The sequence below is a fragment of the Rhipicephalus microplus genome, chromosome 8 (assembly GCF_043290135.1).
Source record: "Rhipicephalus microplus isolate Deutch F79 chromosome 8, USDA_Rmic, whole genome shotgun sequence".
NCBI lineage: Eukaryota > Metazoa > Arthropoda > Arachnida > Ixodida > Ixodidae > Rhipicephalus > Rhipicephalus microplus.
This window is the reverse complement of record NC_134707.1, coordinates 103,452,887-103,524,975: the sequence shown is the minus strand read 5'-3', so window position 1 is coordinate 103,524,975 and position 72,089 is coordinate 103,452,887. Positions and strand designations below refer to the sequence as shown.

Sequence of the window (72,089 nt, the reverse complement as noted above, 5' to 3'; positions counted from 1 at the left end):
TAGGACTATTCGATACAGTGCTTTGCTGTACACTTCATATTTATCGGACTGGCTACTACTGGCCGGTTATTCGTATACCACCTTTTTGTAATTTTAAAGCTTTTACTTACCCATTGCCATGTTACTATCCATATTACACTCGATTCATGTGCTGTGTTCAATATTATTCACTTTTTATTGTTTGTTGCCTTTTTTTTATTGTTTTTGCTGATCAATTTTGGTGTACGTCAGTTCCCATTGCTTTGGTTTTTTTTATTCAATTTTCATTAAACTGTGCGAGCATGAGACGATAAATATCTCGTTTTATTCAGCTACCGGATCATACATCATTCAGTGTAGCCAGTCGTATGATTCACTTTTCGTGAATTTTCGCCGATGACCGTCGAGCCAAAAAAACAACCCATACTAGTAATGTGTGTTGTACACATGTGAACATAGTTCAATAGAAATGTGCAGTATCGAACGATCAAGTCAGTCCCTATGTTGACAAATCATTTGCGATGACAGGTGCCCGACGGAAAACACCTTAGAGAATCAAGGCAATTTGAATATTGTTGATTGATTTGTGGGGTTTAACGTCCCAAAACCACCATATGATTATGTGAGACGCAATTTTATTATTGTCATAGTTATTCAAAGGTAGACTTGTGCTTGTTAAAGTTGGACCTGTAAACGGGCAAGTCCGTGGATGTCAAACGCACACATAATACCATGAACATAGAATCACGAACTCAAAAAAAGTAGGAGCAAGCTGATAGGTTTTGCGTGGAACAATGGTTCTGCTTTCACTTCCTTTTCGAGTGCTCACTTCTTTGTTAGAGCTAATGTGGGTTCTTTTTTTCAAAAGCCACAGCTCTATAAAATCAAGACCCAAGTTTTCCTCATCGTATAGTCTGATATGCCGTCCTAAACGTTGCGGCCATGAAGGAACACTTAGCGCGAAATATACGTGCTTTGTTCAAGTTTCTGCAGCTAGAGCACAACTGCATCGCTTTATATTGCAGACACCAAATAACTTTCCACTCTCTACATGGAGTGTTGGTTGCTTGCCTGATATAAGCCATAAGTCGGCAAGTTGCGGCGCGTGGTAGTTCTACAAGAGTGCATTGAACAGGTTGTCGAAATGCCCTTATTTCTACCTGAAAGCAGATATGAGATTTACTACCTGAAATGAGATTTTAGCTTGTCATCTGTTTCATTGCAATCTTGTGGCACGGGCGCTATAAATGAACGTGATCCATGTTTCAGTTTTGCGCATTACCCTCTAATAACCCAATTTTTCTCTTTCCCAGCAGAACCACCCTCCCGTTATTTCACATATGGTGTTTCCTTGTGTCAGAGTTATGTTACAAGGAAGCCTTTTTTACACTTGGCTTCAAACGGCAGACACACATAGGATCCAGGAATTCTCCGGTAAAGGCATACAATAATGCAGTGTATTCTTTCAAGTACGAATACTTTTCTTATTCGGGCAATGTCGGGCATTCGTCGTTGTCCGCGTCGTCATCGGCGCCGCTTTCATTCTCCGCTCTCACTCCTTCTCTCATAGCAACAGGCGTGGACACAAGCGCTTATCCTTGCCCCTAGCTACCGGAGCATGTGGTGCGATGATTGTAGGAGAGGGTAGGTGCAGTGTTTCACCACTCTTTTTCTCGCCGTTCTCTCTCTCTCTTTTCCCTGCGCCCCACTTGCCGTTCGCTCACGCCTCGCTCTCGACCGTTCGCTGCTTGAGCACCTCTCCAGAGAATCTGGGAATGTGTGCACGAGACAGCGCTGTGAAACGATCGCGCCAGCCCAAGAACGCCTTTTTTTCAAATAATAGTATTTTTTAACCGTGCACGCTAGCTCTTTAAGCTGGAAACGCATACCGCATTTCTCGCGACAGAAGAACGAGACGTGCTGCGAAAGGTGCTATTGGCTGCACGGTGTAAAAAAAAATTATTATTCTAACCCTGGGTTCTCACGTGCGTAACGCTGCCATTCACGTCAAGCAATGCATTCGCATTTCCTCGCAACTTTCTTCGGGGAGGTGGGGCTATTTTTTCGCCTGCCTGCTGAAGAGAAGCTTGGGTGATTAGATCACAGCCGCAGTAAATGCATTCTGAGACAGGCGAAATTATCGAGCCCCGTTTAGGTTAACGTCGAAGAACATGAGGTGGGCAGAATCTCTCAAGCCCTTCACTACGGCCTCCCTCAGATTAATTGCCTAGTGATGGGACGTAAAATCCCAACAAACACTATATTACAATTATCTGTTCTCAAACTTAGTAAAACACTGTTTAGGATAAAATATTCTTGCCGAGATAAGGTTGTTTTTAGAGCAACCATATATCGCTTACTGAATAAAACAATGCCAGGGTATGCATGCACAGCATCACACAAGTTCGTATTGGCAACCATTCCTCTGAATCAATGATAGCTTGCTGCTGTGAATACCTGACAAACAAAAATTGGTTTCTAAATATATAATTTGGTACTATTTTAGCTGTAGTCTCAATATTAGGTTATATATCTTAAAGGGCCACTCAACAGGTATGACTATTTTGAGCTGACAAGCGAAATGCCTAGACGAGGCATTCATGATCCCGTCTGCCGAAATTCTCAACGCTACGCGCTGCGGAAATGAGTCGAATTCGAAGATGAACGCTGCTCCCCCTCCCCTCTGCCCGCGCACGCCTAGAGAATGAGGGCATGACGTGGGCGTATGAATGGCCCTACGCACACGGCAATGCAATGACGTTGGTCCTCAAGGTATACGACTCTGCTCTGATGTTGTGAACGGTATACCACACAACATGCGTAGTTTATGTATTTGTTGCTTTAGGAGAATAATGAAACTTGAAATAAATAATGAGACACAATAAAAAGTTGTGCGTGTTGTTCTTTCATTTTTTTCCTGTGAAATGCTACGAGTTGCGCGGCTAATGTGCCAGCGTATCACATGTGTTCGTGTCCCCGTGGTCAGCGCATCGAGCAAACGACAGCCATGGAAGCAAATGAAACGCTCCTACGCGTCGCGCACTCAATGTGCTTATCTATTCTACCGCGTCTAAGCCAGCGTTTTTAAACCATCCCGCAGGAACAGGCAGAAGACAACAAAATCACGCTGGTCAACAAAGCAGCGCCACTCGCATGCTCGGGGGTTCGGCTTGTTTGGGCACGCCACGCGCACGTGACCTCTTGGTCGGGTGCCTTAGAGGGTGGGGAAGAAATTTGGCTTGCGAAGGCTACGTGGAGGAGCGGCAAGGGTTTCGAGCTCGCCTCCTCTCATCCTCATTTCCCACTGCTTCAAAAAACCTGCTTTCTCCGCTCGTGATAAACCAATTCGAAAAATTTTTATGTCAAAATGTTCCTCAACGGACACCCAACAACTTCCACAGTCTAACTAAAATTCGGTATGGGGCCTGGCGAGTGGTCCTTTAAACAGACGTTTTATAAGAATGTGAGTTAAGAATTTTAAGAAGGAAGCTTTTTCTGAGAAAGTAAATTCATAAAGGAATTACAATGAGCTGTAGCGCTTTAAGTAAATTTTCGAAATCATAAAAAACAATTGACCGCAATCTTGAAAAGTCGAAATTTAGAGTCGCTGCATGATAGTAATGCTAATGAGACATGAGGCTAGTATGAGAAGTTAACTCACAAAAAAATAGCAAAACGCCTGGCAGCGTCCGAGGGAATGGAGCATGATAAGAGTATCATGGCGAGCTACGAAGACATCAGAATGTGTTGCAGAGCAATGCGATATTTTGCTGATGTGACGGAAAAAAAAATTGACCGTGAGCGACCATGATTTTGCAAATACGATACTAGGTGGTTAGTTAGAGGAGCGCAGAGGCCATTAACGAATTCAACGCACCTAGACAAGCATGAATTTAAGAGGGATGGATAAAGTTATAAATTACCATCATAACTCTAATATTACGGTTAACTGGAACGAGCATTCATTTGCTTGAACGATTAGCGACTGAAATATGTCTGATCAGATAAGACGCTACCATTAATTAGCAGCAACGCCAAATATTCCATAATTTATTTTTTGCAATATATACTTCGCTGTATTGTAACTTAAGTGATATTTTGTTTTAGAGTATCAATTGATTTTGTTAGCGTCTCAAATAAAACTTTTCCATATCTCACAATACAGTGACTGTTTTCGTTCGTGCATGTCGAAATATTGAGAAACTTGCACACAGTGTGGTGATCTTTCAAAAGAAATATTGCGGTATTTTTCAACACACAAAAATAATTATTACGCAGGCCTAAAGCAGACCAATAGACTGGCATTCTTTTCAGTAAACATAGAATAGGCCTCGCATGTTCATAGTGATATCCTGGTACTATGTTTTCGCAATACAACCGAGACCAGAAGATACTCTGGCATTTCTTTCCTGATATTGAGTTCATTACAGCATAATTATTTCCAATGCACTTTGAAACAATTCACTACTTGAATGAAGCTGTTAAGTATAGCTTTGTTTTTATTTATTCACAGGGTTAACATGAGCTCCAGAATCTTTTTTTTTTTGAAAAAGTGCATTCTTATACACTTTTCCGGGTAGTAAAAAGCCAATATCTGTTACTTACTCAAAGGCAAACGAGAGCCCAAACTCTATATTGGGGCGTCTAGCAGCCATCCGCTGAAAAAGGAGCCAGCTGGGGTAACTGCCGTCTTTTTCGTAAATTCGGCCACCTTTTGGGTACACGTCGGTGTAGAAGAGGTAGTCGCAGTAGTCATTCGGGTACATGTGTGCAGAGGTGGCTGTCTTGCCAACTGTGCAGATGATTAACTTGACTGCGTGTGAATAATAGAAAGCAAAAAATGAGTAGTCAAGAAATTCATTTTGAGTAAATTTACCTATACCGACCAAAGCCGGGTTGAATTTCGATTGAGATGACGAACAAAGTAAGGCAAGTACACACTTGGTGCAATAATAACTGGTCGCGTATCGAGGATATGTCAGAAGTATGCGCAAATATAAAAAAATGGACAGATCCCACGTACAGTGGGGATAAACGATATGCGAAGCACGAATGAGAAATATTTTTATGTCACTTTAAAATCAGCACAACGTTACGAGGTGGAGGTAAATTGTGTCGTACATGCCTTCCGTGTGACGATTATTATGTTTCGATGCGTCGTTTACCTTCATCATCTATTCATGTCACGTGATACCAACTTTAGTAAATGTGGAGTTAGCGGAACGGCCGCGAGCACACTATGAGCGTGGTATGTTGTCATGTTCTGACATGACACGCGTGTCAGGATTATCATGTTTGCACCAGTCATATAATTGGACATCAATTGACGTTACGTAACACCCAATTTGGTATATGTTCAGCTAGCAGAACGGCCGCGAGCGCATTATGAAGGGCCCATTATACTCCAATGTAGCGTTGACGGGCGCGCACGGCGCGCACTGCCACGCTACGTTAGCAAAACGCGAGCAATCTACAGTCTGACGCCAGGCGCGACCAGCGTCTGTCGGCGCGGCCTGACGGCAACCGGCGCGAAGTGCGACAAGCTGCATTTCACGCCGATGCGCTGCGTCTCTCTCTTTCGGTGATGGAGGAATGCCAGACGCGCTGAAATGCGGATGCGTCACAGCAACGTAGCGCGGCGTGCACCTGCGAGTATATGGCAGGACTGGCGCCTTGCGTGGCAACGCCAGCGTGATGCGACGAAATGAACTCTGGCGATCACGCGCACCGAGTCACGTCTAAATGTATTGGCACCTTCACCGTGGCATGTTGTCATGTTCTCACATGACACGCATCTCATGATTATCATTTTTGCACCAGTAACATGCTTTCGTCATCCATTGGCGTATAGTAATACCAAATTTGACGTATGTAAGCTGGCGAAACGTCCGTGAGCGCGTCATGAATGTAGCTTGTAGTCATATTGTTACATGACACGCCTGTCGTGATTATCATGTTTGGATGTAAAACTTACCAATGTCACTCGTTCACATCGCATAATACCAAGTTTGGTGCATGTGAAGCAAGCGCAACGGCCATGAGCGCATCAATAGCGTAGCATGTAGTCATGTTGTTACATGACACGCATATCATGATTATCTTGTTTGCACAAGTCCCATACCTTCGTCTTCCAATCACGTACCGTAATACCAAGTTTGGTATACGTGACGCTAGCGAAACGGCCACGAGCGCATCAAGAGCGTGGCATGTAGTCATGTTGTTACATGACAAGCATGTCATGATTTTAATGTTAAAGTCACTCGTTTGTGTTCGCCATGCAATCATGTCTTACCATACCAGTTTCGCAACATGTCATGTGAAGAAAACCACCGAAAGAGCTGCAGGACCATAAAATGTAAATCATGACATTCATCACATACCTATAATGATTTTTTTGTTACGACTATTCAAATATGTTTTTCATACAGTCATGCTCTGCCATACCAAATTTGGTACCGATACCATTATTTACACGGCCAGGAGAGCTAAAAGTCGTAGGCGGATAGATAGATAGATAGATAGATAGATAGATAGATAGATAGATAGATAGATAGATAGATAGATAGATAGATAGATAGATAGATAGATAGATAGATAGATAGATAGATAACCACATAATTAACAGGAGAGGTCTGAGCAACCACGTGGTGGGCTCCGTAATACTTCGGAAGAAGCTTAAGACAAAAGGCCGGGAGCTGGAACTGGTGGGACCCAAAGCCGCATGAGAGAGTCGACGGTGAAATGGTGAGGAGGGATGTCGGAGTCTTGACGCTGTTTTGGTGACACTGTTGGTCGTAGGTGAAAGAACGGGCCAGTTGTCGACATTTTTCGGCGTGGTGAGCTACTGCAGACACAGGCTGATAGTCGTCAACCTCTGGATGATATGGCAGAATTGTATCAATGGTGCTGGTGGGTTTACGGCTGTATAGCAAAAAGAATGGTGAAAATCCGGTGGTGGCTTGGGAGGCGGAGTTATAGGCGAATGTGACAAACGGAAAAACAAGATCCCAATCGCAGTGGTCTGACGCAACGTACATGGACAACATGTCCCCCAGAGTTCGGGTAAATTGTTCCAATAATCCTTTTGTCTGCGGGTGATATGCGGTAATGGTGCGGTGAATATTTCTGCATTCAGATAGGAGTGATTGCAACATGTCTGAGAGAAATAGACGGCCGCGATCACTGAACAGTTCACGATGGGCGCCATGGCGGAAAACAAAGCAGCGTAGAATAAGCGAGGAAACGTCCTTGGCTGTTGCGGAAGGTAATGCAGCTGTTTCAGCGCATCTTGTCAAGTGATCCATGGCGACGACAATCCAGCGGTTGCCAGCGCCAGTGCATGGGAGAGGCCCGTACAAGTCAATGCTGACGCGATAAAATGGGTGGGCTAGGCCGCAAAGCGGCTGGAGAGGTGCTGTGGAGAGGTGCGAGACTGGTTTGCGTCGTTGGCAGGCGAGGCATGAGCGGACGTATTTGTATACGAAGCATCACATTCCACGCCAATAATAGCGTAGACGAAGGCGCGTGTGCATCTTGAAGGCGCCACCGTGGCCACGCTGAGGGAAAGCGGAGCAGAGATCGCGACGAAGATGGCGGCGCACGACCAATAACCATGTGCGGCCATCGATGTGGTAGTTACGGTGGTATAAAAGACCATCGCGGAAAGCGTAATGCTGCACTTGACGGCGTAGCGTTCGTGGAGTAGGGGTGGTCAGGGGACTTGACAAAAAGTTTAGAATTATGGCGATCCAAGGGTCATTTTGTTGCTCTGATGCCATGCCCAAGATGTCTAGTGGCGAAATATTGTGATTGTGACTAGATGCGCTGGCGTCTCAAATGAGGTGGGAAGCCTGACAGGGCATCAGCATCAGAGTGTTGTTGGACAGAACGATATACGACCCGGATGTCGTATTCCTGGAGTCGGAGGGCCCACCAAGCAAGGCGACCTGATGGGTTCCTGAGGTTTGAACACCAACACAGAGCGTGGTGGTCTGTTACGATGTCAAAAGGACGACCATAAAGATACGGGCGAAAATTCTGTAGAGCCCTTATGATGGCCAGTCACACGTTTTCTGTTACCGTGTAATTGGTCTTAGGTTTTGTGAGTGCACGACTGGCATATGCAACCACGTATTCGGCGTTGGCATCGTCACAGTGCGAGCACAGCACCAAGGCCGACACCACTAGCATCAGTATGAATTTCTGTGCGTGCGCTCGGAGCGAAGTGACGCAAAATTGGTGGAGACGTAAACAGGCGTCGAAGTGTCGTAAACGCATCGTCAAAGCTTCTGACCAGGTAGATAGTTCTTTGTCGCCTTGGAGGAGTGCTTTGAGAGGTGCGATGACAGTAGCAAAATTACGAACGGAGCACCGAAAATATGAGCATAGGCCGATGAAGGTGCGCAGTGCTTTCAGGTTAGTAGGCATCAAAAACTTGGATACGGCTCGAAGTTTAGCAGGATCGGCAAGAACGCCTTCTTTAAAGACGGCGTGGCCTAGTATAGTTATTTTCTAGCGGTGAATAAGCACTTTTCCAAGTTAAGCTGGAGACCGTTATTTCGGACACAGGTCAAAACTTGATGCAACCGTTGTAGATGGGTTGGGAAATCTGGCGCAAAGACGACAGCATCATCCAAATAGCAGAAGCAAGTGTGTCACTTCAAGCCGGTTAAGATGCCGTTCATCATGCGTTCAAAGGTGGTGGGCGCGTTACAAAGACCGAATGGCACTACAGTGAATTCGTATAATTCATCTGGTGTTACAAACGCAGTTTTCGAGCGGTCAGTCTCAGCCATGGGCACTTGCCTGTAGCCAGAGTGGAAATCCAACGAAGAAATGAACTCCGCTCGTTGCAAGCAGTCGAGTGCGTCATCAATTCGTGGCAACGGGTACACATCCTTGCAGGTAATCTTGTTAAGCGGCGATAATAGACGCAAAATCATATTGTGCAATCTTTCTTTCGAACAAGGACGACAGGTAATGCCCAAGGACTGTTGGAAGGCTGAATGGCACCACGTTTAAGCATGTCATTCACCTGGTCATCGATCATGCGCCTCTCACTCGCCGATACTCGGCAAGGACGCTGACAAATGGGCGCGAGGCTTCCGGTGTCGATAGTATGCGAAACAGTCGTTCTGCGGCCGAGTGCTCTTGCTTGGCAGTCAAAAGATGAAGAGAAATCGTCGAGCAAGCGAAGAAGTTGGACTTGGTGTGTCATCGTAAGGTCGCTGGCTATAGCTGGTGTGAATGATCGCGGTAGTGGCCGATGAGTTGATGTCTCGAGGGTGGCCATATAAGAGGGGTCGTCCATGGTCTTGAATATCGAAGATGACGCCAGCGGCTCGGCTTTGCTGAGGGTTTCCCGGCATCGCAAAGTGATTGGCTCGGGCGATGGATTGGTGATGTGCATCACAGAGGCGCCTGAATGGAAATCGAGAATGGCAAATGGTAACGGCAGTGATCGGCGGTGAATTAGAAGTGCAGACGGGGCGAAAACCACTGAGCCACCGCCTTCAGTGTCGCAAGAGATGGAGACAACAGTAGACTGGGCAGGCACAATAGTGTCGTCATAAACTGTAATTTTGCGACATGTGTCCTTGTCATCGATGACATCTGTCGAAAATGGGAACCACTCGAGTTCAGCGAGGGCGCAATTGATGATGTCACGATGTGTAGAGAGGAACTCCCATCCCAATATAATGTCGTGAGAAGAAGATGGCAGCACAATGAATTCGACCACATCAAGAACATCCTGGATGACGACACGGGCTGTGCAGGCACCGGATGGCTCGACGTGCTGCGCGTTGGCTGTACGAAGGGATAGTCAAGAAACAGGCATCGTGACTTTTCTGATATGGCGGAGAATGCGGGCATCAATCGCTGAAAGTGCAGCGCTGGTGCCGACAAGGGATAGCGTCCATGTTTCTTCTATAGCAACTTCAATAACGTTTCGGGGAGCAATTCGAGCTTTTGTGCATTTCGCCGGAAACACAATTCTCGCCTCCTGAACTGCATCACTTAGTTTTCCTGCCTCGCCCATGAAACAACACCCTTACCACGTTTCGGCAAAGGAACGTAACGTGATATATGCTCAAGTCAAAGAGATGTTGCAAGATGACATTATCCAACTTTCAAAAAGTGCCTGGTCATCTCCGGTCGTGCTTATGAATAAAAAAGATGGATCACTGCGCTTCTTCGTGGACTACATCAAACTTAACAGCGTGACTAAAAAACACGTCTATCCGCTGCCTCGCATCGACGATTCCCTCGACAGACTGCGGCAGGCCAAGTATTTTTCATCGATAGACTTGAAAAGTGGCTACTGGCAGGTCGAAGTTCATGAACGAGATTGTGGAAAAACCGCCTTCGTTACACCGGATGGCCTTCATGAATTCAAAGAGCTTCCCTTCGGCCTGTGTTCTGCACTTGCGACATTCCAGAGAATGATGGACACTGTTCTTACCGGTCTAAAGTGGCACACGAGCTTAATTTACCTCGATGATGTCGTGTTTTCTGCCACCATTCAGGAACACCTGAAGCGTCTGCAGAATGTGCTGGAAGCGCTCCGCTCTCCTAACCTGACACTGAAGCCAGAAAAATGCCACTTCGGTTACAAGGAACCTAAGTTTCTCGGCCATGTTGTCAGTGCGAATGGTATTCGACCAGACCCTGACAAAAGTACCACCGTGGCCTCGTTTCCCGTTCCACGTGATAAGAAGGCAGTGCATCGCTTTCTAGGGCTCTGCGCGTACTAGCGCCGCTTTATAGACAATTTTTCTAGGATTGCTTAACCGCTCACACGACTCACTCTTGAAGATGTTCCGTTGGTCTGGGAGGAAGAACAGGACACAGCTTTCTCTGAACTACGGGAGCGTTTGCAGACACCACCAGTGACACCACCAGTGATTTCCTTGGGGCCCTCACTACAACAGATCTGATTATGCGACAGCGTGCGGACGATGACATCGAAAACCTTGAAGGATGCCACTCGTCCATACCTCGATGTATTTCTTAAAGCCTGTCGTCGTTTTGTCAGCGAGATGGGGTCCTGTATAAGAAGAACTCCAACGGCAATGAGAGAACCTATCTTCTCGTTGTGCCAACTCACATGTGTGACGACATTCGTCTTGCCTACCACGATGAGCTTACATCTGCTCACTTAGGTTCCTCTCGAACTCTCGCTCGAGTTTGACTCGAGTTTGACAAGCACACTACTGGCCTAAGCTTACTGCATCAATTAAGCGATACGTGAAAAGCTGCCGGGAATGTCAACGCCGCGATTCCCCGCCACTAAAGCCCGCGGGGCTTCTTAAACCAATAGAACCACCCAGAGCGCCATTTGATCAAATAGGAATGGCTTTACTTGGGTCCTTTCCGCTATCAACTGCCGGCAACAAGTGGATCCCAGTAGCCACCGACTATTCGACGAAGTACGCCGAAACGAAGGCACTAGAACGAGCTACGGCTTCTGAAGTCGCCCAATTCTTTATGGACCAGATCGTTCTTCGACATGGCGCCCCGTCGTGCGTAATCACAGACAGAGGAACAGCATTCACGGCCCAGCTCATTCATGACGTATTGAAGCTCAGCTACACGAGTCATCACGAGATCACGGCATATCATCCGCAGAGCAACGGATTGAGAGAGCGACTACACAAGACTATCGCTGACATGTTATCTATGTACGTAGATGTCCAGCATAAGACCTGGGACCAGGTGCTACCGTACGTCACATTCGCGTGCAATACTGCTGTCCAGAAAACTACGCGATTCCCGCCTTCCAGTCTTGTCTATGGACGTGAGGTCCAGACCATGCTGGATATGATGCTTCCACACAATTGCGATGCTTTGATCACTCCTGAGGCTGTGCAGCTTACCCAGTACGCTGAAGAAGCACGCCAGTTAGCACGCCTATACATTACGCACCAGCAGACTACAGACGCATGCCGCTACAACGCTCGCCATCGACAAGTTGAATACCATCCAGGCGATCAAGTTTGGGTGTGGGCTCCAGTCCGATGCCAGGGATTGTCGGAAAAACTGCTCGGTCACTACTTCGGACCATACAAAGTCTTGCGACGCGTGAGCGATGTGAACTACGAGGTAGTCCCTGACGGCGCCTTCTCGCCACGACGGCGAAGGCACTCCTCGGAGATTGTCCGCGTGGTGCGCCTGAAGCCGTACTTCACGCGGCAGTGCGACTGTGCATGAACCATATCGCTGTTTTTGTGTATGCGCGTATTTTCTGTTTGTTCACCCCGACTTTGCCCTTGTACTTTCCGAGCATCAGAGTAATGCCTTTGTTTTTCTCAGAGGGGGAATTATGCCACTTGGCCGCTAGTTACGGCGAGCGCAAGCCATGGCTGCCCGCGAGAATGGAACACGATGTTCTGGGGCAGCGCGTGCTCGGGCTAGTTGTTGATTATTGAAGCAGCCATCTTGCCAGTTTTCGTTGCCTCTCCCCATCGGCTCAGTTCTTCATAGCTTAAGACCTTTGTAGCACGTGACAATATCCTTAGTCCCCATTTGTTCCTTAATCCACTCTGCTCTCTTCTTGTCTGTTAAGAGTACACCTACCATGTTTCTTTCCATCGCTCACTGCGTTGTCCTTAATTGAAGTCGTCGTGCCCTCTCTGCAAGTCTCCAGGTTTCTACTCCGTAGCGAAGTACGGGCAAGATAAAGCGGTTATATACTTTCCCCTTCAGGAATAGTAGCAATCCACCTGTCGAAATTTCCGAGTGGTTGCCAAATGTGCTCCACCTCATTCTTATTCTTCTAGTTACTTTTCAATCTCGTGGTTCGGCTTCGCGGTTATTACCTGCCCTAAGAAGACATAGTCTTTTTCAACTTGAAGTGCACTATTACCTATCTCGAAGCGCTGCTCTCTTCCGAGGTTGTTGTACATTACTTTCGTTTTCTGCAGTTTAATTTTAAGACCCACATTTCTGCTGTCCTTGCCTAACTCCTAAATCATGAGTTGCGATTCGTGCCCTGAGTGACTTAGCAATGCAATTTCATCGGCGAAGCACAAGTTACTAAGGTACTCTTCATTAACTCTTATCCTTAACTGTTTCCATTCTAGGCCTCTGAAAACGCCCTGTAAGCAAGCGGTAAATAGCATTGGGGAGATTGTATCCCCCTGCCTTCCACCCTTTCGATTGGCATTCCGTAGCTTTTTATGCAGCACTCTGGTAGCAGTTGATCCCTGCAGAATATTTCCAGGATGTTTATGTATGCTTGTTTAGTTATACGCGATTGATAGTGTAAATGTGGTCGATATATGAGTAGCCTGTTCGAAATCCTGCTTGTTCCATTGGTTGATTGAATTCTAATGTTTTCTTAATTCTGCTAGCAATTACCTTTGTAAGCTTGTATACTACGGAGATCAAGCTGATTGGTTGTAATTCTTCAAGTCTTTGTCATCTCCTTTATTATGTATTAAGATGATGGGAGCATTATTCCAAGACTCTGGTACTCTTCCCATCAGGAGACACCTAAAAACAGGGTGGCTAGTTTTTCTAGCACAATCTGTCCTCCATATTTAAGCAGATGTGATGTTATCTGATCATCACCAGCAGCTTTGTCTCTTTGCATACTCTCCAAAGCTTTTCTAACTCCTTCTATCATTACTGGTGGGGTGTCATCTGTGTTACTGTTAGTTCTTATAGAATTAGGGTGGTGGTTTTTCCGGCTATGGTACAGATCTCTGTAAAACTCCTCCCCTATTTCAACTACTCTATCCATATTGTTAGTTAGTTTTCATTGTTTGTCCCTTAGTTCATACATCTTTTTACGCCTATCCCAAGTTTCCTCTTCACTGCTCTGACGCTCCCTCTGTTTTTCAGGGCGTGTTCAATTTTCACCATGTTATACCTTCTTACAGCGGGTAACTTACGCTTATTATTCAACATCGAAAGCTGTGTCATTTCTATTTTGTCTCTTGTACGTGACACCTTCATGCCTTGACGCTTCTTAATGAGATTCTTTGTTTCTTGGAAAAGCTTGCAAGTGTCCTGTCTGTTCATTGCTTCTACGCTAAGGTTATTTCCTCAATAAGAGCCTAGTTTCTGTTCTGAAGCGATACTCTGAATTTGTGTACTTTCCTTCTCAGTGCAAGCACATTGATTGGCTTCTTGCGTATCATTTTCTGTCATTCCTTTTTCATCTGTCCTTCTAACCTCACTGAGCCCTATTATATCCCATTTAACACCGTCTAGCTCCCCGAATAGTACAGCGAGACTTGCCTCACTAGATGAGGTTCTAGCGTTAAACGTTGCCATGTTCCGGTTACAATGGCGGCCCCTCCTGATCCAAAGATTCTTTGCAGCCCCTGCTGCGTTGCAGATCTGACCACCACTGTGGTCAGTACTTCGCAGCTGCTGGGGACTGAGGGCCGTGAGTTATTGGACGTATGCATGGGATAGGTAGTGGCGAGATCCTGCACCAGGGTGGCCAACCCTTCTCTGCTGAGGGAGTGCGTTACCGGCACTGGTCACCGGGGAGGCCGCACCCCAGGTCTCTTATCGATGTTCCATCACAACGTGTTTTTTTTCGTACCCGGTTAAGATCTGCGCGGCAGCGTAATTCGAGCCATGGACCTTTTGCATGCTAGGTGGTTGCTCTAACCTATACGCCATCACCGCTAATTGTACGCGTTGCACCGCGACAATATTATGCGTCATGTAACCTCCTGTAACCTCCTGTTCACTTCAGTAGAGGAGTTCTAATCTGAGACACACCTATTTAGAAGAAATTCAAACTGCCACGAAGCCCCCTCTTTCAGGTTCGATGAACATACTACGCTCCCATCTATATATAATTATTAAATGTTCAAAAGCTTCGTATGCTGGTTTATTTGTTCTAAGTAAATATTGGAATTTATCAAATTTCCGGGGTAATAACCCAGGAAATCACCAAGTTGTGTCGGCGTACTGCAACTGGCAGTTTAAGTGTAAGCGAACATCGCATGACATCGAGTGCAAGTCCAGCACTCCCATGTGCTTTCTGTAACGCATAATGCGTTGATGTTGGGCATACACATGATGCAAAAGTGACGAAGTGCATGTACACGGGCAATTTATTTTACGAAGCTCACTTTCTCCGGCACGATGATTGATCGATTGATTTGTGGGGTTTAATGTCCCGAAACCACTATATGATTATGAGAGACGCCGTAGTGGAGGGCTCCGGAAGTTTCGACCACCTGGGGTTCTTTAACGTGCACCTAAATCTGAGTACGTGGGCCTACAACATTTCCGCCTCCATCGGAAAGGCAGCCACGACAGTCGGGATTTGATCCCGTGATCTGTGGGTCAGCAGCCGAGTACCTTAGCCACTAGACCACCATGGCGGGGCATTCTCCCGCACGATGAGAACTGGCAGTTCATGTCTCAGACTAATGTTTCCGTATGGTTAGATATGGTAGGCCGGGTTAAGTTTCCTATTCTTGAAACAGGTGATCAGTGTAGCCTGGTTTTCAAGAGATGAGCAAAATAATTTCTTCGGCACACTAATTCAGATCTTGTTACTGAGAAATATACCTGAATTTATTGTGTCCACTGTCGACAACGGTCCGTATAAATAATCACGCTTCTTATGTGAGAATAACTTTAAAGTTTAAATATAAGCAGATTTACTATTGAATACTGAAGCAACGTGCCTAGGACGCGCCTGCGGTAGACGCATTTTTCTCAGCTCCACTACACAGAACGGTTTGCGGCGAGGCCTCGTAGGACAATGTCCTAAAAGACCCCAAAAAGGTGTCAGTTCTACATGGAGTTAAACGTAATTCTTTAAACTTCACCTGGGCACACAGCCTCTGAATTCATAGCTTCAACAATGAGATATGTTTGCGCTGTAGGAAGTGAGTTGAATTTCTTGTAACGAAGCATCGACTGTAGAACATATCTTTAGTGACTGTTGGAATGCTGTCTTTTATTTGAATGTCTTCCGGAGAACACTGAAGAAGGAGCCACGAATCGACGCATACAACATTTGTTTTCTGACGGTTCAAGAAAACAGTGTCCCGTATGACCTATTCATGTTTCCAGGTTTCTTTAGCATATGGAGGTGACGTATGCATATGCGAAATTTTGAGCTCCAAGTGTGATCGGTTAACGTATATATATTTTTTTAACATTTATTAAAGCTCTGAAAAGTGCTGTAGCAGCAAGGGGCAAGAAGTATTACGCTTAAAAAACACATCAAAACAGTAAATGTTGCATTAGTAAATGCAGCCACCTTTACGCATGCTCGTGGGTGATGTGTGTGTAGCACATGCATAAAAATATAAAATGAGTTATCATTGCGACAACGAACGAAAACTTTACCTTAGTGTAGCGGTAGTGTGTCTAGTTCAGAATGTAATGTTCATGAAGAGATCCTAGGTTTGAGTCTCAATCAAAATTTTTTTTGTCATCGCTAATTCGTTTTTTTTTGTCTTAGTGCTCGTATTTAGTCATCATCAGGGTCTGCACACGAGGAAACTTGCCGGAGCAATTATAAAACCTTATCCCGGCCCGAGCTTCTTTGTTTTCGTTAGGTGTAGTAGCATGACTCCTTTTGGCGGAGTCATGCTTCTCCGTTTCGGGCAGCGTTCTGTTAGTCTCTTTAGGGGGAGTATTTCGACCCTTTCTGAGAGAATCACCTTACTCTGCCTCAGAAAGAGGTGATTCACTCTGGAAAAAAGAGTCAAATAAAGGACAAGAAAATACTCTTCCACAGCAGTTCATAAAGTGAAGATGTTCATATCCGCTGTAAATAAAAATATATAATAAAAAACTGCATCGTGTGGAACACTTTGTCATTACCAGTAACAGTTATACTTGGAATACAAAAAACAAAGTAATTAACAATACAAACAAAACACTACGTAATTGATGTCTGTTGCAAAAACAGACATCGTAATTGCCTTAAAGCGTCATATCTTCTACGTCACATGTATTACGTCATCTACATCTTAATTGTTTTGCGGTATACAAGGACACTATATTCAAGTTTAATGATACACTTGCAAGATAAGTCTGCTTTGATTGATCAGTTATTTTCCCAAAGCTCAGTTGCCGTCAGCTAGACCATCACAGTTCTTTTAACAAAAAATGAAGCCGAAAGTAATAGTTGAGTGGAGAATTTTCAAAAAATTAATGTTATTTTAAGGTCATGAACATTCTTGTTAAAGTACATTTCGCATTTTAGTGACACTAGCTCTACGAATCGCCTTTGATACTCGTGCTTTACCGAAGTTCCTCCCTCAAAAACACCATATATCAGTAAAGTCGATTGTCATCTTTGATTTCCCCAAAAGTACGCCAGCTAAATCAATGTCGTAACACCAAGTTTGTGCGAGAGATGAAAGTTCGCTTCGATACCTGCATTTTCTTATTACGCACTTTCAGAGTGCCCAGACCTTTTATCGAGGTGGTGGATATTATATTGTCATTAAATGCAAAGTATTTCTTAGCCAACTTCAGTGACTCTAGGCGTATCTATCTATCTATCTATCTATCTATCTATCTATCTATCTATCTATCTATCTATCTATCTATAATGAGATTACCGATACTGGTATGGGATAACATGACTGCATGGAGATTATGAATGACTGGAGATATCATTAAGACCGTGAGTTGTCATGAACGCTATACCAGAAACGCCATAACCGCGGCACTCCTTGGTTCATTTTCGTAATTTGATAGACTGAAACAATGCGTCATGACAAATTTTAACATGGCCAACATAAATGACAGGTGGTAATACGAAAATCAATATGAGCACGTCTCGTACAACATGATTTACAAGTGACGCTTGTGGTGCACAATTTCAATAGCCTGATATGCACCACATTCATCAAATGTCTGGCTTGACCGGTATGCCGAACATATCGGTTTGTAATACCGATATCATAACGTGTCGCATTCAACATCATTTGAATGGCACGCTCATGGCGCGTTCCCTGTCGAATTAACATGTTTCACCCTGACATTCCCACTTGCGCATCGTATTGCAGCGTTCCAATAAGTCGCTTGCAAAAAAAAAAAGGCCACAGTATCTGTCGGACCATGTTTCCTAGTCAGTGCGGCGACGATAGTGATAGCTGTCCGGTGGCACAAATTTTCCCAGCTGTGGCCAGATGTGCGAGCAAAATGAACCCAGGGGTGTATGTCAAGAGACAGTTTTTGCCGGGGCTTTGCGGGCACGCGCAAGAAGCAGAAAAAGGCCAATAAATGGTTAATATAAAGTTGGAAACCCTCTAATCAGACGTTTTGTGAACCGATCTTCATTCCTATTCACACAGTTGTGACTAGGTTAGTTTCTACAAAATGTATAGAGTTAACCATGGCTAATAAACAATTAGACGGAACAAGAAAAATAGCTAGAGTTGCTCCCGGCGATAGTACGCAACATGTAATTGATCTCGTTCTGATAGAATGGATAGCCATACTTTAAAGCGGTGCACTCTGCATACGATGAACTATGCTTCAAATGAGATAACCTATGGAGAATTTCATTATTTTTCTGACTGAGGAGGTGCCCCGTTTTACTTATACACTCGTCTGCTTACTCGGATAATTTTGGCTAGTTTAGTAAAACACTGTATTGCTGGACTACGTGAGCTGCACTGAGGCTCAGGATTCCTCCCTTAATTCTTCGGCCTCTGCGCACAGCTTTCTGTGGCCATTATTTCTGTAATGAAAAGTTTGGTGCCAGGAGGGCTTAAACTCGTGCTTACCTGGGCCTGGGGCCTGCGTGTTCGTAGTCGTTCTCACAGTGGTTGCTGTGGTGGTCGTCGCCGCGGTTGTTGTCGTCATCGTCGCCGCGGTTGTTGTCGTCATCGTTGTCGAGGTTGTTGTCGTGGTCATCACCGAGGTTGTTGCCGTCGTCATCTCTGAGGTTGTTGTCGTTGTACTTGTCGGAGTTGTGGTAAGTGTCGTTGAAGGGCTTTTCGTAGATGGTGGGGCTGCTACGAAAAATAAAAAATAACAGCTATAATTTAGTGAATGACAACACTGTAGCCTAGAGACATTGTAGTTATTTTTAGGTTGAACAATACGCTATACACTCGGATATTCTTGAGAAAGACATGAACAGGTTCGTTGTTTAAAATATTTCAAATTTTAGGTTCTATATTGTAATAATTTTTTTCTCGTCGTTCGGCACACGGACAAACAGAACGAAGGATATCAGTTTCTCTATGAGCGTTTCAGCATGTTCTCTAAATAAATATTACAAAGTATTTGAACCAATGAGGTCGTATTATAATGTCACTTGAGTTTTTATATTCACTCTGCAATGAAACACACATTGACCTAAGGAACCATTGTCAAGTCTATATTTATCTACCTTGGCGTAGTCATCGAGAAATGCCATCCCATGGGTGTTGCGTCATCTTAGGACGGCGTAGCTATTCTTTTCAACCTGCGCCAATAAATCTATAACTTGACGGTGAAGACTGAGAACTCAGTATCTCGTTGTTTTGGCTACTGCTTCGCGTTGCAGCATACGGAAGCGAGACACAGTCTCACTGAATTCATGCGATAAACATACGGGTGAGATGGTGGCGTCCGCATCTTTCTTGGCGCAGCTCACGCTTGAAAAATAAAAAAAGTAGCTTTACTACGATTGCATTGTTGTGAACAATGGAAGAATGAAGTGGCAGTGCATGACGTACTGATTTCCTTTCTCGCTTATTTTCTTTCTTTCCCTCTTTCTTTTTTTTGCTTTCTAAATTGCAGCCATCCTCGGAGGAGTGTTTGTTGCTGTTATCGGCGTGGCGCCATTCATGTTCTTTCTCGCACTCGTCACTCACTAGAAGAGCTCAACGAAAGCACCATCACGCGGTTTTGTAAACTTGGTGGAGCATTATTGTTTCCTTGAAGCAAGGGCATTGCTGGAATTTGCAATTCCTGCTATCAGTATTTCCTTTCGTCAAGCAGACTGCTCTCAATCGGACCTTGTAAGCGTGCAACTGACGGGCACACATCTGCCTTGGCGGTGCCTTATTATCTTTCCTCTCTTACTTTTTCCTTAATCCCTTCACTCCTGCTCTCAGTGGAGGGTACAAAACAACACGCGCGTTTGATTGCCCTCCCTTGATTTTCCTGTTTTTTTCCGCCTTCTTTAGTCTGACAACACTAACAATTGCAGCAAAACGCCTACTGCAAGTGTACTGCTTGCAAGAGTTTTAAATGCAAAACTGGTCGGGTCTGTGTTCCTCCTTTCTTCACGCCTCCCATTCCCCGCTGCACATGCACGTCTCCTTTCCCTCTTCCTCCCCTCCTAAGCTGTCCTCTCTCCCCTGAGTCGGCGGCGAAGGCAACAGTTTACGTGAGACCAAGCGCATGTTCTTTGTTCGTAGCCGTTTATCGTCGGTTTTGTGTCGTTCAACGTTTCTTTGAGACCGAGTGCGTCTGTTTTGGTAGGCAGGGAATCACGTTCAATGTCTCACGCGTGTGCTTTGGAGAACCAGCTATTTTAGCAGTGTTATGGTGAAGGTTGACGGCTGCGTTCTTGGCAGTGCTCACTAGCGTAAGTGATCATTGCCAGCAGCGTTAGTCAGGTAGAGATAGAATGTTGGTACACTTGCTTATGGTGACGTAGACGAGTTTCTGTGTGTGCCGTTCACTATTTCTCAGCTGCTTCGCATCAACACACGGATCGCTTCAGCGGGAGATGTAACATTTCCTTGAATTTACAGTAGAAGGCCTCCGTAGGCTCAAGTTCAGTTCACAGCATACGAGCAAATCGAATTTCCTTAGTATTCAAGAACGCGGCTTTCGGAGGACGGAGACCCGGGTTAATAACAAATTCTCCGAAAGAAAAGTTGATCTAACGGGTGCCTTGAAGGACCAGTTGGTACATAATACTGTATGGAAAGAGCGCTCAAATAAAACGAGTAGAAGTAACACGAGCGCTGATGAACAACTACACTATACAGTTAATTGCGTCAGAAAATGTATACCATGATGATGAAATAGAAAAAATCATGAACTCGAACTTGATCGGTGGTGAATAAATGACAGGTAATGTTCGCCATGGTTCCAGCCAACCTAATCAGTCATTTTAGAGAAAGAGTTTGCTTTATCTTGCTGATTAGAGAAAGAGTTTGCTTTATTTTGCTGATTAAGATATTGCAACAGAGATACGCGATAAATGTGAGGCTGTAATTCAACAGCTGAAAAAAAGGGCTGACTTCAGGGCAAACTCTGAAGCACTTCGATCCTCAAGCTTTCACTGAGATGCATACTCATGCTAGTCAATGAGGTGTTGGCGCTACGCTGGTACAAATCTCCAACAGGTGCCAGCACGTCATAGCATACACCAATCGGACACTGACGAGAGCAGCGAAGAACTACGTCATCACGGAGCTGGAGTGTTTAGCAGTCGTATTCGCCATACAGAATCTTAACCGTGTCTGCATGGCGGCACCTTCACAATAGTATTACTCACAATGCTGGCTTGTTAGGCTCCGCGACCCGTCTGACCGACTAGCTCATCGGGCGTTGCGCCTCCAAGAGTACAGCTTTTTTGTGACCAATAAGAGCAGATGATGCCACCCAGATGCCAATTGCCTATGCCACATTGCTTCAGTGCATACCATTGCTGACGAATACGTTGATCACTATTTAGTTTCTGTCTCGTCCGAGTTACCTGATATAAGCAGCTTCGAACAAAAACCACTATGCGACCCAACACTGAAACCTCTGCTGTTGCTGCGCGTAACTCCCCGACAAACGTTTTACTGTTTTGAATGGCTTGCTGTACAAGATAAACTACGCAGTCGACGGCCTCCTGTTCCTTCTAGTCATGCCATAGGGCTCGCACCCAGTTGTCCTTCGTTCTATGCACGATGGCATAACATTAAATCGTTTCGGCTTCACAAGTATACAGCAACTACGTGCAGGTTATACTGGCTAAAAATCTAGAAAACCACGATAGAGTACGTCGCCAGATAAGGTATATATCAGCGCTAAAAGCAGGTCATGACTACAACAGCAGATTATTTGCAGTCCGTTTCACCATAGACATTCCCAATTCAAAAAATACCCTTGACTTGCTCAGATCACCCCCTTGATGCCATCCGATCGCTGATATGTTAACGTGCGCGAGTATAATTTAACTCGACCTTCGCAACCCAGATGCACTGAGAGCCTCAGTGGCCGATGCACTTCTTTTCCGTTACCACGGATCTATTGCGTCACTGCCCTTCAAGGGTGGTGATTACTGTCCATGGACGGCAATAATATTTTTCCCGATGTTGTTGAAAATATTTTGCGTCTTTTTCGATTTCGTCATCGCCATTGCACCTCTTACACTCCGCAAACTAAAGATCTGACCAAAAGGGCGAATAGAACTATTGTGAATATGTGATCGATGTACGGTGATTTTAATAACAGCAACTGCGACGCCCCCATATCATTCGTCACTTATCTGTATAGTACCGTAAATATTAAGGTACCAGACATTCACCTTTTTTGATAGATAGATATATCGAGTTTAATGTTCCAAAACTACCATATGATTATGAGCGATGCTGTAGTAGAGGGCTCCGGATATTTCGACCACCTCGGGTTCCTTAACGCGTACCCAAAGCTGAGCACACGGGCCTAACAATTTTTGCCTCCACCGCCGCTGCCGCTGGGATTCCATCCCACGACCTGCGGGTCAGCCGAGTACCTTAGCCACTAGACCACCACGGCGGGGCCACTCATCTTTTTCTGCTTCACGCACGGTACCTTAGTGGAGTTGTCTGCGCGATGTACGGTACAACATATTCATACTGGAGTTTTGATACGTTGTGCCTGCACTCTCCGAATTTTTGTCGATGCGGCCTCATGAAGTGTGAGGCCTACCGGACGGCTTACAGCTCTCCAATATTAGGGTACCACATATTCTAAATCGTTACTTACTTTTTGGTAAACACACTACTTTCTCGCATCAGAAAGACCTTTGCATCGCTCAGACGTTGTGTCCTTCCGAAGAAGCACGTCAACTAGCATGCCTTCGAACATTGTCTTAGCAGGAACAAAGCAAGAGTCGCTACTAGCAAGCCCTAGTATCATAAGCATATTTAAATAGCTCGGAAAGGTTCGTCTATCCCCGAAAAATTACAATGGAAACGTGCAGTTGTACATAATGCAGAAACTGAACAAGAGTACAGGGGAGCCGCCACTTGGACTTTGTGGTTGGGCGAACCAGGCTGGGCTTGTCCCGCAAGTATGCCGCTTCTTTTTCACGCCATTGGATCTCATCTGTAAGTAAACCCATTTCCTCGAAACAATAGCATGACGCGCTCAAAATAGACACCCCAGACGTTGCACATTGCAGTAGTTGAGATGACACAGTAAATATATATCTCACCTTATTGACGATAACGAAAAATGGTAAAGTGTCCAAACCTGTAGATGCTGGAGTGGGCATCGGCTGTACCGTGACCCTTGAAATACCTCCCATTGGCGGCGTCGTTGAAACAGGTCCTTCGGCTTCTCTAGCAGGAGTTTGACCTGTGCCTGGCTTCTTCTCACTGAGATCATTAGTGGCGGCGTCGTCGGGGCCACTACCAACTGCACACAATATGTAGAAATAGGTTGCCGGCTGAAAAGACTTTGACATTCTGAGTTTCATTATTGATACCCCAAAATAAAAAAAAAACACCCTAAGAACTAGCCGATAAACTTGATGAACGTATAGCTTGCTCGCGTTGTAGCTAAAGGAAGCGCTTCAAAGGTAAGGACGAAAAAACTTGAATCCAAAAAGACAAAGCTCATCTAACAACTGAAATTTTCAGTAATGCCTTTTCAAACACTATGTTCCAACTAGCCCCCACCCCCCCACCCCACAAGCTTTTCTGATCATCTCCGTTCGTAACCAAACCCACCGACTCCAACTGATATGAGTAGGTATTTGTTGTTCTGGTTTTAGCACGACACATGGTGCCAGCGCACAACTCGAAGAGGAAGTCTTCACGCACCGGAGCGCTAAATTAAAAAAAATATTTTGTTTCTGTCCAAGCAACCTTAATGTGGCTCAAAACCCGTGACACATCACATGTGGGCTGTCGCCACAACATTATCACAACGACGCTAGAAACATAGCTATTTTCTAATAATTGTAACTAACGGTTTAGAGTCGGAGGCATTACCTAATCCATCAATTAACTCCGCCGCAATTCTATCGCAGGATCACACGCGTGTACTTTTGCATACAAGGGAATACTAAGTGTAATACCGATCTCACGGGCACATAACAGTGCAGAATCTGCAGTGGGCATCTAAAAAGGCAAACCCCCTAATTAACGTGACAGCGTTAAAAAGCTCGTTTCGCGGGATTCGTCGTTCGTTATGAGCAAAAATTCATCTTACGAGTGACCCGAAAACCAAAATTGTTGCAAATAAAATAAATGATAAAAAATCCTGGGTTAGACTGAGGGTCAAATGTGGGACGTTTGCGTCTGCGTGGAGAATGAACCCGAGTTATTTGCGTGGCAAGTGGATGTTCTATCACACGGCCAGGCGTGTGTTTCTGAATACAGAGCAAAGCACTTCCTTTGCTTGGAATTGCAGTGAAACTAATTTTTATACATTACAAATGAATGCGCCCTGTACACGTGCTACAGAAAACGACATGAAATATTGCAGCAATAATGCGCGGTACAACCGTACGTTCCCACCGAGCGTCCGAACACGGGATTACCGTGTTCGGGGTTTAAAGACGATCATCCACTACAAAGGCACATACACTTGTGCGCCTTTGCCTTAGCACCATGTAGTGAGTACATAGCGAGTTCGAAGTGATTTCATGCAGTAAATGTTAGAAGTGACCACAAGAAACAGGACATCGCTATCGCGTTCAACTCTTGAAAGCGCTGCTTTAGGGCCCATATATTTTTTGAATCATTGCAAATGTTATCCGAAATTCTGTAATTTGGGCTTTGAGCGCATTGGTCAGCATGTATGCTACCCCGAAGTAAAAAGTGGGCTGTAACCTCTATCTTTTTCCTACACAAAGTAAGTGGCTCACTCACACAATCGCCGACTTTACACAGAATTTCATTTCTATCCAAATCACCACATATACGGCTAAAAACACGGGATTGTCATGTACCCCCTTTTTTTTAGCAATGATAGAGTGGCCTAAATAGAGAAGTTCTTTTTTCTGACAGATAGAGTACCGCTAAATATTCCAGAACTGGTCAAGTACAATGGAAAATGCAGGAATTCCTTGTACGTGTGTGCTACAAGGGTAATCTCTCTTCTTTCGTACCAGTCACCACGCTGAATACTAGGGAGGGAGTGACGTTACAATGAACTAGTAGTAGCATCTCTTCGTCAGCGTGCGTCATGGCTTAGAGCACATTGCTTTAAAGCCAGTATTCTTTCGGGCGGGGTGTTTTTATTTTTTCAGGGAATTTTTGCCTGTCATTTTCACCAAAAGGGAAAAAAACGAATGTTTGTGATACTGCAGGAATTTTCATAAATGATTTATTTCTTCTATGACGGCTGATTAGCGGTCACAATGTGCCTTCACCTGGCGCACTCTAACTGTAATCGGTTCTGGAGCAAGCACCCTTTTCTTCCGATGTTTACGCAGAGCAATTTCTAGTTCACTACGGGTGTTAGACATCAAGCCTACAATATGCAGTGTACAAAAACTATATAAATAATAATGTCATGCAGTGGAGGGGCTACGCATGATTTCAAATGTCGCCAAAACGGCAGACACATGTAATTATGGTATGTGTGTGCATGGATGGAAGCGAAAATTAATACTGTTGTGCAGGGAAATAGGCTGGGAATTTCGCCAACGTTTGTAGAGTAAAATACCCAAAATAGGGACTTTTCATGTCTCTGAATGGTAATTCGTCAGCGTAACACGAAACATCACTGCTTAGAGCACAATTTACCTTCATTGCGTTGTCTGCGGGCACGTGGCACCGTTCCGTGATGGCCACGCTCACTATTCTCTTTCCAATGCTCAAAAAATCCAGTGAGCTTAAGTTTTATGTTTATGGCATAGTCATTTGCGCTTGTAGCATCGCGTTTAAAGAAAATAGACAGTAATTACTACCTTTTAGATGACTTCGAAAACCGCGAATTGTTCGCTACGTGCGGCACTTAACTTTCTGGCTCTACGTGTTCTCAGGAGCGTCGACTACCAATCTGCAGACTTCTCTGACCACGCTGAAAATTTGGTGCAAGTGTGCTTTCAGTCAAGTGAAAGAGATGTGCTCACCAAGATTGCTGGCGCTGAGGATGACGCCAACTACTACGCTTATCAAGGCCACCAGGCAGACACCCATGATGACGGTCAGGATCATTTCCCTGGGTTCGGGCTTACTGCAAAAAGTTTGTTTGCTATTATATTTGAATAAGTGCTACTGAACATGAACACCTGTTTAAACAAATGATGTAAAACAAATTGTTTTGTACGAAGGTAGCATTCAGTGATTCAGGCATATTCTGCTGTGGCAGGCATACCAAGAAGTGATTGATCGTTAGTGTTCACTTCATAAGCATAATTTCAAACTTACTCGTGTGCGTTGTAGCATCCAGAACAAAGGTCTACATGCAGCATTGTTACGTTTAACATTGTCGTTGGAACAAACAGATGGTGCTCAGCAAGGAACGCCACACCCAAGTCATTGGTGGTGAAAACATGAAAGCAGATTCACCTCACCGTAGCTGTTGCAGTGAAATCATAACTTCTAGACAACAGAAAGAAGGCTGATCTTGTCTAAAAGGGCTAACTGAAAAAGCACAGCAAAGATATCTAAGGCCGCAGCGACTGAACCAAGTGTACATTATTTCAACTCGTAAACTTGCAGGGGCAAAGTTTCATACTTAGAAAGAATGACCCTACACCGTGTCTTTTGTGATTTCAGTAAATAGGCGCAGGTTCATCGCATTAATCACATGACGTTAGGTGCCCGTGAGGAAAAGTCCGATTCTGAAACTTATCATAGAAATCACTTTTTATTATATATCATGACTGACGCACACATAACGGAGCGCATATAGTAGCATTTCTATATTGATAACTGCCATTTTGTAGCGGTTGTTTTTGTTATTAACGCTGAGACAGCATTGCAATTCTCATGAAATTTATTTTCAGTTCCATGAAAATAAGCTTAGGGCTGCATAGTGTTTCTCACAAACCTTATTACTTAGGAGATTGTTTCGGTGTGTAACGTTTCACATAAACTCAGCGTATCAAAGAAGGAGAAGAGTAGAGCTGCTGATAAATTTGGCCACGTTGAGCTCTGCAACATTCAGTGAAATCGCATTAAAGATGGGTCTTTACCATTTAGCTTAAACCCGAAAGGCTATCTCCGGTAATCGATTGGACTCGCGTTTTCAGAGCCATGGACCGCGAGCACCTTAACCACTCGGGCAGCATTCGGGCTGTAAACATGTCTCTTGACTAAAACACTTGAGCATCATATGACGTCTTTTCTAGGATTTCTATGTTCTACCTGGTGTAGCATACAAAGAAAAATTGTATCGCGAGTTGTGAAGGCACATTTCTTTCCCCTTGGCTTCTATATTTCTGCTTTTCAGTGAACTAGGCGTATTACAAGGGCAGATAATTACGAGTTTACAATGATTACACCAATTCAAGTCGGTTCAAAGTGCTGAAAAACCTGTTGATTTGTTTTAAAAAACAATATATTTAGGGTTTTTACCACTTATGATTCGATAATATTCTTTGTTCAGCTATATTGTATGGCTGTATTATTCGGTAAAATATTTTAAAAAGAGAGAGTAGCACAAAAACATTTTTAAAAGAGATTATAGGACGGAACTTTCTAAATGTGTACGCAATTAAAGTGAATAGTGCGCTTGGAGTTCTAGGTCTTCTTCCGAGTGAGCTTATAGCCATTTGGCACATCTGGACATGACAGACACCAAAGTGGCGCTATCGGGAAAAGAATTGCTTACGACTCAGAGGCTTCTGATGCTGAAAAAAATAAACAAGGGTTATATGAAGAGGCCAAATTATGGCGCCATATGAAAAAAAAAATGTGATCTATAACGATATTTAGAAGACCTTGATGCGCATACTGGATGTTGAATGCAGTGCTACTTTGTTGAAAACATTGAAAACACCTCTGTGCCATATTTTTTTGTGTTTAGAGCATTCGCCCAATTTATTTATCATCTGTTGTGACACGGACTATGAGTCATTGCTTCAGAACTGTTCACTACGTAGAAGTCGAAGAATCAGCGGTTGACTAAGAATACATATTTCTAAGGCTAATGATTACGTTTGGATGCAAAATATTCTTTCTTTGAAACCACATACAAAGAATAATAAATATATATATATAATAATTTGTATTTTGTGTTCCAGACGTCTCGTTTGAGCATCGTATGCGATGCAAATGAATACACTGACATAAAAAAAAACCAATTGCATGTAACAGACATCGAACTTCGAGAGTCTGCTATATCCACTCTATGTCCGATACAGTTGGTTGAAAAATCTAATAGTAAAAGGCTTCTCTGTCACTTCTTCCCACGTTGATTTATGGTTGCTGAACGTTCCAGAACAATGCGATTTTTTAATGAATACGAGAAAATCACGGGAAAAGCCTGACACTCACTCAAAATTAATTTTACTTGTCGACAAGTGGGGACGCAAATTTATGGCTAGTGCGTATTCGCTTTGCAGGAAGCTTTTTCTCGGAGTGCTCGCATAGGTTTGAAAAAAGAAATAACATAGATAGCGCATCCTTTGCGTTCTTTATCATTTTTTAATGTACTGTTGACAAAGTGTCCACATTTCGGCAAGAAATGGTGATTCATAAAATAGGTCATAGCCGTTACCTTTCTTACATGTGTTGTACCAAATCTTTTCGGCGCGTTTTATGCTGTTGTAGTTATGCACATATAGCTCAAGCCTGAATCCCAGCAATATCTCGGGTTGTATCTCGAAATTTGTTTTTCACCAAAGAGCACCTTAATGACGTTTCAGCTGATATTTATGGGTTATGCTGAAGCTAAGAGGGCATCTCAGTGGGCTCTTTAAATACGAGGTTTCTTTATTTCAGGAATACTGAGTAGTCGACTGTGTATATACAGGGTATTAAAAGTTATGTTTATTTGTTTTCGAAAAAGTCATCTCTGCGAAGAATCAGAGAACAACAATGGCAGATACGTTTTGTATACAGGGGGACATCAAGAAATACAATACTAATTTTCATTTGTTTGTTGACTTAATAATTATTAACCAACCTTTTAGCAACTGCAGCAAGTGGCTGTGTTTGTATTAAATTGAAGGACCTCGTGTATCTACGTATATAGCAGCTCTACGCTTCTGTATACCCCACTGCAAAATTTAATGGTGGTTCGCTTGATTACGCTTGCTAGCCGTTCGACTGGGGCAAATCTCCTGTGCCGCCGTACTTCTATGATCGTTTATTATGGCAACAGATCGAAGACCAAAATAAAGTTGATACTCGCTGCGTTCTCTTTACCTGCTGTAGATATCAAGCATTGACTGTTCGTAACATCGGGGAGGTTTTTGAACAGATGTGCACCAATTTGAATGCGTAATTACGCGAACTTCAATTACACTCTGCTGCAGTGACCCGCAAGTCGCGGGTTCAATCCCGGCTGCGGCGGCTGCATTTCTGATGGAGGCGGAAATGTTGTAGGCCCGTGTGCTCAGATTTGGGTGCACGTTAAAGAACCCCAGGTGGTCGAAATTTCCGCAGCCCTCCACTACGGCGTCTCTCATAATCATATGGTGGTTTTGGGACGTCAAACCCCGCATATAAATCAATCAATCAACTCTGCAGCAGGATATCTCGGAGAACACGCACAATAGAATAATTCTAGCAAGTAAAACCTTGCAGAACCATCATGGCCGACAATTTTGCACTATAAGCATGGCCGCTTTCTGCACTCACTATGAAGTTTCTGCACTCACTATAGGACCTTTGTTTTTAAGACACTGGCAGAGATAACTATTGCTTTTCTTTGCGGCACCTAGTTACATAAGTTATCTGCAAAATTAGTTTGCTTGTATTTCACAGCGCTGGCCTTGAATAAGATATGCTTATTCCTTTGAGTATGCTTATATATGGGGATGAGCAATATTACCGTTATTTGAAATAGGCGTACGACGCCATGGTTAGGAAGTATTTATCAATGCGTGGTACCCTATATATGGTCTCATTTCTATTGAAATTTAGGATTTGGTAGCATTAGCTTCACAATTGGTAAAGCGAATGCTCACCACCCTGCTTTGCTCGGGCACCTGGCCTTTTACAGTAAATAGAATGGTAAAGGTCACTTTTAGCTCCCTATTCGAAATCTCATGCATAGGAGGAGAACACTCACACAAAAGTAGAGAGCTCGGCTCGGAGGGCTTTGTGATGCCAGACACTAATGTACTCTCCTCTGCAAAAAAAGAAGTAAAAGCAAGTGGATGCCTGTAGCGAATCTATACAACAAAGCATATGGAAAGAGCACAGCTTTAAGAGGATATCCATCTAGGCACAGTAGTAAAACTTCCAAAAGAACGCGCTAATGTATAATGTTGATCTAGCGACAAATGCTAAATAAATGCCTGCGCATTAACAAGGCTGATTCCTTCAGGGGATGGAGCAGCTAGCGTGACAGGTTGACTATACACATGACTTCACAGTGATCAACATCCCTGTCAAGAGTCGCGCAGGCCGCGTACTTGAATAGTGCACGAGAAAAAAACCGATCGCTATTTCTCACCGCTATTGAGCGTTTTGGTGTCTTTGACGTCCAGCGTTTTTATGCGCTTGTTTTTTAGGGAAAAACTTGTATGGCACTGCACAAACACTTAAAGCATCTCCATGCGCTGCCTTGCATGCCAAAAATATTGAAACGCGGTGCATCACAGCATAAATATTGGTAATTATCTGAGCAAAACCACATTACTCAAATAACGATCAGCCTTGAACCTGTGACAAAAAATACACCTACAGACAATCTTAATAGGGCATTAAATTCACGTTTACACCGGCTGTTATGATGAACCTGACAGCATCCACAGACTTTACCATAATATGGCACGAAATCACAGTTGTACCTTATGATGAATGTCCCACCGCAATGGTCTAGTTGCTAAGGTACTCGGCTGCTGAACCGCAGGTAGCGGGATCAAATTCCGGCTGTGGTGACAGCATTTTCAAAGAAGGCGGAAATGCTGTGGGCCCGTGTGCTCAGATTTGGGTGTAAGTTAAAGAACCCCAGGTGGTAGAAATTTCTGGAGCCCTCCACTACGGCGTCTCTCATAATCATATGGTTGTTTTCGGACGTTAAACCCCAATTATCAATCAAATGAATCAACCTGAAGATGAATGTTGGTTTGATTGATCGATTGATTGATTGATTGATTGAATGATTGATATGTGAGGTTAACGTCCCAAAACCACCATATGATTACTAGAGACGCCGTAGTGGAGGACTCCGGAAGTTTTGACCTCCTGGGGTTCTTTAACGTACACCCTAATATCAGCACACGGGCCTTCAGCATTTTTGCCTCCATCGAAAATGCAGCCGCCGGCATTCCATTCTGCGACCTGCGAGTCAGCATCTGAATACTTTACCCACTAGACACCCGCAGCGGAGCTTATGATGAATTCGCGACACCATTCAATTATCACTACAGTATACACGGCTGTCGCTTGATGGGTCACAGATGCGATAAGAACAAAATGAAGGCAAAGGCAAGAAACAAAAAGCGTTGGTGTGTAATTTACAGACGAGTGCTGCAAAGCACCGGATCAGGAAATGGACGGGGCGGGGACGCCCTTTGTCGCATTAAAATTTTTAAAAAACTGCTATGGGAGGATGAACAAAATGCAGAGAACAGGTATCAGATCATGATAACCACGCAGTGAACACCTATAGTGATGCGAACCGCAATCTTGGGCAGTGTTGGGAAAGGTGAGATGAATAGGTAAAAAAATCGATGGCGCCAAAAGAAGTTTGTTCATGCAAGGAATTGTACATTAGAGATTATTGGGAGAGGTATTGATCCTGCAGGAAATATGGGACAGAACTTTGACTTGGGCGAGTTCGTACATAATTAGATGGCTTCAGCGCAATTTAGATCAAGAAAAATGACGACACAAGGAACACAGACGAGCGCTCGTCTGTGTTCTGTGTGTCTCCATTTGTCTTGCGCTGAAAAATTGCGCTGAAGCCTATCCAATTATGTGGGACAGGTAAATGATACTGGCGAGTCAAGATCCTAAGGCATATCTTCAGGTATAAGGCCATCGCGATCTGGCAGAACAGTTGCAGCTTTGAAATATTGCCTTCTGAACATCTTTACTTCTAAACTTTTCTATGCTTACATGACCGAAAAACTGTATGTCTCCGTCCTCTTTACTCAATTTGGGCGGGAAGATTCATAAGAAAATAACAAGGTAAAATGAATTTTATGGCATCGCTGGCTCTGAACTTCAACCTTCTCGTTAGGCACTGTACTTTACAGCGGCTAATGTCAAGCGTGAATACCTGCGAACATCATTACTGTGTTGTGGTCGCCCTTCGAATAAAGATCGTCATAATCGATTAAAAATCCTCCAGGATACCATGTAAAGCAGACAAGTACGACTCTTGAAGCAAGAAAATGGCAACATCGTGAAAATGTGAGGCCTAAGAGACGTTTTTGCGGTAGCAAGCTGAGCGCGTCATATCGTCTTTCGAGATGCTGAGGAGCGTTCTAAAAAAGCATGAAACGTACACTAGCACTGTACGTTTAGATACCAAATAGCTTGCTCTGAAGGTTACCTCGCTAAATTTTTTTTCGATGTTACCTCCTCTATTAGCGTACAAAATATAAGACATCACAACCACTGTCGTTGCCCTCTGTTCCTCAAGCCTAAAGTTGGGGTTGTACTCTGGCCACCAGGCTATCGTCGACTCCTTAACACGACTTTGCCACGTGGACCGTCTCACTATTAGTTAGATACGTGAATGAAATACGATATTAGCTCTGACATAGCTTACCCATTGTCTGCGCACTCTGCGCTTTATCGTACGTCAATAGACGGTTCGTCGCTGCAGTGTTGTCGCAACAGTTGCTGCCGGGCAGCGCTTGGACTTTCCTTCGCTCTCGACAGAGACAGGACCTGAAAATGAACCACCACACGTACTCCTAACTGAAAGCACGCGTTTTGTTGTTTAAAATACCTTGTTCAAAGGAGCGAAAAATAAACAGCACAAAGTGAAGGTCATGTGATTGCCATTTTATGTCTATTGTATGCTGACAAATTTTTCTATAGTCCACCGTATATAGTGGACCAGTTATTAAGGTTTTCAGATGCTGGACCTAAGGTCGCTGCAGCGATGGTCACATTTTGATGGAGGACAAATGCCACAGTCTTGTATTCTGTGCGATGTCGGTGCCCTTTAATGAACCCTTGATGAGCGAAATTTCAGTAACTGAACGTGCGTTACCGCAGTCTTCGGAATGAACTGTTAACTATTTTATTGTTATAATAATAATATTGGTGCAAAGTTACGCTACTCTAAATATACATAGCCTGTAACTTAACTAGGTTCACCACTTGAAATCACACACGGAGGACCCATTATATTGTCACCTAAAGCACCAGCAGCTGGATATCGGGCCTTTCTTCTTTTACTTTATTAAAGGCATTAATTATACAAATGACACATGAGTGTTTGGGCAGTGTGGTGAATTCTCTGTTTTTTTTCTAGAATGAAAATATATGTTACATTCCTATTATTTAGTAGTTTTGCAGCCGATTCAGTGTTTGTGCTTTCCGTGTGCTTACTACGCCTACGCATATTGCTGCCTTGTTCAGAATAAACTTAGTTCCGCAAAGCTGCCAGTATCGAAGATGTCTACCAATAAGGACAGTGGCCCAATCGTATTCTGGAAGGAGCTTTCCTTTCGTTCACTTTTTCTCTCATTCGCTGGCGTCCCTTATTTCTTTTACTCAAATACATGAACTCTTCCAAAAACGCCAAATTCCCGGTGTCTCTGACATCTTCTAAATTTTAATTGATAAGAACATCAAGGTCACACCGCTGCGGTGGTCTATAGGCTATGGTACTCGGCTGCTGACCCGCATGTCGCGGGATCCAATCCCGGCAGCGGCGGCTGCATTTCCGATGGAGGCGGAAATGTTGTAGGCCATGTGCTCAGATTTGGGTGCACGTTAAAGAACCCCAGGTGGTCGAAATTTTCGGAGCCCTCCATTATGCCGTTTCTTACAATCATAGGTGGTTTTAGAACGTTAAACGCCGCATATCAATCTGCAAATATCAAGGGCATTTGTCTATTATTTATCGGACACATGGTGAAGGTGCTCCCCATGCCATGAAAACTGGAAGTGTAAGCAAAGAGCGCACCACATCCGCGCTTCTGTAACGCTGCACTAACAGATCTATTTGACAAAATTTGTCCGTGAACTGGGGACGGTGATGGGCACGGCACTTGTACTCTTCTTCGAGAAATATTAGCCTTTGGTTTTCGAGAGTTATCCGAATGGACAAAGCGCCAGCAAGAATATACCTGGCGAAAGAAACCACCTCAACAGAATACGTTATGCAGCAATAAGCATAAATTTAAATATTAGTATTCTAAAACCTTTATGCCTTGACAGGTGGTCAAACCATCTTGTGTCCTGCTCCACCCTCCCAATAAAAGGGGAAAACGTGAAAGAACAGAGGAACGACAAACAGTACTGACTCGCAAGTAAAATTTTATATCTAAACGCAGAATAGCACATATAAAACAGGAGAAAAAACAACCCTCACGAATGAACAATATCACGAGAAGGAGTGAGACATCACTAAGTGTCCGACTTAGACATGAACATCACACAACCTATTCTTTTGGTACTGTATCCTTGTGATAATCGCAGTGAAGGCTGGCTGGCAAAACTTCTACCCTTCCAGAGACATGTGAAACGGCTCTTTAGTTTCCCACGTGGCTGATTATTGGCGCAATGCGAAATTTCCGTTCTAATAAAACTTTAGCCACACGCACTTTTCTACAAGAGATTACCAAAACAAATCTTTGTTATTTTTAAATTTTTCCGCTTGCTCTTTATTATTCACACTTACGTACACATTACTACACATCAAGCACTCTGACTCTTATAATCATATGGTGGCTTTGTGCTCGTTCATGTTTTCTTACGCATTGTCTCTTGATTCATGATCAAACACACCAACTTGTAAACAAAAAGGAGTTGTGTCAAGCCGATGTTTCGACAAGTGGTACAGTCTTGCTCAAGGCTAGTATAGAACTAGCCTTGAAGAAGACAAATTTTTTGACGTGTAGGCTCGGCCCAACCCACGTTTAGAAATCTCTCGTCGCCAGCTTCGACCTTCCCCTTACCATTGTTTTTTAATCGCCAACTTGCCCAGTTAGTTGTTCTGATGCTAAAGCGGTCACGATCTGTGCCACGGAGCCTGGCACACACATTCGAGCTCAGTGACAAGCTACGCAAGAAACAATTCACATTTCTTTTTTGTGGATGGCTTATTCAATTCAATACAAATCGTGCTTTGTCTTGTAATTCTCGGCTAGCACAATACGCATTTCTTCAATCTTTGCCTGCATATGCCCGGCAATTTTGCGGTGCTCAAAACGCGCAACAGAGGGTATCTCTGAAGAAGATGCGACCCCTCGTCTCTATCTTTCTGGTACGGGTCATGACGACAATGCTGAGCATTGGCCATATCTACTAGCTGATTCAAAGCTCTAAATAAAGTCTGAAGTGGCCTGTTGTTACCTTCTAGGTGCGTTGCACAGCTGGTTTCACGCTAACCACAAGCGTTGGCGACAGCAGGTAAGGCGGCGCACGAGGCTTACTGGAACGTTGTCGTCTTTTCTGACGTGATAATCACAACCATGCTTCTGGGATCAGTGACACCAACCCAAACTGAGAGATCAACGAAGAGTCACGGAAATCTTATATTCTCAATTGTTCCATTGCTAATGTATGTTACCGAGTTAGTTGAAATAAAGGGTAATGATACCGAGCACAGCTGCGGTAATCAAAACAGTTTTGAAGACTGTTTTGGATATGATGACTAATGAAATGATAAAAATAAGACCCATACCCACTGTTCCTGTCGTTGGTTAAAAAACTGATTTGTACCCATGATGGGTATGTGATTCTCACATATAAGCCAAGCATTCGGTCCGTGAAAGTTTTATGGGAAGATACGTTCCCATTGCAATTGGGCAACACACTCACATATTGGGGTCCACGTAAACTGTAAGCAGAAAGTATGTATTTATGGAGCTATCTCGCGTTATACTTCACAATATAAACTTCAGTGTTTTCACATAGCACTAGCTATGTACAAGAAAGATAGAAAGCAATGTACAAATAAGATAGAAAAGCAATTCACAAGAAAGATAGAAATGTATATGTGGTTTGAATATGGAGACGTCGGTAGGTACCAACCGAATTTGTGTCCTGCTGTTCAACATTGTTTAACTGCAGGCAGAGAGAGAACCCAAGAACGCGCACGATATCAGTATAGATATTGGGTTAAAAAGCTTCAGTAATGAGTACTTAAATTGTCGTCTCATCTAGCACAAGAGTTTGATGGAAGCCTCATGATACGACGCCGTAGAATATAGTAGACGCTCTTTTCAAGCTACATCAGGCGCTAAAGATACTGCATGCTATGATTTTCCGTGGTTAAGGGAAAAAAATTCCAGGCCTGTGCAGAAGGCGCAGCACTGTCGCAGTGAAAGCTAGAGTAGCAGCTTTACAGAGCATTTTCAAAACACTGATTTACTGCAAGCACGCTTGCTTGACACCCACTAGAGCTAATAAACTTTTGGATAGTAGGCCAGCATTCGCCTTGCTATTTTTCGTCGGTCTTCTGAGAAGCGTGGTATCCGCTAAACACTTACAAGGAATGCCGTGCCAATTGTTCATGCAGTGGCTGACGATGATGCGAAATTATGGCTGAAATGGTATCAATAACATCATCAGCAGCAACCGGAGTACGCCCACTGCAGGGCGAAAACCAACCCCCTGATTCGCCAATCAACCCAGTCTTGTGCTTCCCGTAGCCACGTTGTACCACACACCTTTTATTCTCATTGGCCCACCTAACCTTCTGTCTCCCCTTCGTGCGTTTGCACGTTTGCAAGTGAATATTCGCCACAGTTCATAGGGGAACAAGAACAAGCTCTTGCAATGGCACGGAGCATGAGACGGCACACTCGTTACGCTTTTCCCAATGTACGACGACTGGTAGTTCTTTCGCTGTTTAAAAATGCTTTATAAGTCGTATTAACGCAATTGCTTTCAAAACATAAAGCCTGCCTAAAGCAAGTTTGCTAACAAGTCACAAGCACCAGCTTAGCTCAGTGAAAGAATGTTGGACTGGCACCCAGCGGACCCGGGTTTCGAGTCCCACTGTGTGTTTAGTGCTAGTTTTTTTCTAGTTTTGCGTGATGTGGTTACGGACACCGGCGGTGGCAGCGGCGTACAATTGGGCGTGACCTGAGTTGTAGTCTCGTAACAGCTTTCGCTGTAAAAGTTGTCCACGTGTGCCAAATTTCTTGTTTTCGATGAAACATACTTATGCATACAGCTTACTATTCTATGCAGAGCACTTTTCATTGCCTTTGTAGAAACATACAAGTTAGGTCAAAAGTTTCCAGTCCACTATCCCGTGTATTTTTATGGAAGTGTGGTTTGGGATCTTTTGGCCAGGGTTGTACAAAGTTATAAGTAAGAAATTATTACATTCTCGCATTCACACTTTCCACATAGGTTCGTTAGTGACGCTGCAGAGCAGTACTTCAGTGCACAACTGCAAGATGGCAACACTCTTCATGTCAAAAGCAGCAAGCATATCCAACGGTTGTATCAACGGGGCTGGCTCCTTTTCTGTTGAATTCAAGGCAGTGTATGTTGAGCTAATCTATATGTAATATGAGAGAACAATATTCGCCGAAAAAATAGGGTAAACAGGATATTGTCATCAAGATTGCAGAAGAAATTTTCACTTTGATATAGGCAAAGTTGGTTTCTACCACAAAATGGGAAGATGCTAGTGAATTCAAAAGCTAAAGAAAAACATTACGGTAGATACGGAGCAAAAAACTGACCGAACTAAAGATTTATTCTCCAAGTCATTTTAAGCCCTAATTGCTTTCTAATTCTTGGAGCAGAGGTCGCAAGATTAATATTGGAAATATATCCATAAGAACAGTACAGGTTGATGGGACATTGAAAATCTGTCTACAAAACTGCACAAACGGGAGGACCATTTCGTTCTCATCAAAGAGGTAAATGTACCCCGCAAACATTGGCGCTTACTCATGTGTTCTTAGAGTCCGCTTTCCTGTGTTTCGGAAGCTGTGAAAGGAAGCCCACTGCAACACAAAAGCTTCCGTCAAGAAAAGCAGACTCGTGCCATGCTCTTCACCTGAAAATAACCCTTCGACACAATCGACGTAACGCACTGGCGAAAAGCCCTCTACAGCGGGCATTACAGCAGCATCAAGGACATCTTGCTCATTGGACACTTTATTTGTCTTAGTCGTAAAGCGATAGGAAACACGGTATTAATATTCGACAAAGAAAGCACGTCAGCCTTGGCACATCGGTTCCTTCAAGCCTTTCAAAGCCGTGCAGAATAGTCTTACGACGTTGAACGGACGATCACCGCACTGGTTCCCGCTGCCCAAATTGTGCACATTGTAGAGCAGCCACGTCGTGCGTTAACGGTAGCCGACGAAGTTCTTTACGGCCGTTGTGAACTGCGAAGAATGTCATTTTGTTGTTGATATAATTTACTGTCTTTAGCAAAATGGTCTGGAAGCGCAACTCAGGAAACACACAAAAATGTGGCACACAGAAAACGATACATATTAAACGTGGAAATGTTGTGAGGAGGGGTTGTGCTGGAGCTGATGTTTCGATGAGTCGACTTGTTTTCTCCAAGACTTTTCAATTCAAGAAAAGTCTGATTGTCAGAACGTCAGCTCCAGAACTCCGCCTGTTTGCGAATTTTTCACCCCCAGCTTCTGTCGTCCCCAGAATTCAGTCTTTTTGTTTTTTTTCTTAAGTATTTTTTTCATTTTCGTGCAAAACGATGAACGTGTACTGAACGAGCTCTAAAACAAACGCTGCGAAAACGGACTTTTCTTCGTTCATACGAAAAAGCGTAGACGTGTCTTAGGTAAAAAAGAAAGTAAACATTGCAGCCGTGATGTGGATAAAACAAAAAGTTCACCTATTTCTCTGATGTCTCAGTCAGGCGTTCACATAGTGAATTATTTTAACAAAAGAACCTGAAAATTCTAAACAATTTTCCCGGCAATGCTGCGGCAATCGATATACAAAATATTATTTTCTGAATTTTCACCATTCAAATTAGTCTTGGCAAGCAATGACGAACTGATTGAACGTCACTTCATTGCCGCTACACTTACGTTTTTTTTTATTCTGTGATTTCCGCAGATCTGCCAATTCAAACAGCGTGTGCTTTCCTGCGGGATAACAGCATATCAGCGCGTTTTTAAAACAGGTTAACAATGTGCGGCAAGCACAAATTCGAACATGCGTTTGCCCGCCGAGTGCCTAACACGATCTATCTATTTCATCAAGATTCAATACAGTTATTTGCACTGAAATGCATCACCAGTACATCAACGGCAGTATTGCGTTGTTCAGAACTGGTAACCGTGATCTCCTTTCACAATTTGTTTCGTTTTCAGAAAATCCATTATAACATTCCCACCACTTTAAAAAGAACGTAACGACTGCAAACCAGGTTTTCGCCATGGCGAAAAAAATATCTCAGAGGACATTTTCGCTTGGCCTTTAGAGATGAAGGTGATAGTGCAATTAGGCATCGTATACGCATTGCCTGCATCTCTGCCGCAAAGAAAAAAAACACTTGTGCGTGTACTTTTGACCGTTTTACACTGTTTATACCTACAATATCTATTGAACAAATATTTTCTAATTGCGCATTGAGCCATTGTAATTGACGGAGTACCCATTGGTTGTCCGTAAGGCACCACAAGCACTTGCGATCCTGAACAATTTCTAACGGCTGGGCTAAATGTAACCCACTCCCTCGTTGCTTAGTCACTTATTTTCACGTGGCGTGCCTTTATGTAAATCTGCCGTGAAATATTTCCTGCGTTAAGAATTTCCCTACATTATATTCCTATAGTGTCTTTTACACAATTGTAGTGTCGATCATATAGTTTGCATGGAATTCCTTTAGTGTCTACATGGCATGCCTTTAGTGTCATTCCTATAGTTTCCCAAAAGATAATCTGGATTTTTGTAGACCTTGTCAAGCAGACGGCCTTGGTTTGATTCTGACTTTGGACTGAAATTTCTTGTTAAATCGCTTGCATCTTGGTAGATTTTTGGTCGCCTGCACGATCATTATTGTTTAGTCACAACTAAGAACACCAACGCCGACATCGACGCCTGAACTCCCGAGAAAAAAAGTTTTCAATGCTGTCCCGTTAAAATGATTCTAATAGCTTATTCAGAGTGTATTATTATCTGAGTGTAAAGCGACTTTTACAGAAATAAAAAATTATGAGTATATCAAAAAACCGTGTAGGAATTTTTGAGGGAATGGCTGGTCCATGGCACGATCAGTCATCCGTAAATATATATTGCAACGCAAATCTTGCGACAAAAATATAGATGGCAATATGTTGTATTAGTTCTTGAAATATTGAGACCTCATGCTTTCACTCACCTTCACAGCCAACGAATTATTCAACTCGCTAAGGGCGAGTACTTTTGAATCATTTGAAATAACACCGTACGCGAGTATTAGATAGCCGAAGTAGTTCTCGGGGTCACCTGTGAAAATTTGTTTGCTTGCACAGCTGAAACAAATGGGCGATAAAATTTTTCATTAAAATTACTTTATGTAATTAAGTAACTGAATTATTAACCCTGGATGATAGAAAATCATAGCCGAATTTTCAGGGGCACTATGAACATAAATAGCGGAAGCAGGTCAAGCACACGCTGTAGCCACAAAATGTTTTCTTGTCACGTGATTTCAATCAGTGGACCAATAAATGGCAACAACAAGCTAGTTTCTACTTCACTATAGTGTTGGAAATTTTTAGGAGCCGCACAGTGAAAGCACGGAAGCATGCCTACTCGACCATAGGCAACCAATACATCGGGAAACACATAGATTTTACGATCATCTGCGATATATGAAAGTGGGCTACGGCTTCACCTATTGTATATTTTACTGTAGAGGACGTGAGCGTGGCTAGAAATTGGCACAGGGAAGTGAGCAGTACGTCCTTGCAGGACAAACAACAACAAACTTTATTTAGTGTTTGTGCAGCCAATACGGCTCAGTCACGCAACCTCGCACCACTTTCGTGTCCCGCACTCAATGCGACAAGTTTTCACTGAAATGGTGAGAAATGATGTCTGGCTGCTAATGTGTGACCGTGAGGCTACCCCAATTTCAACATTGCGATTGACCTCGATTTCTTTCAGATTTGTGGTTGACGTCCTCTTCCTGCGAACAGATCTGCACTAGCACATCATAAAGCCACGATCACAACAAAGATAATAATTGCTTCAACTATTGATGTGAAGTTCCGATCCGCCGCAATAAAAAAGAAGCATTTTATTCGCACTTTTTTAGTGAGAAGAAAAAATTCGAATAAGTTGAAGCGTCAAGCCTAATGTTAATTGTATTTATGTTACGAGAACTAAATCGCAATTTTATCGGCCCGTTCTGTTAGTTTTTCCGGTTAATTCTCAGGGGCAAATTCATTTTGTCTTTCAGCGCAGCCTTTTTATGTGCCTATAGAGTATTTTGTGGATGATTTTGAGTGCCACCTTGAAAAGCTGTAACATTTGTGTTTTTAATCATTAACAACTAAACGACGAGTGTTTCCTTAGACGCATTGATATTAAAAACGTTCTGTTCGTGCGTATGAAGTTTCAATGCGTGTTCAATTTTCGCTGCGAGATACCTGAACAAAAAATACCAGTTTCACAGCCCTCCCAGATGTGTTACGAAATATACACTAGCAAATTCATTTGGCATTACGGTGCCCACAATCCATTGTTACACCGGGTGAAAATAGAATCTAAATACTGATAAATCTCAGACATCCACCGCTCATCGTTGTGCCTTGTGTACGAACACGCATGGCTCTTACACGGTGTCATTGACCTTGAGGTGCCATTCATAACCTGCTGCAGGACGGACAGCTCGAACTATAGGCCCGTTATTGTCGACGGATTCGTGAATGCTGTTCGCGGTGACACCGCAAACCAACCATCCAGCTGTAAAGAGAAGCAAAGCTTACCGTGAAACTTCGGCAGAAGGCATTCGAATAAACATCGTACAGTTGTCTTGTACATTTCCGGTTAAACATTTTGCTATTTCTTGTGAAAACGGCTATAAATTGCGAAGTATTACTAGGCGAAAGAGTAATCAGTTCGGATACCTTCTCGCACGACTTGAATAGATGTATTGCGTTGTTATAAAATGCACTATATTAGAAAAAAATAGGGATGCCAATACAGTGTGGTGATCGTGCTACAGATGAAGATGCATACAAGTACTGTGTGCTCCTCTCTATGCGCTCTGATTGTTTGGCATCTACCCAGAAAAGCAAGCGTCGTATTTGTGAAACCGAACCGTATCGCATACAGGTACATTGCAATCTAGCCTTCACATCAACAGGGTAACAAATAAATTTGGAAAGAACGAGGAATTAGGCAATTAGAAAATTTAGAGCTGATGAATAAAATTCTCAAGTGAGCCAAATTGTAAGTTTTTCGGTTGTGTCAATTTCATATCTCGAAATCACCAAATAAAAAACGAGTTTGGCCAAATTTATCTACGACGATATGCCCTAACTTGAAAACCTTCGAGTGCAAATTTATGAAATGTTGTAGGAAGCCAACATTACAATTAGTTGAGCTATTGAATAAAATTACAAGAAAACACTGCTTCTTAAGTGAGAATGTAAATTTCATCGATTTCAGAATGCGCGTACATAGGCTTGAGGTTTTCATACACCCACTGCAAACCATCCCAAATGTACGATGCCGACACAACAGTCGAGAAGTGCATTCTTTTGAATGATGAAGAGTCTCACAAGTCTACAGCTAGCGTGTGTGAGCCAGAACGTCCTCTGCGGACCTTTGACTTACGACCGAATGAATATACCAAAGTCATGAAGAAACTGGGGGAACCTTAAGCTTCAGCTTTAGGAGTTCAACGCAATAGCGATATCCTGCGCCTAGTTCATCGCCAATATTCACCAGTATTGCCCAATATTTGTATGGCTGGCATTTCACAATCGTGACTGACCACTATGCTTTGTCTTGTTTATCGTAGCACTCGTAGCATTCGACGCACGCAATCGCCAAGGCGTCCCGATAATTTCTCTCTGGAGTCTGTCAGGACGCCTTGGCCATTAGGTGTTACGATAGTAAAAGCATGACTAGAGCATCACATATAGGTAGGTTCAGCAACACCAAGATATCGATGCATTGTCGAGTTTCCTGCTCTCGCCAAGTGCCCAGGTTTCACCCTCCATCCTTTCTTCACCGACCAGCGAAGTGACCAAGTAGATGACTGTTGGCTCAAGAAAGTTTTTTGCCTCAGCAGACCTTTATTGGTCTACAGGTGTCGCCTCACTCCAACATGCCCATACCTACTGTCGTGAAATCATTGACTGGCTCACTTCCTTATCACGTGCTACAAACAGCCACTTGAGACGACAGCTTGCACGTTTCAAGCTTGAAGATGCAACATTAGGTCGGCAAATTTCCCATCCTCTCGGTAACCAATGGGTCCCGGCCGTTCCTTATTCACTTGGTCTGCAAGCTTTACAAGCGTTTTATGACGACGCCACAGCTGGCCACTTAGGGTTTTCACGACACGGATGACCGAGTCATGACTCGTTCCTTTTGGCCTGGCCTCCACACTTTTGTCGCCAAGTACGTCGGTTCCTGCGCGTCATACCACCAGAGAAAATGTACCATGACTCTTCCCGCGGGGTCGTTACAACTGCTGTCGTGCTGGTCCAATCCCTTTGAGAGACGGCAGCTCTTCCGTCTTGTGCTACCTCTGAAGTCACCAATTTTGTCCTGCACGTGATTATTTTACGCCACATTTGCTTCTTAGTGACCGTGGCATGACATTTATTTCGCATGCCTTTGCTGAAGTCCTCCAGTCTTCTAATACCAGCCACAAGACCACATCAGCGTATCATCCGCAAGCTTAGTCCAACTAAGCGTTTTCACCGGATTTGTCTTACTTGCTCTCGATGTACGTTGAACCGGATCCCAAAAGTGTGGGTCGCTATTCTTCCTTTCGTCACGGTCGCATGTAATACCACCGTGCGACGCTCGACAAATTACAGCCCGTTTTTCTTAGTGTAAGGCCATCGCCCACTTTTGTTTGTTTGCTTGCTTGTTCCTTTCTTTTGTGGCTCTCACCCACTAAGGGGAGATTGGCCAAGAAGCCGGTAGTTAATGCAAGTCAATACCTTTAGATTTTCTAGATTAGGGGAATATGATTACTGTGTTTGATTGTGAAATTAATTTGGCGCAATGTAAAAAAAAGACAAAAACGGGGGGGGGGGAGAAATAATAAAATTTGTTGAATATCTGAGGTGGAATCGTTATATGATATTCTCCTGAAAGTTGTCAATGCAGTGTATCAGCTAACAAATAAGTGGTAGTGGGGCTAGTAAAATTCGAGAGCTGATCGCTGACTCAGCAAGGTAATCTTCTTGTCTTATACACGAATTCGCTGAGAGCCCCGCAGATGTTCCTGTCGCTGTGTCTCAATGAAGTGGCCCCAAAAGACAAAATATTGGGAGTATTAAGTGATATTCCTAGTTTTTTAATGAAATTTTGAAGCAGTTTTTTTTTATTTTTGAAACGGTGACATGTGATAAGAAAATGGTTCATATGTTCAGGTTCTTTACAGCTTGAGCACAGAGGGGATGGCACCAGGCCAGACCTGTTTAAGTAGAAATTAAGAGGTGGTACACGGCAACGTAAATTTGTTATCAAGACTTCTAATTTACGCGTAAGACACCATTTATTATTCCATGTGAAGTGCAGGTGCGACAAATCTGGATTCGGTATCATAATTTTTGATGAGTCTTCAAGAAGGGAAAGTTTTCTAAACCTCGCTGCCGTTACATAAGCTGTAGGAGGAATGATTGGCACAATCGGAAGATCAAGAGATGTTCGCGCAAGTGTGTCAGCCATTTCGTTTATAAATATACTACGATGGTCTGGCACCCTTATCATTCGCACTAGACGAATGTTTGCTGGAATTAATTATTTAAAGTTTCTAGTACTGCTGATGTCGACGACGATGATAAAAATGAACACACGGAATACGAGTCAGACACTATCACAGCTGTAGAATGAGTTGCAGGAAGTTTACGAATAGCTAGTGTAACGGCCATTAATTCCGCTTCAAATATTGGTGTATAATCTGGGAGGCGTAATTAAAATGACCAGAATAATGAGAGAGAAAAAATGCCCACACCTGCCTTCTCGCCACTCATAGATGCATCCGTTGCAATTACTATATTAGTACCTGATTGAGACAGGTGTTCTTCTAATAAACCAATCAAATATTTAGAGGGCAAGTGTTTTGGACACCATTTTTTCCACATCTTCTATTTCATCTTCCTCCTTCGCAGAAGAGTTCGCTGTCATGAAATCACCTGCGCCAGTATTGCTAATATTGAGGACAAGGGGAAAGTCAATATTGATGCGAGACCTCCAATATTTCTGTTCCGCCAAGGTGGCAAAGTCCTTCTGCGGACATCTGTTCGTTCACCTGGGCTCTGCGAAAAATTACTTTATAGATATCTTGGTCCATACACCATAAGAGAACGAACATATGACAGGAGCTATGACGTCGCTCCTCTCAGCGCGGCTCCTGATCGTCGTCACCGGAGCACCGAAATCGATCAGGTCTGTCGTCTAAAACCATATATGTATTTGGCGCTCCCACCCTTTATAACTTCCTTACCCCTTTCGCATATGGGGAAAGTAGCCTGCGTGACGACTGTGTACTTCATCAACTTTATCGTTGTCACCAAACTGTTGTAATGATCACCATCGTTTGTCACGTGGTTGGACAGCTGTTGGTCTCACACGTCGGGTTCGAAATATAACATGGCTATTGCCATGGCGGATGCCATGTCATAAAAGTTACAATGCGACAGTGCAAAAGGGAACTCTGAAAAGAAAAAAACAAATTGTCTCTCGTTTGTGAATTATTCTCGCTGATTCTAAAACTACCACGCTTCGTGGGAGAACACGATTGAGACAAAACAAAACGAGCAAAAAGAAAATTCGCGGGGTGCCACTTCTTTGAAGTTCCTGCTCTAATTGAAATGACAGCACAAAGTTTGATGGCGTCTATTATGGCCTGCATTGCATCTCATCAGTAAGCATGAAGTACATTGTTTTCTGAGAAAGCCAGGCACCTGGCATACGTAGACTCGAGAACTTTTGTGGAGGCTATGTGACCAAAATGCGATGACACTCTAAAATGCGAGACGTTGCGATCGGCAATTTCTTCTAGATATTTTAGACTGAATGTTGCTGTTGAATAACAATCCGAATCAGAACGGCCTGGAGTGGTCGAGACTTCATCGAAGTGTTCGAATCATCTTGGGCCCCTGGGAGGATGCTGCAGAATATTCTCTTGGAGCGGGCCAGACTATCGAAGAGGACGAAGTGGAGATAGGCACGCACTAGGAATGAACAGCTTGAACTCCATGCTGAATAAATGAGTCGTCTGCGTCTAACGTATGCGAAACGGTTATTTTGTTACATTGGTGCCGAAACCTGGGAGGAAGGACCTTCGGAGGTGAGACGGAGCGGACTTCACGAATTTCGACCGCAGTCGCAGCCTCGAGGACTTTTGTGAAGCCTCCGTTAGTTGAAGCTGATGTGCGAAGCCAAACCGTTCCCGAGAACCAGATCCTGATATCTACCAGATTACCGGTCACATGGATTTCCTGAAGGATAAAGAAGCAGCACTGTCGAAGCTGGATGACATCATCCTTGTGACCACAGATGAAGAAATGCTGAATAAACGGGTCGTCTCCGTCTGACGTCTGCGGACCAGTTATTTTGTTACATTCTGGTGCACGAAACTCGGAGACTCCTTGAAGGTCACGACAATGGCGAACGCTGACCATCTTCCGAAGAAGTGCGGCTCGATCAGAGCTGGTGTCACCCGAGCCCTAGCAATGTTATCAGACCTGCTGCAGCAACCGGATCTAGACACCTCCCACATTACCAGCCACATGGATTTCCTGAAGGATAACAAAGCAGCACTGTCGAAGCTGGATGACATCATCCTTGTGACCACAGATGAAGAAATGCTGAATAAACGGGTCGTCTCCGTCTGACGTCTGCGGACCAGTTATTTTGTTACATTCTGGTGCACGAAACTCGGAGACTCCTTGAAGGTCACGACAATGGCGAACGCTGACCATCTTCCGAAGAAGTGCGGCTCGATCAGAGCTGGTGTCACCCGAGCCCTAGCAATGTTATCAGACCTGCTGCAGCAACCGGATCTAGACACCTCCCAGATTACCAGCCACATGGATTTCCTGAAGGATAACAAAGCAGAACTTTCGAGGCTCGACGAGGTCATTCTGGCGACAACAGATAGAGAAATCCTCGACCACGAAGTAGGAACGGCACAAGAATACAAGAAAATTCTCTACGTGGTGTCACGCGCCAAGTTCTGGCTTCAAGAACGTGAGAGGATGGTCAGTACGCAGGCTCAAGCAACTGAGCCCGGGCCTAGTTACCTCGCATCTTCGAACTCCGCCGACGCTGCAGGCCAGGTGAGAGAGCACCGCCAGCGTTCAGTTCAACTACCGAAGCTACAGATACCGACTTTCAATGGTAGACTCCGTGGATGGCAGTCTTTTTGGGACCATTTAGACGATATCATCCTCAACAATACCGAGCTGCCACGCATCAAAGAATTTAAGTACCTCCTCACCTACTTCACCGGGGGTGCGAAGCGAACTGTCGAAGGCATTCGTGTAGCGGGTCAAAATTACCACCTTGCAATTAAGGCCCTCACAGATCGCTTTGCACGCCAGGATCTCCTTGTGAACGAGCATGTTGACAATCTTCTTGCGCTAAGCCCTGTGAAAAGATCGTCAGACGTTCGAAGGCTTTGTCTCCTACACGATAGTGTGAAGTAACACGTTAGAGCCTTGAAAGGCCTAGAAGTTGCGCCCAACCATTGCACTGTGATCTTAAATCGTGTCCTAATGCGGTGTCTGCCGGAAGATCTCGCCATTATGTAAAGACAGAAGTGCAAACTCCTCTGAGCTTCCAGCATCGCCGAAACGCCCAAAGACCGAACGTGGCTAGCCAAGGATTTATTTATGTTTATCCGCATTCAAGTGAAAATCCAGGAGGAGGGACGCTTACAGTCTCGTCGTGTGGCGCAAGACGAAGCCAGAACTTACATATCCGAAGAAACGTACGGCACAGAAATCATACCGTCAGCGTTCGCCCTAACGGGATCTACCTTGCCTGTTAGACTGACGTGCCACCCACTCTGCCACAGCAAGGATCACATGATCGCTGCTTGCAATGCCAACCTATCGGCTGAAGAGAAGCGGGCAAGGCTACAGAACACCAATTGTTGCTTCCGCTGTTGAACACGAAACCACATCGCTAGAATGTGCACGAAGTCATTCAATCTTAGATGTGGTACCTGCAAGCGGCGCCACCTGACCATTTTCTGCGAGTTATCCCGCCCATCCGAAGATCCACACCCCAACGCATGATCCTCAGCCTTCTCTCAAACACCACCATCAACCACGCGAACGGTCACTACCGCGCAGAGTCATGTTGAGTTCACGCGCGTATTGTTAGACAGGTCGAATTTGGGCATAGAGTCTGGAGACCACCGACTTCTCTTGCGGGTACTGCTGGACAGCGGCAGTCAGCGCACTTACATTCGTGCAGACCTGGCAAGGATTCTTCAGTGCTCCGTCGTGAGAAAAGCAGAGCTCTCTCGTCATTTTTGGAGAATTCAAGTCACGAAGGCGACTCTGCACCAAGCGTGTCAACGTGCGGCTTCGAAGCCAGTTCGACGATTCAACGGTTACCTTACAAGCGTTGTCGATTCCTGAAATTTGCCTTGTCACAAAGCTAACCACTCACCTCCAACATTTTGCACCTACTTCTCGAACGGGAGTACAACGTAGCTGACCACTTTCAACCGAGTACGTGGCAACTGGACGAGATCAGTGTCATCATAGGATCCGACGCCTATTGGAAGGTCACTACCGGCAAAATCGACCGCGTAACTGAAACACTAACAGCAATAGAGACAATGCTTGGCAGGATGGTACAAGAACCCTTGTCGTCTGACAGAATCTAGCGCCCGTCTAGCACACTGTTAGTCTTGAGCCGCAATCTTCCTGCAACGCACACAGACATATCTACGATGTGGCGTTCTGTTGCCATCAGGAGCGATAAAGTGTCTTCACGAACCTCAAACAAGCACCACGATCTATCTGTACGGGAGCAAGGTGTCTGGATCTCAGGAAAGAAGTGCCACCAGCCTGACTACGCGGTTGCTAGCGGCAAGACCTTAGAAGACGCGGAGCCGCCGAACAAACACGCCGATGCTCGTCAATGCCGTGTGCGTCGACGTCGTCAGCGACAGCGTGTCCATGGTGACGCCATACTTGAACAACTCGTCTCAGACCAGCCACCTTTTAGGCAACCACGACGACAGGCATCGTATCTTCATAATTCTGCATGCCCAGCACGTCAGCCTAATGCACCTCAAGAACATGCACCCTCCGTCCCATCAGCATCGGTTCCGGAGACAGCAAGGGGTGCGACAGCCACGAATTGACGGCCGTAGTGCACAGGCACTCCCGGTAGCAAAGCAAGTGCATTTCAACACGATCGGCGTTCTCGGTGAGTACAATTCTCCTTGGCCACCCTGGGATGATGTTGAATAATAATCCGGTTCAGAACAACCTGGAGTGGTCGAGACTTCATCGAAGTGTGCGAGTCATCTTGGGGCCCCTGAGAGGATGTTGCAGAATATTCTCTTGGAGCGGGCCACACTATCAAAGAGGACGAAGTGGAGTAGGCACGCGCTAGAAATGGACCGCTTGGGCTCCATGCTGAATAAACGGGTCGTCTGCGTCTAACGTCTTCGAACCAGGTATTATGTTACAGTTGCTTCGTTAGGTTCCTAATAAAATATATTGTCGTAATATCAACAGCGCTATAGTTTATATGGTCACGTGGTCGTGACATTCACGAAGACAGCAAACTATAACGAAGATGACACTGTTTGGCCGAACTTGTAGTCGATGTACAGAAAGTCACTGGCACTGATTGAGGGGAGCAGAGCGTCAGCCGTCGATCAACCGACAAGCGGCGAAGCGCGTCGGCACTTAAACATTTGCCATTGAATACACCCGTCTTATCACTGGCCGTCACGCAAGCACTGAAACAACGTCGACTGTTCGCGTCTTGCGCGCGATATTAACAGAATCTTCTACAATAATCCGGAACCTTCTCTAACAGGGAAGTGTATTTAGTACTGAGCATTTCCGAGAGATTGATATGTGAGGTTTAACGTCCCAAAGCTACCATACGATTATGCGAGACGCCATAGGGAAGGGCTCCGGAAATTTCGACGACGTGGGTACTTTAACGTGCCCCCAAATTTTAGCACACGGGTCTACAACACTTTTGCCTCCATCGGAAAGCAGCCACCGCAGCTGGGATTCAATCCCGCGACCTGCGGGTCAGCAGCCGAGTACCTTAGCCACTAGACCACTGTAGCGGGGGTTCCCGACAGACGTTGTGGGCGACAACCCAATGCAACAAAAGATAATATAAGAAATGAGTGTGGTGATAACATAGCTACTAAGTCTAAAGTAATTTATCAATTTACTTAGTATTCTGTTGATCCTACAAAGAATATTGCGATGCTTAGTGGCAAATTTAACACCTCGAGCAGCTCTTTCATGCAGCAGCATCACAAAGTAAGCTGGGAAGGTGGCTTATACATGAAACAAGAAAACTTACCAGACCAATTAACTGCGTGTTAAATGTCGTTATCACACTCGGAGGGCGGCAACACAGGGTACCTTGGAAGCACTCCATCCCGTCGAAATTATGTAAACATATATATCTGCTAAGAATGTGTTGGAACGAAAAAAAAATGGAGATTATAATTAAGTGCATGAATGGCATATACTTTTGATCTAGCTTTACTGGCATCACCAAGCAAGCGTAGCGGATATACGCTCAGACACATGCCAGAATACGTCAACAGTTCGTGTAATTGAGAAGTAGAATTAATACACAATAAGTATCGATTATGTAGGCAATGAGTAGAGAGAGAAGTTATTTCACATGCGCTTTCAGAATAGTGGTTCACCGGAACTAAATGAGAAAAAACAACATATGATTAGCCGTCATGTGTGCCTCATTAGGATATGTCTTGTATTGCACTTACCTCGTTAAGTCATTCAAACTGAGAGCCACGCGTGTTTCGTCGCGCTGTAGAAGGCATTCTGAATTAACAGATTCAATTCTTTGGGGCAATGTACATGCTGCATGGGTATTTTTTCCACATATTGAAAAAGCCCGTGAAATATAGGTGGAAGCCACACGGTTTGCTCTTGCAGCGCTGTACTGCAGTGCCATAAATCATGCTTCGAGGGAAATAGCCTTCTTCACGGACCACGACGAAATACGCGGCCACATCTCCGGCCATTTCCTTGGGAGCTCGTCTGCATTTCTTAAGGGTATTCCCGTATACATGTAATGAAATCGGGCAAATCTACTCATCCTCACATGGAAAACTCAGAACCGTGGAAGCGACCCTGCTACGAAGTTTACAAATGAACACTCGCACTAATCGATTGATTGATATGTAGAGTTCAACGTCAAAAAACTACCACATGAATATGAGAGACGCCGTAGTGGAGGACTCTGGAAATTTCTACCATGGGGTTATTTAACGTGAACTAAAATCTGAGCACATGGGCCTACAGCATTTTCGCCTGCACCGAAAATGCAGCTGCCGCAGCCCGGATTCTATACCGCGACCTGAGGGTCAGCAGCCGAATACTGTAGCCACTAGACCACCACGGCGGGGCCACTCACGCAAGTTTGCTGAGTCTGCACCTATTTTATCGGCCGGAGCGTAGAGACATAAGTTTGTGGTTTGGAGCAATCACCAATACAAGTTTTGCACCACATGAAAGCATGTTGTGCATAGAGAAGAGGACGACACAAATGATAAAAGCAACGAATGAGATGTCTTGCTTTCTGTTGCGGTGCAGCAAACAAAGCTTCGACTGGGAGTGGGCTAGTATTCTAAAATCTTGAATAACAAAACGAAAAGAGTTCTATTTCTTTCGGCACTTGAATTGAATAGCACATATTAGAAATACCAAATATTTTTCGAATATGTTTGAACACTGCCAGAAGAAAAATAGCAGAAAAAATCAAACTAAAGAACAGCGATCATACTTGTCTTGTTTTTATCATACAATTGCCCAGAGGCATGCAGTCCATACACTTACGGCGCAACAAGTGTCATATTGTTCACACGATGGACGCGTCTTGTTTAACACTGCCATGTCACTGAAGCAACTGTGTCAGTGGCGAACTATCTTCACTATTGAACTTATAGGGATGTTAACTCATGAAAATCATTTGATATTCAATTATCAATTTTTATCTAAAGCTATTGACAAAGTACAACCTTGAATACTGTAGATAGGGAGTTCACCAAGACGATCGAAAAATCACATTCACCAAGCCATTCAATTTATGCAGCAGTTATTTCGGTTTCTCGTTTTTTTTTGATGTTTTGAAAGTAAATCATTGGAGGTAGTATGTTCAAAGCGACTGCTTTAGCAGAGTTTTTCACCAATGGGTATGCAACTCCTCGCCAGGCTTAACTTCTCCACGTTGAGATGCACTCTATAAAAAGGAAGAGGACAAAAAGCAGGGCACTTGAGATTACTTACTTGGCCACGTCGGTGAAGTATCTTTTGACTTCGTTTATAAAATTGTGACAGTAGTCGTACGATCCGATGGCGAGAACCGTCTTGGCGTTGCGGTCCACCCCTTGCATCTCCTTCATCAATTTCTGGAAACACAAGAAGATGGGAAGTGAAGCAGGGTGTTCTATTTGAGACGAGGCCTCAAATAAAACAAAAAAAAATGAGGCTATAGAAGGTCTACGGGTCATTGTTTGTAGCATTTTAACGTGATTGCGTTGGAGAACTAGTTACAGAATAAAATCTGCCATCGGTGTCATTGGTTGTGAGAAAAAAAAAAACATCATGTTGTGCGTGACCGACAAATTGAGAAAGATATAAATAAAAAATGAATAAACCTTCTGGGTCAGAGTGGGGAAAGAACCCGGGTCGTTTGTGGGGCAAGCCGCTAATCTTCCAGACAGCCCCCATTCTGCTTGTGAATGCAGCGAAAATAACTTTTGCTCGGAAAAGCAATTAAAGTGACTTGCATGCTTACAAACACACGCATCTTGTCTACATGATTTGCAATACAACGTGAAATACTGTAGTAATATTGCGTAATACAACGATATATTGCAAATGGGTTTCAGAAAATATGATTATCATATAAAATTGATAGTTCAAAGCCGGGCTGCCACTACATAAGGCACATACGTTACTGCACCTACTCCCTTAAGACCACGTAGTGGGTGTATGGCAAGTTCGAAAAGAATTACGCGCAATAATTTTTTCTAGCACTGACTATAGGGACATGATATTGCTTAAGCGTTGAACTCCTAAAGCTGAAGCCTACAAGGGAATAACGCGTTGGACGCTCTACTGACTGAGCTACAGACCCGGTATGAACGTATGTGCAAACATGGAAGCCTTGGTCAGCGTAATGGAGGAAGAAAAAGAAAAGAGGTAGCATTATGTAACACGAGTGAAGCGAAGTGAAGCCCACCAAGTCAGCCTAACATGTGATCAAAACGTGAGAGCATCGACTACGCTCTCGTAAAATAGAACGATTTTTTAATGAATAGTAGTGGTTGTCTCTTTTGTATGCTCCCGAATTTCCACCAGCAATTAAACTTTTATGTTGTTAACACACAGTGAGCACTCATTTGTCCCAAAAAATTTGCGCTATGTTTGAAGTTATGCAACGAAGTAACTACCTTCAAAATATTAGCCAAATATTACGCAAAAAAGTTCCTTCATTTTCTATACCACTGTAATATGGGATGATGGTTTTGCTTGGCTTAAATTAAAACGCAACTGCGATGGCACCTAACCTTCCTAACGTCATGCTACTTTGCGCAGCCAAAACAGTAATAAAGATTATCCGAGGTAAATCTATTGAAGAAAAGCTTCAGTTAGGAAAACCACGTCAAGCCAGTTTTTCTCTGGTAGGCCATCAAGGCACATCTATGATAGATCTGCAAGACTTAGGCTACAGTGCTTCGAACACCAAAGGCCTGTTCTGCACGATCGATGCGGTGATTTACTGCACGGAAAATTGTTGGCAGCTCGTTTAGGGTAGAAAAATTAAGGCAATATGTTGCGGAGCTACTGCCGGCCCCTACGCAAAGGCCCCATTCACATCAACGCCTATCACACGCACCTTAATGACAGGTTTCGAGGACATTATTGTAGAGCTGAATTCACTTTGAAGCTCAAGCACGGTGAGGAGGCCACAGTGTCTTATGCCTTGCCTACGCAGTTCGTCCAGTTCACCTGTGGCGTCGTCCGAATCGGCTGCCGTAACGTTCCTGCATGGGAAGTTTGCACTGCAATCACTAATAACACCTTTATAGATGCCTACTCAACACAATGAGTTTTTTTATGTAGATGTTTTAAAAAGAATGTCCTAGTGTGTCATATGTCCGTGATAAACTATCACTCAAGAGCGTTCTTTGACACAGTGCTAGCAATGACGGCAGGCTTACTCATGTACTATACTTGATGTGGACAGTGCAAATTTTAATTTCAGTGGCCCTGCCAGAATTCTCACAACGATCTGAGGTCGCGATTCTTCCTATGAAGTTTAATACAATGCTAAGACTGTCATAATATTACCGCAGGAGGCTGGTCAGTAGCCCCGCCGCGGTGGTCAAGTGGCTAAGGTACTCGGCTGCTGACCCGCAGGTTGTGGGCTCGAATCCCGGCTGAGGGCGAATGCATTTCTGATGGAGGCGGAAATGTTGTAGGCCCGTGTGCTTATATTTGGGTGCACGTTAAAGAACCCCAGGTGGTCGAAATTTCCGGAGACCTCCACTACGGCGTCTCTCATAATCATGTGGTGGTTTTGGGACGTTAAACCCCACATATCAATCGAGGCTGGTTAGTGGAAACAGTGCGTGAAATCAACACATTTTTTTTATAATAGGGAAGGTTCTCACTGCAGAGGCCACAAATTAGAACTGTATGTAGCAGAAGCCTTCCAATCTACTCCAAAGCAATATATCGTTCGCCTCTCCTCTAGCCAGTAATGAGGAGAAAAAGAAATCACAGCACTTTCTGAATACAAGTACAGGGCTTACATTCAGAATGAATTCTTATGCGAGAAGTTTTTTCAAGAGAAAGATTCAATGAATTATACGAATAGACATACTAAGTTATGCAATTGCTGCATATTGGTAGAATAAACACCAAAGTCGCGCACTTTACGGTAGAATCCTGCATTCTTTTGCAGGGCCTGGAATAACAACAGTGTTCTAAAAATGTACTGGTTCAATAAGGGCAATTTCCTATAAGTTTGATGCGGTATGCAAGCCAACTAGTCAATAGAAGAAATGCGTGGTGAGTCGAACGTTTTAAAAAATTGTATCTTGAAAAGATTTCTTAATTAGCATACATATATTCCAGGTATTCATTTAGATTTTCCGCAAAGTGCAATAATGCCTGAAAAAGCCTAAATTATTGTCTTACATACTTCAATATAAAGCGATCGCAATTGAAGCTGAAGTACTGAGGAATAAAAAAATTTAAATTCAAAATAGGGGGGTGTTCACACTAGATTATGCATGAGATTTTTACACTTGTCCACCAGATTTCAGATGCGTGTGTGAACTTTAGTATATAAGAAAACTATCATCCTGTTAATTATATGATACCATTGCAATCAACAAATGAATAAATGTTTAGGCCAGATTAAGGAATGACAGCTTCACAGGTCAGAAGAAATGTCATCTGGTCATGATAACCAAAAAAAGTCAATCAGAGACGCCGAGTAAATTCATCACGGGAGTCTTGTTCACCATGAACGAGAAATCACGGCAAAGTTGACAAATATTTCTACTTTCCTCTAATTAGGGTATTCTTTTCGACAAAATAAAAAAAAACGTCTTGAATCTGAAAGGAGCATCATTGATAATAAAGAAACCGAAGTAAACAAGTTTGTGCTTACATGACATTACTGCAATATCAATATCATCACATTATCACCAGTGTGTAATTGTTGCTATCCTTAAATTCGTAATAAAAACTAATAAAACTAATAAAGCCAGCGACAGGTTATACAAAGCAGTATATTTCTAGCTCAAAAACTTGGAAGTTACAAATGTAACTAACACACAATGGTGAGTAATCGAAATGGCGAGCTGAGCCCTTTGGTAAATGGCAACAGATAAAACACCAGTGTTAACCGCGGAGATAAGTGCGGCAGAACGGTGATGACAAGGTTTGGGTTCCTTTATATTCAAATATTTTTCGTCGGTTACTATTACTGCGTAAGTGCACCTCTGCGGCAACTACAAGTTCGACATTCTGACGTTAACATTATACTGTATCAATAGCGAAGTGGCTATATGTGCAGCATAGAGTAGTTTTACTAGCTTTATAAATCATAACCAAATATTATCTTTTTAGGCGTTATACTACTGCTTGATGTTTTCTAAAACCGTATATGGATGAAACGAGTGCATTGCGTATTTTGCTTCTCCGACAGTATATAAACTTCAATAAGGCTCTCTGAAGAGTCGTCAGGCTGCGAGAATGACTTCAAGAACGACTGTCTGGGCGTGTGTGAAGTTGTCTTTCCGCACGCAATCGACAGCTCCCTGCTCTCACAAAAGGAGCGCGAAGCCTTTCATCGTTATGAAAGGAGTTATTGTTTATGCATTTATTCACCACTACTACGTCGTTATAGAATCCTGCATTACGCCCAGCAAATATTACGAAGCTCCAAGCCTGATTCACTAAATAAATAAATAAATAAATAGGCAAATAATAAATAAATGAATTTGGCATTCTCACAGTAAGATATAAGCACGAGGACAACAACAAAACGCTCCTACTCAGCGGCTTGAAAAAGTTCGTTGCCAGAATTCTTGACAGCCACAAAACTACCTAGCATGCATCTAAACATCTCTAATTCTGCATTTTTACTTTTCCAGTCCTCATATTTGACTGAGAAGTTAACATATATAAACATATACATTCAAATAAATTCGTGAAAAGTATGAAGTACGTGGTTTCTTTGCGAAAACAAAAGGAAAAAAAAATCATAATACAGTGCATAAGAGAAGCGATGAAAAGGTAGAATAATGAAAATGCACAAAAATGTTTGCACCCATAAGAGGTACAGAATATATATACGCAATAAAGATCATTATGTGTCATATATGAACATCCCAACTATGCTGATATGAATCTGAATCGTCTGTATATTTAAACTACAAAAAAAAAGATATGAAACGCTTGTATACCAGGAACGGGCAAATTGGTATAAACAACGTAACGCTCACTACTGCTTTGATCGTAAGTACTCAACCACATGCCATTTTACTGCAAATACTTTTCACATTCATTGAGCAAGCGTTGCACACGGTATGATAGGCTGCTCATTCCATATTCCGTGCGTGAAAAAGATATGAGGGATTTGGCTGTCGTTTTTCTTGTTGTATGAGATGAGTTTAGGCAAAGTCAGGTTGCATAACGACAAAAACCATGGTTGTTGCATCAAAAGAACAGTTGCCATTTTATAGCGATGTTAAGATTATCGAACTTTTAAAATTGCAGATCGTTAGGGTGGAAAATAATTCTCCAGTATGGGTTTCATACTGAGCATTTGCAACATGGTGAATTGTTTTTTTTTTTCTGAAGCACCTGAAGCTGTGTATATTGACTTTTGTAGGGTCACTTCATACTGAGTGACTGTACGCTATGTTTGGAAAAATATTGTGTTATAAATAACACATTTAACGCTGCGCAGTGAAGTATTCGCAATGCACACAGACGGTCGCGCCACGTAGCGGCCGGCGAGAGCAAAATCTCAGAGATAATCAGTTGAGGAGTGCAGCCAGGAGGGGTTCTCGTTTCTTACCAACTTTCATGCACGCGATGGCAAGAAAATCTAAAAGCAACGTGCCTCAGTGCACGAACAGAGCGGTGAAGGATGAGATAAGCCTTCATTCGCTTCTGATAAACATGCGACTCAAGAAGGAGTGGGTGGTGAAGCTCCGTATAGGCAAGCCTCGGGCGTCGAAAATGAAGGTTTGCAGCGCACATTTTGTCACAGAAGACTTCTTCTGGAGCAGCATTGGTAAGACAAATGCTAATTGTTGACATTTTTTACGAAAGCATAAAGATTACGCTCTTACAGTATTGTTTCATGCATGCAATGGCAAAAAAAAAATCTAAAAGAAACAGGATTTGTTGCGTGCCTCACTGCACAAACAGAGCGTTGAAGGATGAGATGTGTGAAGGATGAGAAACACTTGATTGTTGCTTTTGGAGAGTTGGGAAGCTAGTGCATGGGCGTCTGTCGCCCGCATATAATGAAGGGATCGTTAATTTCCGCATTCTGTCGGTTTTTTTAACAGACCATAATGCGCGACTGTACTTTGAGATGTCTTTCCTCGCGGGCTCTTTCATTCCGATCAGGGCCAATCCGGATCAGATTTCGTAATCAACACTGACCGCTGTTACACGGCAAAAAACTGTCCGGATCATGTTTGGTGCAGACGTCAACGAAACCGTGATTATATCAATTCCAATCACACTTATTCGCAAGTGGCATTGTAGAGACGATTGATCTGTACCGAGTCCGATGCAAATTGGCCCTGATCGCGAGAAAAATTTTCTTGTGACACAGGCTTTGCTTTTTAGCGCGTTAGCTTTGCGACCGGTTTTTCAAGTCTCAGTAGTGTGCATTAACAATCTAGTTTAATCGACAAAACATTTTAGTTTTTGATTTCACCAATGGCCGATGCATTGTTATGAATGCAGAATTACGTAAAATACTTGGCTACCATGCATGCATTGAATGCTTGTTTAACAGTAAGGTATTCGAAATGTGCTTTTCTGTAATGCACTAAATTAGATTGTTCTTGTGGCAAATGACATTGCAGGATTTCATTTCAATCCTCATTTTATGTAGATCCCAAATCGTGGGCGCCTCATCGAAGACGACTGAAGAAGACTGCTGTGCCTTCGCGGATCTTGCCCTTAAGAACACATAAAAAAGAAGACCTGGCAAGGATTCAGGAAGCAGCAGCGCGAGATGCCCATGCCTCTGCTAGACATGAGCATGGTATGTTTGTTATTATTAACATTTTTTATGACACGCCACACAGGGCGTACAACAAAGAAACCTTGGAAGGCTGTAGAATCGACCATTGATTGATTGATTGATATGTGGGGTTTAACGTCCCAAAACCACCATATGATTATGAGAGACGCCGTAGTGGAGGGCTCCGGGAATTTCGACCACCTGGGGGTCTTTAACGTGCACCCAAATCTGAGCACATTGGCCTACAACTATTCCGCCTCCATCGGAAGTGCAGCCACTGCAGCCGGGATTCGATCCCGCGACCTGCGGGTCAGTAGCCGAATACCTTAGCCACTAGACCACCGCGGCGGGGCGGAATCGACCATAAGTGGGTCGCACTGTGGTATATTATTTATTAGTCGGCATTTGTTCTGCTAGATTAGAAAAGATAGTAAGCCCGTAGATAGTCACATTTGAAAGTTTTTTTCAGCGCGCGAACACAGCTAAAAAGGGACAGGACAGGGTCCACGAGGCTGAAGAGTTTACGACACTTCTTTTGTTTAGCTGCTGTGCGATCGTTCCCGAGAAGTTGTACTTGCAGGGCTTGACGGTACAGGCGAGCCTGCCAAAGCCGTTCCGAGCGTAGAATCTTGGATACTCTTAAACCATTGCCAACAGAGGGAATGAGGCCACCAAACAATGCGTTGATTCGGAAAGTATCTTTAGCCGGATGCAATACGCCAGAGAGCATGTGCAGCAAACCACCACACTGATTAAACTGACAAGAACAGCTTGTAGAGGAGGAGATATAGATGCCCGATGTACTAGAAATGTAACAAAAATGTAAGATAGTCAGTTTTAAGAAAATAGTCAGTTGTGTAATGTCAAACCAATTCAATTCTGTTCTGGAAGTGCTGCAAGCTATTTAGGAACTTCTGGCTGTCAACGATCTCTACACTATTCTTAGGCAAAGGTTTCATCTCTCCTAGATTTCTTAGGATTCTAATTTCTTCTGCAACTACCATGATGTTGCAGACACTGCAAAACAACGCTAAACGACATTAAGGCTACCACTGAATTGTGCGACATGGATCTGCTAAGAATGCACACAACGAAACTCGTAAAAAGTGTCATAAGTGCATGACACCAATATTAGCCATTTGTTGAAACGTGCACTCACCACTTCGAGAAACAAAGGCACAAAGAAGACACACACAGAGCGCGTTTTTGTGTCTTGGTTTGTCCTTATGTAGAGTTCACACTGCCTTTGTGTCTCTGTCTTTTGTGATGAGTCTGTATGTTGCAATCATATTTGAAAGAAACTTGAAAGTGCCCAAGTCTTTCAAAAATTGCAACAGCTGGCTGCAGAAATGCATGGTTGACGAACCGTAAACGAGCCAGACTGATTGGCAGCCAAAACTTATTGCTCTGACTATTTGACGTGAAAGAGCTGCTGTGCAGTTTCGAGTGCATGCTGTAAAAAGTCTGCAGCAAAAAAACAACTAAAAAGGCATAGAATGTGGCTCGTGACATTGTCCAAACGGCATTTTCTCGTGCTCCAGCTCAAGCAGTGAATAAATGACAGGACAGAAAGGGGGAGCTTTCAGTTACACCCCTTTACTCTCCAACAATTAGCTTCTTTGCAGTGATTTTAGGTGGTCACAAGATGTATTAATGCCAGACGTATGTCAGCAAAACATAAGGAGCTCACTCACGCTCGGCAAATACATGTTGCTCTTAAGGCTCATTCGGCCTCAGGCTTACAAAACAATTTCTCAATCGAGCTCAAATTGGCTAAATTACTTACCCCGACTCACTCATACACAGGCTCGCAACTTCGAGTTTGAGCGAGTTCACTTGTGAGTTCGCCAACCTTTGATGCCATATAATATCTTGAAACACAGGACGCAACAGGGCTAATTTAAAGCGTTACTCACATGGCTAGACAACATCACTGAAAGCAAGAATAAAAACGTGCTGCTCAGTAGAGCTGCTTGCACTCATCTGGGGCTAGACAATGTAAACCAATCTACAACTATTCAAAGTATACCCATGTCGTGCTATGGCCAAGATAAAGCAGTTTTCAATCACTCTTTAATATATACAGCCTCAGGCTTGCATGTTCAACATATCGTAAGTACACTCTGAGCTGTCGCTGTGCCTGTATACTCTTATGTAATGCAGAATGTTTACGAATTCTTTCATTTTACTTTTGTGCAGGATCAGCTTCTCAAGAAACGTGTTGGGAGCCTGCTCAACCTGTGCGTGTGTCACCTTGTGAAGAGAACCCCGATGAAGCCCTTTGTGATATAAAGGCTCAATCATATGCTGTAATATGTAGTGCTATGGTAGTGGTATGCATCCAGGGTGAACCTTTGGAAACTAAAATAAGGATTCATACTAACCAGAGAGAACAACGTTATGCCAATAGCTTGAAGCACGTATCACTCAAAGCATTGTTACGCCCTCTGGCAACTTTTTTACCACCATAAGCCGTACACTGATCTAACCATCAATATTTGCACGATTAATAGCTGGCAGGACGACAGCGGAGCATTAAGTGAGGAGCACGAGCTAGTATGCAAGGTATGCACAGGGTAAAATTAAAAAACGGCTCAAGGAATGCAAATCAACTTGTGCAGTATCATCGAATATAAAGTGAAAACTTCTACTGATTTTAGAGACGCTTCAGGAAAAAAATACGCCACATTTCACCTATTGCAATCATTCATACTCCTGTTTCAAAATAGGGTTGTTGCAGCATGTACCTTAAATTTTCTCATATTTTCCTCCGTAGTCGAAAATCTCAACATGCCTCTTTTTCACAGATACAATGAGTCCAGCAGCCGACAAGATAAACAGGGAGTGAAAGGCCAGAACACTGATACAGTCGAACCCATTTATGAGACACTAATGTAAGAAACAATAGGATATAAGAGACACTTGTGTGCGTACATTTAAATAGGGGTTCATAGGAAAATGCTTACGTGTTGCCCTGCTCATAAGAGACATCTCATGTACATGACAAGAATTGCCTCCCGGTGTATGCCTCTTGTAAAAGGGTTCAACCCTATGCACAAATTGATATAAACACTATAAGATCATGGCATCACACTATGGCACGCATCATAGGTCGTTAGGCACCAGGTATACATGTGATGCAAAGAAGCATTTAAAAACAATTACGAAGCCAAACGAGCTATGTAATTGCTTTTTATAGCAATTATTCCAAAACAAGCTAAATCAATTTGACGTCATTTCTTCCAAGAATGAGAAGATTCTCAGCACTTTTGCATTGGCTTGAATCTGTCTTTATGGGAAATCTTTCTTGCGTGCATGTACAAGAGCAGGGCCAGGAAACTGCATCACATCCATGTGCTAGTGGTGCAACTGCTACAGCTGTATCAACAGTGGAGGTTGCAGAAGCCCTTCTTCAGCTTTCGCAGTGCATGAAGGATGTACCAGACATCATGTGCACACGAGACAAAGGCATCCAGGTCGATGTAGACTGCGTTATAGGGAAGCAGTTCAGGCTTGTAGATATGCTGGCATCAGATAATACTGTGCTTGCTTTTACTGGTGTGTCGTCCATGACTTTGCTTGTAGCCATTAGTAATGAAGTAAGCAGGATTGAAGACGTAGTAGCTGAAATGTCTACTCTTGAACGAGTCAATCTCGTTCTTGTGCGATTGAAAACTTGCTTACCATTTGTGTGTATGGCACCACTATTTTCTGTGAACCGCACAATCATCTCTCGCCACTTCTACAGCACACTGTGTAACCTTGAAGCGGTACTGAAAAGTGCAATTCCATGGCCAAACAAACAAGAAATTGCAAGCAATCTGCCTCAATGCTTTGAAGAATATAGAGGTATGTGTTTTGCTAGACTGCACAGAGGTTGCAGTAGAAAAATTGCACTGTGCTTCTTGTAGAATTTTAACAAACTCTCATTACAAAGGTACACACACAGCAAATCTTCTTGTTGGCGTCTAACCTGCTGGCTTAATTACATTTGTGAGCTGTGGTTTCGGAGGCCGAGCATTGGACAGGGCTTGCGCAGAGAAAGCGGGAGTTCTAGAAAAACTCGACAGTTTTGAAGATGATGTCATGGTTGACAAAGGTTTCAACTTGGGCTCGCTAAGCAAAAACCTTGGGCTGGGGGTTGTGTAGCCTCCGTTTCTTCGTGGACAGTTGCAGGTCACGGACGAAAGACTCAGAAAAGACTCTAAAAATAGCCAGAGCACGTGTTCACGTCGAGCGTGCAATCGAGAGGGTGGAAGTTTATAAAGTTCTGAAGGAACCTGTACCTTGGGAAGTCGTCGGCGCCCTTGATGAAATATTTCTTGTGATTGGTGGAATTGTTAATCTATCCTCCCCTATTCTCTCTGAAAAAAGGTTCGAGTGATAATATGGAACTTGTGTTCGCAATGAAATGTAGTAGAACCTATTATACAGGTAGTCAGAAACTAAGGTCGATGAGGAAGCTAAAGAAGCTGAGCACCACAACATGAGGGATAACACACCATTGTGATATGTAAAGACTATTGAGTTAATGGACCGACACAAAGGGTCTCTTGGCAATCACCTAAGAAGAATTGAAAACGTAAGCCACCTTCTTTTTCTTCTATGTCGATGCACAGTTGTACCCTCCTCCCCCCCACTCAGGACACGTGTGTTTGTGAAGAGAGTTATTTCAACTGCATTTCCGAGCTGAGGAAGTTATTTTCGATGTATTCCTAAGCATATGCATAGCTGTGGGGTAGAACACCTGCTAGTCACGCAAATGACCTGAGCCCAATCCTCACTCTGACCCGGAAATTCATTACTTATTTTATTCGCATATGTCTCGATTTTTCAATCATGGACAAGAGGATTAATCACTCACAACCAACGATCCCGACGCCGGAATTTCTGTTCAACGAGCTCTTCAATACTACCGCATTATTATTCGCAAGCCTGTTGACGCTTCCGACTGCTCACACCATGGCCGTGTATAGAGCACATGACGAGTGACATTACACATATCTTAAGGGCAGAGGGTAGGCCCATATCTCCCATGTATTCTAAGGCTTCAGTAGCATGCATTTTTTCTTTACTGCATGTAAAGCGTTTAGGTTTGTTTCATTTTGTGCATTAGCATATTCTTGCAGTGAAACTAAATGATAATAATCTATCAATTGTTGATATTTTTCACATTTGTTTAGCGAAGCATGTACATTTTGTAATTACCTCATTATAGTTCGGTAGCTTCGTATTGATGTTTGGTTTATTTGAGGAAAAATTGATCTTCTGTCTTAAATTGGAAGTATTTCTTAGCGAACTGCAGGCTATCTGTCTCGCCGCCTACGCCTGGTACTATGCCTCCTGATCGCCTTCTTGACTTGGGGTAGACCAAAATTAGCATGGAAGGATAAGAGAGTTTTGAGAATATATGTGGCTGATCATGATATGAATAACGGGACAATCATGTCATGTACATCGTCTAAACCTTTCTTCAAGACACATGTGGCTCATACCTGTTATCATGGGTCACAGTAGACAGGTAATGCGAAAAAGGTGATTGACAGTTTTTATCTACCTAGGAATGGCGAGAACAAACATTGTTGATTCTTTGGGGCATTCAAACATTCTACCATAGTACCACACCAGGTCTCGAAACAGTTTTAGAAAAAGGCCCTGTGTAGCCATAATGCCAGTGCAGTGTCAATTGGGATGCTTGCTACCTAATTATATAAACCTAAATATTACCCATGTATTCTAATGATGCAGGCGTCATGTCGAGTTAACATCATTTGGAGTTAGGCGCCATCCTCTAAAATTGGTTTAGGTGGCACTGGCCAGGACTACTGTCCTCGCATGCATAAGGGATACATATCAGTTAACCCCTTTTGATGTTGGTAATATCCACATTGCTGTTGTAATCGTTACGGAACTCTTAACAACTGGTTATATAAAACACATGTGACTGTGTGTGCGTACAACATTTGTGCATATCTTTAGCATCATTTTGACTTGATTGCTTTCAATATGGTGCACTCTGCCAAGCTGATGCAGCGCCAATGCACTCTCGTGTGCTGTCGCAATCAGTCGCTGACGCATTTCCTCTTGTTGTTCGGTGCCCAGAATTGGCAGCGGTTTGAACTGTACGTGACACAGTTCTTTGAGTTTACAGGCCTCATATAGTGTATTTGTCTTTAACTTGCCCCAAGCGTGTGCAACGTCAGTAGACGTCAGCAGGTCCAAGTTCTGGATGCCAGTCCTATTAATAAAATGAAAGGAACCACAAACAACACTCACCAGTGCTGCGAAATAGATTACTTGGGAAGCACGTGTCGAGCATATTTTGCAAAGTCACACGTAAAGGATTACTGGTTAGTAACCTTTGATGTTGGCTCACTTTCTGACACATGCCTTTTACACAAATATCTTGAGCATTTTGTTGTGCACGTCAATGTTCCCGGTTTTGAGAATTTATTTTGCTCTGTATCAATGAGTCTTTAGCAGTGAATCTGGCATAAACCAAACAGCATAAAGAGACCATACTGAACCATAAAATTACTTTTTCACTCATTTGTAACTTTAGCTACTAAGAAGCCGTGGTTGACACGGCATGAAACACTTTTGTGTTAACATAAGCAGCGTTTATGGATTTCGCGGTTGAGCACCTAAGCATTAAGGGGCCATACCAAAAAAGTGCACCTTGAATCCCCTATGAAAGATTACATGACCCTGCATTCTAGAGAAGCAGAGGCAGCTCTAATATTCATAGTGAAAATTTATGAATTTATTAGCAACGGCACTCAAAAAATTTCAGGGGAACTCAGTGCCACACAGAAAAGATAATGATTAGTTGATTTTACATGATACATAAGCGTCATTGAAGTTTCAATTTGTACAGATCTTGTCTTCATGATAAGCCATTGTGGCTTAGTCAGCTTTCGCGTAGTGGAGTGTACTGCAGGCACTCTAGTGAATACTATTGGAGATGATCTCTATATCCTAGTGGTAACATGTTTGTGTCGTTCTCCCGTTGGTTCAACAGATCTTCATCCGATTGCCTTAGCGTGAACGCCTGGGTGGCTTCATGGGCGTAGTCACGGCGACGAAACGTGGCCTGCGCAGGGCTCCACACAAGGTAAAATATACATCTTGTGCGCAGTGTGTACAATAGGCGATGTGTATGTATTTTGAGGCGATACCGCGGGTTGAGGCTCTACGGGCGTCGTCAAAATATATAAAAACGAATCGCATGCCAAAACTTCGAGGCACAGCTCACTTTGACTGTGTTTAACATTATTTTTATACTAATACGAAGCATCCTATAATAGCGACAACTGCGTTCGGCCTTACGCTGCAGAAGAGCGTAGCCATCAGCGGCTTCTTGTGCTGAGCAACGACAATATGCCACCCGCCGCTGTAACCTTCTTGGCCGCGCTTAAGTGAAGCCACATTCACACTAAAACTCGAAGCCAGCGGCAATAACAGGAAAACCTCACCATAGGTATGCCCCTTTGCCGTTTAAGTGAGCTGAAAATCCAGCACCGAGCTTGATAATGACAGCACCGATTGTTTTTGACCTGCAGGCAGTGTGCTGTGTAACCGTGTGGATTTCCGCGCGTCTGCTAACATACAGACACACTACCAAATCTCATACTCCGTGGCAAAGGGCCACTACTACCACACTACCATGTACACTGTCGATTATATTGGACTGATGATCGCTTTACCCATCGTCATGTTATGGTGTGGGATTTGTTCTATTCCCGATAAAAACACCACCTACAACATTATGTCCCCCCTTACGCTTTCTTCCAAGTTAGTATCTGCCTTTTGAGTTCTTCATCAACGTCTCGATCACGAAACAAGAAACGCAATAAAGAGGGCTCTAGGAGTTTACGGCCCAACAGACATTCCGGAAACTCTTCTACAGAAAGTGATAGTTCAAAACACCTTTAATTCACTCATCACAGATTGTATCCGTCCTTTTTAGATGCGAAGTAGTTCTTTAATTCACGTGTGTAACACCGTACGTACGCGCGTAAGTCCGTACGAACGTGCCGCAACGCGTTCCGCTAACCGCAGGTGTTAAAGCGGTACCATGTAGGTCACTTTGCAGCTGCGCGTTGACGTCACGCTCCCCTCACAGTGCGCGCTAACTTCGCTCTCTCCATCACCTGCCGCAAACCCGCTGCAGCACCCGCAAATGCCGCCTCGTTGGTTCGCCCGCAAAAGCTGCTGCTACCGCCATTCGCTACGCTACCGCGACCACCACTCGCTACACTGCCGAATCGTTGGTTCACGTGCAATAAAACTGACGCGCTCCTAATGTACGCGATGAAGCATGCCTGTACGTGCCACAAGACCTACGCCAGCCATCGCTTCAAACGAATCTTCTATCGCTCACGGCTGCACCCACGTCAGCATCGTTAAACCTGTGCCGCTGCTTCGCATCTCATCAGAGTTGCCTTTGGGAAGATGGTGTCAATATTTCTCCACATATAATGATGACTTGCTTCTTTCCATCGTGACAAAGCTCAAGATTCAGGCTAAACGTAACAAGTTAGGCTTTCCCATAATTGCTGCGATGTTTCTCATTTTGTATTCCGCCCCGCCGCGGTGTTCTAATGGCTAAGGTACTCGGCTGCTGATCCGCAGGTCGCGGATTTGTATCCCGGCTGTGACGGCTGCATTTCCGATGGAGGCGGAATTGCTGTAGGCCCGTGTGCTCAGATTTCGGTACACGTTAAGGAACCCCAGGCGGTCGAAATTTCCGGAGCCCTCCGCTGCGGCCTCTCTCATAATTATATGGTGGTTTTGTGACGTTAAACTTCACATATCTATCAATCATTTCATTTCATTGCATATTTAATTGATTTTAACTTCAAGTGAAAAAACACAATATGCTAACATCAGCTACTATCTTGCTTAGACGGTTAGTGGCGCTTGATAGAAGAGACACTATTGATTAGTTTTACAGTAGATGACTGTGTACAGGCGAATACTATGATTATTGCCCATACGTATAGTCAAACTGAACCATAGCACTTCGCGGCTTAAGCCAATTATTACGTCTAAGGAAAATTCAGGAAAAGTACACCTACCTGTGAGTGCTGAAGTAGACATCCTCTGTGCCGTGACCCTTGGACTGCCTCCCGTGTACCGCTTCATTGGAACGGTTCTTACGACTAATACGGTCGGTGATGGATACTCGTATGAGGAGGCTCTATCTTAGCCACCAAGGTCCTCTGTCATGGAGACACTGGAATCATCCAAATCTGCAGGCCAACAGAAAGTTTGTGAACTATAGGGGTTGCACAACCGACAGAGAGCACAAGAAAAGCATGAGACGCACCCTTACCGTCAAGCGTGTGTCTGCTTGGTGTTTGTTTTTGCCTTTCTCATGGTGGGCTACACCTGTATTCATATGATACTCTACGAATGACCCTGACACGCCACACCGCTAACAGCACGATTCACTCGTACTCAAGACTCACAATGGCGAGTCTTCGTCCCACGTTTTAATTTCTCGATTGCCACGCAAAACTTTCTTGGAGTGCTTTTATGACTTATGCCTCACTGTTCACTGGGATCGCAAGACAGTTTTTAAAAAGTCGTGTCGTGTCGCCGCATAGCGGCCCATGAGTAATGACGTCATTACATACATTTTTACTTGCCTTACTTGACCGACCGCAAAACAGAGCGTAGACAAAACACCGGGCGTGATGCTATCCGTGGAAAGCAGGTAATCATGGTAAATCATCGCCTGTGATGCAATGGGCCCGTACCTCACATCAGCTGAACGGGGTCGAGACTAGTTGCTAGTCACTGATCATTTTTTGAAATGTCTTGAGCTGTACACATTTCGTTGGCTGGATTCAGTTGTAATATGAGATTGTCTGCTGAAGACATTCTCGTGCTTTGGTTTTCCAAAGCAGCTAATAAAAGATAGTGCCACATAATTCAAAGCCACAATATTTGCGGAGCCATGTAAAGCTTTGGGCGTGCATCATAAAATAACACCATTTCACCGTCATGTAAACAGTACTGAGAGCGTTGTTGGTGACTATCCTCAACAACGTGGTGGCTTTCCTGATCAACAAACAATGTTGGTGGCTTTCTGTTTACAGAAAAGGGACCTGGGGTCCGCGTACAGGAAATGGTATTCGCCAGGCGAGTAGTGAATTGTTCCGTTGGCTTAATTGCGGCAACCGTCCGACCATTTTGCTAGCTAAAATTTCCTATCGAACATGCACTCACCCATCATTCCGAATCATCGCGCTGCAACTACGCGATCATCGCGCAAAAGATTTCTAGTCGCTAGCTAAACTTTGCGGGAGGCCAGACAGAACTTAGACCTCGCTTGCCTGGAACGTTGCACTTAGTATATAACAAGGGCAGGCGACCACTAATAGAGTTCATGGTTCATGATGAAGTGCTCCGCCGCCCGCAACCACCGCAAAATGGTTTGCTGCCTCCCTGGCACAATGATGGAATGGTCTCTAGGTGATTGAAAAGCAAATATCTAGATTGGCATATCTTTAAAGAAAAGGGGGAGGAATCCTTAAGCTTCACCTTCAGGAGTTAAACGTGGTAGCGATCTTCTGTTCCTTGTGAGTAATTAAAACACAGAGTTTATGAAATATTTTTGAACTACCTATGCACCCACTACGTGACCTTAAGGCTGAAGTAGCGTGTGAAGTTCGTAGTGGGTGCCTGGCATTAAACTATGAAGTCATTATGATAATCCCATGTTCTAACACATGTTAGCCGTGTACTTTTGTAGCACCTGTTATAACGGCAATGTTTCATCTGGTATTTACATTCATGTATACATAAGCTGCGTCTTTGTTAAGGATGACAGTTATATTCACCAGACTTCCAAGAATAACCTACTTTCACTGTAATCACAAGGTCAGGTGAGGCTGCAGGAGGAGCACGTGCTCGCCACACAAACGAAGCGAGTTTGATCGAAACTAGGATCCAGAATTTTCATTGCGATAGCAAAATAAATGGACTCTTTCGGCTAGAATTCACCGCCGGCGTGGTCGTCGGCGTCAATGTCATGCACCGTATATATATATATATATATATACATATATATATATATATATATATATATATATATAAACGCAAAGAAAAAAAATTCCAGAAAGAAGACTCTGGCTCGCGTAATCGAACGTGGTACCCCCGCGTCGTGAATGCGAGGCGTTATCTAGCAAGTCACCTATAAGTACCTCCTTCAACGTTCAAACAGCAAGCTTTTGATATCTACCACTTCCCGCTGTTGGCGGGCATCTCGTGGGGGAACTATCGTGTTTTCAGCATCATCAGCAAGATGGCACAATGAGCGCGCGGTGGCTCTCATTTCTCACCCATACTTTGGCCCACGTAGAGAATAAGGGGGTGTAAACTCAATCGCGCGCGCTTATCTTGCAGTGCGGAGATTCGCACATAATTGCTACGCTTTGAGTTTTATCGGAAGAATTCTTTTGTAGTTAACAGGTACAAAAAGGGCACTGCGATTGTTGCACAGTCTCCATTTGCGAAAAAGGCGCTTTTTTCAGACACAGCGAAGTAACAACTGAAACGCTTATTCGCTTTTATCCCTACATATAAGTACTTTTCGTCCGTTCTTTGTGCGTGAGAAACGCGGGGCAAGTCTCGATCTGCTTTCCATTCTTCGCGGGATCTTCCAATTTGTTGCTATCGCATCACTTGCTTCGCCTTTGCGGCAAAGCTGTGGTTTGTTGAATTTTTATTTCATTTGCTTGTTGCTCAATTTTTGCTCACAACCAATGACGATGACGCCGCAATTTATTCGAAATCAGCTCTTTACCGTTGTTGCATTAAGGAGCTTGTCAAACATGCGCAACCTCAAAGCTTGCTGCGAGTGCCCATTAAACGTGTAAACACATTACCCCGCTCTCATCGACATTGCTGTCCTATGTAGGCCTGTTTTGCGCAATAGTATACGGTTCTCTTGTAACACCCGACACACGATACGGGCACGTCCCGTTCTGTTCAACCAGCGGGACAAAGACAGCTTATGAATTGTGATGTGTTGGGGCGCCCGAATAACTGTGTAGATAACTGCATGCGACGAATTGTAATGCACAACGAACTCTGCAGAGTAATCTGAGACTGCTTCTTAGTTAAGTCTTTTCAATTTCATGTGGCATTCATTATTGCCTTCACTAGCCTGAGGGCAAAGACACTCACTGCAGTGTCTATTACTGTTTCGGTGGGGGTGTCGGGCTGATGGGTCCTCAAGTGCAGGACGCACATTGGAAGGAGGCGCTAGGATAAAACATGTGACATTGTGCATATGGGCGACGACTTGCATCTTTAGGAAAATCCCCAGGGGGCGAGGGATAAAGCGGCTAGACTATAAAAAATGTGAGGCGGGCGCGGGTTTTTGGGGCGGCAGACTGATGGTATGCTACAGTGGTCTCGCGACGCGCTAGGCTTTTCTTGTGTGAGTGCTGCAAAGCAGAGGCTACGCAGGTTTGGTGTGTCTGCTACGGTGAGTCGATGACTCGTCTTCTACTACGAGTTGCGTGCGAG

The 72,089-nt window shown here is 43.8% G+C and overlaps 2 long non-coding RNA genes across 2 annotated transcripts; both read right to left on the bottom strand.

Annotated features, from left to right (window-relative positions):
- Positions 1-26,117: 26,117 nt before the first annotated feature.
- On the bottom strand, positions 26,118-33,206 carry LOC142768704 (uncharacterized). Its single transcript, XR_012885405.1, has 3 exons — positions 32,974-33,206; positions 30,319-30,378; positions 26,118-26,310 (listed from the first exon to the last, which is right to left on the bottom strand). It is a non-coding gene; the product is annotated as an uncharacterized LOC142768704 (long non-coding RNA).
- Positions 33,207-52,950: 19,744 nt separating this feature from the next.
- On the bottom strand, positions 52,951-68,782 carry LOC142768703 (uncharacterized). Its single transcript, XR_012885404.1, has 3 exons — positions 68,627-68,782; positions 54,657-54,804; positions 52,951-53,163 (listed from the first exon to the last, which is right to left on the bottom strand). It is a non-coding gene; the product is annotated as an uncharacterized LOC142768703 (long non-coding RNA).
- Between the last annotated feature and the right edge of the window lie 3,307 nt (positions 68,783-72,089).